This window comes from Saccostrea cucullata, unplaced genomic scaffold (assembly GCF_032062105.1).
Source record: "Saccostrea cucullata isolate Sc308-1 unplaced genomic scaffold, CSIRO_AGI_Scuc_v1 ctg1097, whole genome shotgun sequence".
NCBI classification, from domain to species: domain Eukaryota; kingdom Metazoa; phylum Mollusca; class Bivalvia; order Ostreida; family Ostreidae; genus Saccostrea; species Saccostrea cuccullata.
Window position 1 is genome coordinate 42,462 of NW_026938368.1, and position 72,089 is coordinate 114,550.

The 72,089-nt window shown below is 33.4% G+C and overlaps 2 protein-coding genes and 1 long non-coding RNA gene across 3 annotated transcripts; 2 read left to right on the top strand and 1 right to left on the bottom strand.

The window, feature by feature from the left end:
• Window positions 1-15,221: 15,221 nt before the first annotated feature.
• LOC134250065 (E3 ubiquitin-protein ligase TRIM36-like) lies at window positions 15,222-17,078 on the top strand. Its single transcript, XM_062732416.1, has 3 exons — window positions 15,222-15,292; window positions 15,673-16,543; window positions 16,717-17,078. The coding sequence occupies exons 2-3, from the start codon at window positions 15,680-15,682 to the stop codon at window positions 17,062-17,064; spliced, it is 1,212 nt and encodes a 403-aa protein (XP_062588400.1). The 5' UTR covers window positions 15,222-15,292; window positions 15,673-15,679; the 3' UTR covers window positions 17,065-17,078.
• A 1,886-nt stretch (window positions 17,079-18,964) lies between these two features.
• LOC134250066 (heat shock 70 kDa protein 12B-like) lies at window positions 18,965-45,888 on the top strand. The gene is made up of 3 exons (XM_062732417.1): window positions 18,965-19,198; window positions 29,718-29,877; window positions 45,131-45,888. Exons 1-3 carry the CDS (start codon window positions 19,025-19,027, stop codon window positions 45,772-45,774), a joined length of 978 nt encoding a protein of 325 aa, XP_062588401.1. The 5' UTR covers window positions 18,965-19,024; the 3' UTR covers window positions 45,775-45,888.
• LOC134250063 (uncharacterized) lies at window positions 31,424-33,467 on the bottom strand. Its single transcript, XR_009988417.1, has 3 exons — window positions 33,299-33,467; window positions 32,387-32,444; window positions 31,424-31,796 (listed from the first exon to the last, which is right to left on the bottom strand). It is a non-coding gene; the product is annotated as an uncharacterized LOC134250063 (long non-coding RNA).
• Window positions 45,889-72,089: the final 26,201 nt, after the last annotated feature.

Below are 72,089 nucleotides of genomic sequence, written 5' to 3' on the forward strand. Positions count from 1 at the left end.
AAAATCATATACTGGGTGGATTATAATTTTCGACCCCCCCCCCTCCCGGGTTCCCCTTCTGCCGTCTGCATGAACTTCATATATATATTTTTTAAACATACATGTAAGGTTGTATGTTTCAATAACATTAATTTATCCCAATATTAGTAACTTTATAATGGATTCACAAAAATAAGACTGATCTTAATAAATTTAAATGACTTTCCCTGTTTATGCTTGGTCTTCTACAAATACAAAAAAAACTAGAAATGTAAACACCGAGGGCTGTCCTATATGTACTGTGTACATGCTCCTCCAAAATGACGACAAGCTAATGTATTTCATTGCGTAGTTAATCCCATACGTTGATAGGGGTGGCTATAGAGGTGTACATGTAAATGGTAGAAATAATATTAATTCTTTTACATATACATGTCAAAAGGACGATATATCAATTTATTATGCACAACGGTATGCACAACAAAGCACCCCGTTTCATCTGTTTAATTTTATTATGCGGAAAGAAAATTTTAAGCTTTCTTTTATTTTATTTGAATATTGAGAGTTAATAAATTAAGTAACACTAAACTGCATACAAATACTTCTACTACTCAGTGTTTTCAGTTAACATGTTTTTCTCATGAACATTGTTCGTACTTACAAGGAGTTATCTTAATGTATGCTTTCCAGCGGAAATGCGTTGCCGTTTAAAATGAATTTTGCCGATTAAAAAAAAATGATAATACGAGAGAGAGAGAGAGAGAGAGAGAGAGAGAGAGAGATTTACTGCACATTGCCTATAAACATGTTTCAGAATATCTAGCTCTTCCATCCATCGAATATTTATCGAAACATGTATGCGTTTCATTGTAAAAGTGATACACGGTATATAGTCATTAATTTAGAGAAATAAAGTTTACGCTTATGCTGGAGATATAATTTATTTTTTAAAAACATGTTTTAAAAACTTACATTTATCAAACATCAGAATAACTTGAAAAACAATCATACACTGTTTGATTTTTTTTTTTTTTTTTTTGTCGTTGTTTGTTTTTTGTTTTTGGTTTTTTTTTTGTTTTGTTTTTTTTTTTTTGTTAAATTCTTCGGGTAGTAGTTACATTGTATAATATTTGTAATAGCTCGATTTTTTTTACTCAAAACCTGCAATTTTACAGACCGAACAATCTGCAGTTAAATAGATATTATACGGCCGTACAGGTAAAAGAAATCCGATAAGCCAGTCAACGGTAAGTCACACCGCCGCGGTCTATACCTGGCTACAGGTAGGACCGCGATGAAATAACCGCGGGGGTGTATCGCGGAAAGGATCAAAACACCGCGGGGGGAGCGCGGTTTAATGCCTAATCCGCGTTGACCGTACTGTACGTATCGCTCACCTCTTCTCCGGTAGACGCGGGAACGACCATCTGATCTTCTCAGATTGAATCTGGATTCGTCTGTAAAAAGCACTTGACCCCAGTCCGCTCGCGTAAATCTCAGATGGCGTCGTGCCCATGCTAAACGCTGTCGCCTATGTCTTGGAGAGAGCACTAACCCTACATAAGGCCTTCTTGCCCTTAATCCTGTCTCCTTGAGCCTGTTCCTTACCGTCTGGTCACTGAGGGGCCTTCCATGAGTACCAAGTGTACGTCTTGCCGTAGCTCGTGCCGTCAAAAGCCTGTCCCGCAAATGGGAAACTGATATGTACCGGTCCTGTTGACGAGTCGTCACGCGCCGTTTGGGCCGACGTCGTAAATCTGTCAAACTTCCGGTTCCGTTGAATTTTTGGACTAGTTTCCGGATAGTCTTATGGTCCCTGTTGAAATATCGTGCAACCTGCAACAATGATTATGAAGTTAATTCAGTTCTTTTATTTTGATAAAAACAATTATATAAAAATGTGAGGAAATTTTGTATTAATATTTAATGAAAGCTAACCTCTCGCAAACTGCGCCCAGCCTGAACCATGCCAACCGCTCTTGAACGTTCTTCCACTGACATACGCGGCATTTTACAGAAATTTTATTATGTTTTTCATTTGTAACTAAGTATAGAGAACACTAAAAATAGAGCACGTTTTAAACATACGATTGGAAAATCAATCGAACACGAGTTTTTCATTTTAAGCAAACCCGGTTACGGTCCACTAATCACAAGTGCAATTCCTATTTCTTTTGTGTAATGGTGTTGGTTTTTACGTTAGCAGACGGTATTTTGAAATTCAAATACCTACCTTAAACGGTTTGTTCAATTTTTAAATTTTTGAAGTGGGGACTTAGAAATTTTGACAAGTATAGTTTTTCTTCATTAGAAAACATCTGTCAAGACACAAGTCAAGTGGTAATAAAAGTATTTACTTATTTCTTACCATTAGACTGCCGCAATGTACCTCCTTATGTAAAACTCGATAGAACAAAAAAATAAACTTATATTATCCCAGAATTTGAGATATCAAAGATAAAATACTTCACAAAATGTGTATGTGAAACACAGATGCCCACTTATGGCACCATGGTGAAGGTTAAGCTTTCTCAAATGCTGATCAAATATGTTGGTACCTAAAGTAAGGCCTTTTCACAAGAAATACAAATGTGAAATATAAAACTCTAGCAACACCTCTTCAAAGGTTATGACCAAGGTTAACGTTTTTTAAAGGTAGGACAAACTCTGGGGTCCAGGTCAAAGAGTCAATGTTGCTGGTTTATAAAATAAGGCCTTGTCTCAAAGATTACATTTGGGAAGTATGCAAGCGTTGATCCTGACCGTTCAATAGTTATGGCCAAGGTTAAAGTTTGTAAAAAGTTGATTAAAACACAAAGGTCAAGGTCAAAGGGTCAACGTTGTTGATATCCAATGAAACGTCTTCTCACAAGGATAACATATATATGAAGTATGAAAGTCCTAGCCCTTACCGTTCAGAAGTTTTTCATAAGTACGGAAATCTCCAAGGTCAAAAGGTCAAAGTTGTTGGTACTCAATAAACGCAGGGGGAATAAGGAAGCATACAAAATATTCTACCTTGGCTAAATCAGTGCTGCATTATGACGTCATAGTAGGCAAGATGACGTCAATTTTAGAAATCATGTTTTCGTAATATTGGTATTTAGCTATGTAATTTAACTCTAGAAAATGATTAGAAACGTGTAAACATTAACAAAAATAAAATGTTTTTATTTTGTTATGCTGTAACAGTCATTATGATTGAAATCTACCACCGATGACGTCATATGTGTACATCAAGTAACTTGGAAATTGATCATGTCGTGTAAAGAGAATTTGGCTAAGACGGCATGTTCAAAGATACGTAAAATTTGAGTTTAAAAAAATATCGGAAATATTGTGTTAAATTCATATGGAGTTCAATTAATAAAACAGGTATGCTAAATTATTTTCATCGATTATATTCTATTTCGAAGACAGTCAGCTATATTACGAATCCCGGTCGGCCTATCGTCCGTCATTCTTGACCAAAAAATGCAACAGAACAACAATAAGCTGGATATTTCAAAACATACGATTTGTACAGATTGAAAGTTTGCGCTTTGACAAACTTAAAAAATGCTGCTAGAATCCCGAGTTAAGCATGGTTGTACGAAAAATCTCGATTCATATGTATAAAATTCAAAACAAAGGGAAAGGTTTCATGCAAGTTTGTGGAATAAATATTTTACGGACAAGATAGTGGGATTCCAGCAGCACTTTTTAGACAAAATAGATATTTTTCAGCTATATTACATACTCAAAGAAATTATCAAACTCCGGGGTATTGTTGTTCTGTAAGCATTTTATTGAGGAAAATTTAGCTATTAATAGAAGTCACGTGATGTCGTGGCGGTGATGCACGTCTGTGCGTGAGACACGCTTTTATCTGTATGCAAAAGTAAATAACATTTTACGTTTAACAGTGGTTTTGGTAATTTATTAAACTAAATTTTCTTCAAAAAGTCTAAATTTCCTGATAAATTACTTATATGCTTCTTTAACATACCCGCGAAAGGTCTAGCTACAAAGAATAAGTATGTGAAATATCAAAGTCCTAGTATCTACTGTTCAAAAGATATAGCCAAAGTAAAAGTTAAGAATTTTTGTGTAAAAGTAGGCCAATCTCCAAGGTCAAGATTATAAGGTCAAATTTGGTGGTATCCAAAGGAATGACTTGTCACAAGGAATACAAATGAAATATTAAAGTAAAAGCTCTACAATGTCAAAAGTAATTGGCAAGGTCAAACTAATTCCAGATAAGCAGACAAACTTTCGTCTATTCAAATTTGAAGATTACATTTCTGAAAATGAATTGACAGAGACGTAAATGGAATAAATTCAAATAAAATCAAATATCAAAAACAGGCACAAGTGAAGTTTGGATTGCATAATAAAAACAACGCAAACTTCTGTAGTAGCCGTAAGACCATGTGTAAGACAAGACTGTAGGCTGGCGAAATAATTCATTCTCGTGTTCATTAGTAAAACTTAAGATTTTCATAGTTTTTTCTTGCTAATAAAAAGTTATTGTCTACCTCTCGAATAAAAGGTGTCGCGAAAATTGATCAACAGTGATCTACAGTATTTCCTTTTCCCATGTATGACCATAGATGTTTTTACTTTTGTATTGATTTTGTGTATCGTTTAAGATAAAAATTAATTCCGCAATTATTTCATAATTCAAAGAATTTTAACTTTGTAAAAATAGTTTAAAGTGAAAATGGGTAATCAATAAACTTCTAATTCAAATAATGAGATACGTTTGGAAGTCTTAAAACACCTCTGTATTTTAAAGGAGATACAGTAGATGTCACCGTTTATGAAGTACAAGCCGATCACAAAATAAAAGAGCTGTACAAAGATAGTAGAGGGGAATGTGGAGGGATTCAAGTAGATGAGGCCTTCAAACAGATGCTGATAAAAATAGTAGGAGCCCCCGTTTTTGCTGAGTTTGCCTGCTCACATACAGCTGACTATGAAGACTTGTTCAGAGATTTCGAAACAAAGAAGCGTGTCATAAACAGTCCAGTCCAATACGAAAATTCGTAATATTACGAAAAAAAACGTAAGATTACCAAAAAGCGTAATATTACAAGTTATCGTAATTTAAAACTTATATGATATAGACCAATGCGACATGCTTAAGCGGATATTGAAATTTACTGGAAAATTAGTCTTATCCTTGGGAAAATTCCTATAAAAGAATAATAAAAGAAATTGTCCACTCATCCATCGCTGGCGGAACTTTCTTCTTGAATTTCCATGCTTTCTGATAGGCGTAACTGACCAAACTGACAGCGTGCTATCAGTAGATGTGGAATCTGATATATTACTGACATCTTACTTTGCTACCCACCACTCAATTTCTTGCAATGCTTGAATTTGTCTTGGATTACGAAAACTCGTAATATAGTCTCTTACAATCTGCTATATTATTCGTATTCGTAATTTAACTACATTACGAAAAATTGTAATATAAGTTACGTTATTAGTGTACTTATAAGTAATATAAGTATTACGATAACTTGTAATATTACGCTTTTTCGTAATCTTACGTTTTTTCGTAATATTACGAATTTTCGTATTGGACTGGACTGATAAATATAAACCCAGAAAGCAAGGTCTGCATACAAATTCCATTTTCTCTGAAAGAGGTTTTTGAAGAGAACACAGGGGAGCGTTTTAGAAAGGCAATAGAAAATTCGATTTATACAGGAAAAATTCCATTGTGTGGGGACAAATTCAGAATCGCAGTGGAAGTGATGAAGAGTTAATTTGAAGCGACCAAAAATCAAATTGTTGATCATGTTACAGACCTCTTAAAAAAACCGAAGATCTCAGGAACCAACAACATTATAATGGTCGGAGGTTTTTCTGAGTCACGAGTTCTACAGGGCATGATCAAGAAATCTTTTCCTGATATGAGAGTTATTATTCCCCCCCCCCCCGAGCCAGAGCTTGCAGTTCTCAAAGGAGCAGTGTTGTTTGGACACAATCCTGTCACCATTACGTCTCGTATTACCAAATAAAGCTATAACAGTCAACTTTAATCCAAGTTTTCGAACAGCTGAAAAGAAAAAAAGACATATGTCATAAAAATGAACTAGTATGACAGACATAGGTTTTCACATTTTTAGCCGGCTTAGCAAAGTCCTGGCTGTAGGCGTTATGTTCGCCTTCCTTACTATAAATAGCTCCAAATTTTTACTCAAGCCTTAAAACGATGCTAGGTCATCGATTTACTCTGTTTAAAAACACGAAAATATATTATTTTTGTATATAAAAGTATTTCTAGAAAGAAAAATGAAGCTTATCTTGAAAACGTCTGTATATTCAAAAATATTAAGTTTTAAATGTTGGATTCTTTTCTATGGCGAATGAACAATGTGTGAAGCTCCGCAGCCGCAGCAGTTTCTATACAAAGATTTCGCGCTTTCCTTTGCGTAGGAATCTCAGGTAACTTTTACAGTCGCCGACAAAGCATCATTAGACGAGTCCACTGTTTTTCTGAAAGGTGACGCAGATTACCCCATCGTAAGTAAATTCTACAGTGCATGACCAGAAAATGTATGGTTGTGCCCCCCCCCCCCCCAAACTGATTTTGCTTCTCACGGTCCTCAGTACCGTAGATCGACAGTAAATCATATTTTTTTTTTATTTAAAAAAATTGTATTGTCTTCAGCTTTGGTGACAGAAACTAAATAACTTAACTTCTTTTGAATCCGTACGATATGTATTGGACATGCCGCACAGCCAGATGAACCCGTAGGTCATGTTGATTTTTGGAGCCCGTGCCCCCCCCCCCCCCCCCCTTCCCTTTAAAAAAAACTTTCTACAGGGTTGTAACAAGCTATTTGGATTGATGTATATTAAATGTTGTAATGTACGTCATTAAGCAAAAAATACAAAAAACGTTTATATAGATTGAAGAATATATTCAATGTCTATAGCTATATAAAAATATTTCATTGATTTTAGAAACGGTCACTATGCTCTATAAAATTTTCTGAAAGTGAGTAACGCAAATTCATCTTTAAAATTATAACAATGATTAATTTTTATTCTAATAAACAATTATAGATTTTTGTTCTAATTAATTTCACTATATGAATTTTGTTTCATGTACATGTATCTTATTCAACAGAAAATTGAACTTAATACGTAGCCCTCAATTAATGACACTTCCCAGTTGGCTTTCTACAGCTTGAGTATCTCTGACGTTTTGTCAGTATATACTTGTTAGCATCTTAAACTTTGAAAATATTAATCAATATTTTTTAGATTTATTTTGAGAAATAAATTGAAAGACGAATAAGACACATATCTTATTAACGTATAATGGCGATAGAGCAATTCATGTATATATGCTACTTAATGCATATCTTCGAGAACTATTTTCAAAAAAGCCCGGGCTTTTCGAAAGAATACTGAACTGTAAAAGAATTTCATTATCTTCTCCGTCACTGCTCTGTAAGTGGTTTAATTCTCTGTTGTGTTTTAGCAACCCCCCCTCCCCCCCAAAAAATTAAACCAATAAATAAGAGTTTGAAAGTAATATTCGGTATGCATGAAGTCGCCTTAAAATGTATAGTGTACATATGTACCATATTTTGTACTGTATATAAATACCTGTAGTTTTTTCACCTCTGATAATTTGTTTTTTAATGTATATATCTTTTAATGTACCCCATGTTTGGTTTTGGTGACTAAAATAAACTGAAATGAAAATCTATCTAGTTTGCAATAAAAGTTCATCACTTTTAATAAGCAGAGAAAATCATTTTACTTGTATTTAACCAGTTCGTAATATATTTAAAGCAATCCTAAACCTGTTTATAAATATTTTTGAATTAAAATATTTATGGAGAGACCTGAACACTGCATTTCCTTCAGGATTAGATCGTTTTTCATATTAAATTTAAAACTATTTTCCTATTTAGAGTTATTCTGATGTAGTTTATGTAAATATTCCCAAGATTTGTTAGAATCATAGTGATGACTTTATGTATGTAAATATTATCAAGGTTATTCTTTCAGTTGTAATACAAGTAATGTTGAAAAGTTTTTCATAATATTAATTACTCTAATAAACGAAAGTTAGAATGTGAATGCGTTCAAAGAAAAGGATTTGAAAATACAGTTTACTTCGATAATTTTAATGCAATTGAAATAACTTTCTCTGTAATAACTGTCAACAAGGCTTTAAATAGTATTACAAACGCTGGAAAAAGGATAAATTGCTGGTTGGTAATTGCTTTGGAGATGATGCCAAGTTGATTTTGGGTACATCAGTGGAATAACAATACCAGACCATGCAGACGGCCATTTGTTTATTACGATAGGGCTGATCAATGGGGGGAAATTCGGGTTTGTACAATACAACGAAACAATATTCGTTAAATAAACAAATACGATGAATTATGAAGCATACATAAATAAAATGTGATAATTGGTGATATTTCCATGATATAAATAAATAAAATTACGACATATACATTTTATATTCCGGGCATCAATTGGGTTGATCCATTCTCGTTGGTTGTTTAGGGTAAGTGGAAAATCTGCAACATGTTCATTGCTCACATATTAATTTATCATTGAAAATTTTTATGTCTACAAATTCAGGTCAAGTTGTGAACAAAAGGTCAATGGTACATTGTATGTTTTGTGAAGATACCTCGTATGTGCACCAAGAGCGCTTTACAGTATTTTGAGCCTGAACACACATTCCAATAAAATATGTCTAATATACGTGCAAGATCAAAAGGGTACTGCAAAAAAATTGTTTGTGTAATGACTTTATAGAAAAAGCTATCAGGATGTCCATTAGTCTCTATCAAAGTACAATACATTATAATTTTTCAGGAACAATTGTTTAAATCTTTGCTACAAAACTTAACGTACAGAATTAAAGTCCATTATACATTGTATATGAACGAGCCACATTTTAAGGCTTGAATATATAACGATTTTCTCAGGTCAGGACCATTTTAATCTGACTAAGGCCAGCCCTCTATTTACGCTATCGCATAAATCGGGAAGCGGATAAAAGATCTAATTTTAATTAGATTGAGACCATTTGGTCAGATTTGAACATTTAACCGGTTACCTTTTCCAGAGGACCAGAAATAAGGATTTTTTTCTGATGTTTTTTTTAAAAAACAGACATGCAGTAACAGTTTTTAAAAAGAGGAGGGATATTGTCCAAATTCGAGAATACTCTAAACGTATTACATCTGGCTGTGTATTCTTTCTAGCGCCTTCAATTTGGCGGAAAGAAACGTCCGCTAATTCAAATACTACGCTTAATGTCTTGCACATACACTGTATACTCATGTATACGAAAAGGAAGAAATGCAATAAATCAAATCTACGCTAACCTGTTCAAAATCAATTTCCGCTAAATATCGTACACGCAAAATATAATACATTTACAGTATTATTCCGTGCTCCAACTTCAGTTCACAATTGCAATTTTATTAATAAAATATCAGATAAACAATTTTAACATGCTACAACGAAATAAAGGGTACAATTAAGATTGGAAAATTTAAATAAGATCATTCATTTCGCAGTAAATTTGTAAATTCCTCGTGATAAAAACATGATACTGGAAAATTTAGGAAGAGTAGAATGAAAAAGCTAATTCAATTTTTGATGGTGAAGAATCAGTCAACTTTAATAAATATTTTTCATTGTTAAAGTTTATGCGAACCCCCCCCCCCCCCCCTGCTTGTATTAATCAGCAAAACTACTCAGAGTGCACTATTTCTTTGCATACCAAACGTGAGCTGATGTATTTTCATTACAATTGTGACTAAGGAAGTCCTACCCTTAATGTTGGATTTTAAACTGTTTATTCAAACTAATCGTAGATATGGACAATTTTAAATCATAATCATACAAAGTTTACCAATTCTAAATTTCCATGAACAGAAAGGAAGATTTTCAGATATGTTTAAAATAATAAAGAACATTGATTTCAATTTTTTTTTCAGGAACGTTTTTCCTAAAGGTCAAATCTTTCGTAATTCCGAATAAATCCTTAAAACTACAATTTTGTCGGTAGTTTTCAGTATTGTTATAAACATCTAATGTGCTTTCGACTGACATGCATGAGACATCGAAACTCAATTCTATGTACATGTATTACATTGTTTTATCAATTTAAATGTTTATCTTTATTGGTTACATTATTTAAGAACCCCTATAATGGTAATATTCATATTCAATTTGAATCATTTAGATTAAGTGATGTATTTGTCCATCCACATCGAAAACTGACTGATTGTAAGGGAAATTTCTTAGCAGGGTTTCCATAGTAACCAGGACTACAAACGCAGTTCATAGTACAAGAACCGGTCACGGTAGCCTAGTGGTAGAGCGTTCGCTTCGTGATCTGGAGGCCCGGGTTCGATTCTCGATCGCGCCGCCGCGTCATACCTAAGACGTAAACGTAGGTAGTGACTGTTCCTTCGCCAAGCGCTCGGCACTAGAAATGAAAGTCACAGGTCTTTCGGATATGACCTTAAAAACGTAGGTCCCGTGTCACGGTAGGCGTTGGTACGATAAAGAACCCTCACTGCTCAATGGCCCTGAGTGCCGAGTATAGGTCTAAATTTGAAGCCCTTCACCGGCATCGGTGACGTCTCCATATGAGTGAAAAATTCTCAAGAGGGACGTTAAACAATAGACAGTCAATCAATCATAGTGCAAGAGAAACCTATGTGTGAACAATTATCGAATTCTAAAAACCCTCATGATTCACCTTTTGCCTGATTCTTACAGAGACCTGTACTTAACAATTTTAAGCTTTAGTTTTGAGAGATAAACTCTATATGTATATTATTTTTTATTGTCATAAACTCGTTAACTATAGCTTAAGTTGTTGAATATAGTTTATGAATCTAAACATCTGGTAAATGTTTACGATAGTAATTCAACACCTCGCGGCAGCAATCGCGCGAATGAAAAATTAATGTGTGGTATATCTGTACTTTCTATGTGAAAAGGAACAACAAATCCTGCTCCATAAAAGCATAATTACTCTTATGATAATATCTCTTCTTCATAAAATTAAATAGTAAGTCAACAATTCAGCAACTCTTTCCTTCATTTTTGTATGATCAGCGCAGAAGGTTAGCAAGACTGCAAGGATAGATATCAGTGGTTTCTTCCAATGCTGAAGACACAGAACCTCTTCATATATATACATATCTCTCCATTTTCCTATCTTAAAAAAAGAAATCACTGCTTTTTCTTGTCCTGATTCGATTTATTTCTAACTCATTATGCTTTAAATTAAATTGATAGACGATGTACTATCTACAAGATACATGTATATACATGCATATATTTAACAACCACTGAAAAAAATAGTTGCAATGCAAAGCGAAAAATATAGTGTTGTGACTAATATGAACTGATCTATAATTAACTAAAAATAAAAACAAACTATTATTAAACATATTTTTCTTTGTAAACTTTGGTTTCTAGTTTCACAGAAAATCGTGCATATCTGATACAAGAATATCTGTTCCTAAACTGTTTTTCTCAAAGGTAAAACTATGTTTATTGCATTTGTGTGAATTCGACGGTTTGAGTGTCTAAACTATACCACCCCTACTAATGTTATTGTGATTTAAATTCAAGACACGTGGTTTAGGTTGATCTATTCAAAGGTTATAGAGTAGAACTGGTTTTATAGATAAAATTGGCAGTAAACATGATTTTGCTATAACCTGTTTCTTTTGAAAACATGCCTTGGAATAAATGTTTCCAGACCTTTCTGAAAGACTTTCATGATTTTCAACAGAAATAGGGTGGCTAAAGGATTGGGTGTTAAAATAACAACATATCCTATACTTTTCTGCGAAAATTAGAGCTCACTAGCGACCAGTTCGCTGGTAAAAAAATGTGTATTATCATCAACACTGACAAACCTTTGTTTGCCTTATATGGCTATTGTTATAAATGTGCACAGAGGGTCTAACCACGAGCAACTGACCACTCGTTGAATGAATAGCAACGTTTACAGTAACACCAAATACATGTTTACATTTTACTTCGAACACGAAGGTCAATCTAGGATCATATCAATGGACTGCAAAATTTAAAAAAATGTTCTTACGAACAAAATACAAAGATAAGATATGAAAGATATTACATGCGTTTTTAATTTATTGTTAACTGAAAAAAAATGTTTAATAAATTGTTTACGTAGTTTTATAGTGTCAAGAACACCAGCGCTTCAAGGGTGAGGAAAACGAGCAGTCTCTTATGCATTTAAATGGACAAAACTTTGTTTACGTTCGTGATCACGTGTTCTGCCAGGGAATCCACCTGCATGGCAAATGTATTCACCGATAATTCAACAAAGGAATTAATACATGACTTTCACACACCTAGACTTCCAACGTTTATTTAACAAATGAATTGTTTGTCATCATGAGCATGGAAATATCTATTTTTAAAAATGCTTTTCATTTACCATACGATTTTCCTTTTTTTCAAGCTTAAAATTCCTGTAGTATTCTTAGTAACCCATAATGCACTACTCTTTCAGCTGATTGGTCAGTTGAAATCATGCTGGTGCCTCATTTGCTAATCTGACGCCAAAAAATATACTCCCAGTTCCCATGCAAAAATATTTGTCCAAAGAGAAATTTTAATTCATGACTGCAAAAAATTGTATTATAGAGAATACTTATTTAAGTTTGAGTGAATGTAAGAGAGATCGATTGACTGAAGTACATATCTACAGACATTATCAGCTGATTCTACGGTGGCGAAAACTGAAACGCAACATAAGTTTTCTGTTTACCATGCCTCCACGTGATAGTCACTACCTAGCCACATTTCTTTAGTAATTGACCCTATCTCGCTGAAGTCTCGCTAACTCTCGCCAGAGCCACTCTGAACTCATCGGGTTTTATAACTTGCAGAACACCGAAAAATAAAAGGTTCAGAACACACTGGTAGGGGTGTATACTTTACAAACCCTAAAACATAATTTATAATTGTTAAAGCCGCTTGATCCGAAACAGGCACATGTTATCTTACACAATAAAAGTACTTTATTACATAGATAATATATAAAAATGAATTATAAGATTGATTTAATAATTTATAACAATAATCCTAACAAGGAAAACATAGATCAAAAACCTTGTTGACAAACAGAAGTTCCTGACGGGAAGTTAAGACCTGTTTTGAAGTAACCTTTGAACAAATAAAATTTATCGGTTATATCTAATTATGAAGATAATTCAAACCAGAGTATTTTTTTCATTAGTAAAAGCCTAAGTCCTTTTAAGAATTATGAAATCAATTGAATGTAATCTATAGCAATTTTTATATTAATAAGCATATTTAAAGAATAAAGGAAGATTTTTTAAGGAAGTTGAGTAACGAAAGCTAAAATATTGTCTGTTTACAGGTATAAATTCTTTGGTATGGGAAAATAAATGGTCAGGTTTGTTCCTCATGAGATATACATATAAGCGATAAATCTAATTTTTCAAAGGTGATTTCACGCGATATCAACATAGGATTATTTTTTGTGTGACCTCACAAAAATTATTTTTTTTAACTTTTGAATTTTGATATCTTTTAAAAGAAAAAGACTTTGGGGATCAAACATCTCCCTTCCTTCTCTAAAACAATCCATCCAATTAATGAATAAAGTCTTTTATCTTCATAAACCTTATACAATTATATTCTGCTACTAAGGATTTATTACTAGAAAGAAATTTTCAAGATATATGTTAAATTTTGCAGCCGCCCGTTGCTCGAGTACGACAAATACGACAAAATCAACCTTTTTTATAACAAGTCTCCCAGATATTGACTTCATTTTCACATTGTGATGATACAAACATGGAGCAAAATGTTATATTAAATTTTCTATTTGTAGAACATGCGTATGACTCTATGTGTGCCGAATTTCATTCTGATCTGAACTTTGATTTTTCAAATATAGAGAAATCGCGAATATTTGATCACCCAAATCGTAGCAGTAGTTTACAAATCGTGAAACTATAATCATCATTAAAACGATATTTTTCAGACAGTCGCAAATGATTGTTTTAAGTGTTAATTATAGTTTATTTTATGGAACAATCGCGTAAACTACAGTTGACAGATGTGAAATATAGAGTATAATGGTTACCTGTAGTTTATATTTACCAGGTCCAGTCCAAAGACTATTTCTACCTACGTAGCTATTAATAGCTACGTCATGTACATATTTAAACCTACCCAAAGTAGCTATATTTACATTCTTTTTGTATTATCTGCATTTTGTAACCAAAAGACCATACAGCGCAACATGGTGAATACCATGTATTTTGATACAGTCACACTAATGATGAATACGACGAAATTTTTGACAAAAAATGAATACTTCCTAAATCTTCACTATTTTACATTAAATATTATACAAAATTGTTAATTTACGAAGTTAGAAATTTTTGGTCAAATTTTTGTTATACATCCATCATCAGTATAACTGTATCAAGAAATATGGTACTCACCATATTAGCTCCTTCACGGTAACTGCAGTACTACTCATTGGCAGGGCAAAATAATAATGTTTGGCGAAATTTTTGTTGAGAGATTATTAAATGACGTATATTTAATAATTACTTTTACGTCATATTTCACCAAAATATACCATTTTGCCCTGCAAGAGAGCACTACCGCAGTTACCGTGAAACGGTCTATTGCGCCGTTCAGCCGTTTGCAATTGGCCACAAAATGCAAGTAAAGCAGAAAGTAGGTAAGAATAGCTACTTTGGGTAGGTTTAATACCTACATAACTATTAATAGCTACGTATCCATTTGAATTTTAAAGAGCTTAAAATCGGTGACGGATTCAAACCTTAATTTAATATTATGTAGTTTTTGTTTTTAATCAAGTAGCGCAAATTATTTTCTCTTAATGTCTTAAATCCTGGTTTATTTGAGCAATTCACCACATAAAGATTTTTCATATAAGATATTTTTATAAAATGAAATATGAGTTAGTGACCCATACCCACACCCTTATAATCTAAACCGAAAGTAAGAATTTTATTCAAGTCTACGATAAAAAATGTAGTAATCTATTCAGAACATCACTTTATTTCAACACAATATTGAATGAGTCTTGTATGCCCCATATTTTCGCCCAATTCAATAAGACCAGACTTTGGTGAATTCAAGATTAAACACAATAATAATCATTCAACACAAGAAGGATAACTCTCTTGGCAACGGCTAATGTATACATGAAGATTGCTTTGTGATAAAAAGGGCGTCCATTGCTGGACGGAAAAGAAATTACTCTATTGTAAGATATTGCTTTACATGTTTTTTTTCTTAACTAGATGTTTATAATCTATATAGCATTTAAATACTGTATTTGGATGATTTTATAAAAATTTATAGCTGAAAATGAGGAGTCACATTTGTCAATATATATAATATGAAATGAAAGTTTATGACGACAGTCTTTATATCTTAAAAAAATGTTTCCATAAATTTTGTGTTAATGCTGTTAAGAATCAGTACAAAATGGTTTATGAGATAAATATACAATATGAAGCACTTTTAAATTACTTTCGTTTTCACAGATTTTTGAAACAAATAAAAAAAGATAAACAAAGTAAGTAAAGAAACCCATTAGATTCTTCCAAGATAAACGTTCATGTGTACTTCATTTTTTTTTAGATTCAATATGCATTCAATCTGGAGTGCGCAAGATGTCATCCGATGTGACCTATGTAAGACAGCTTTAGTACAGATGTACTGTGATTTCTGTCATGTCAACCTTTGTAGACCCTGTATTGGAGAACACATTGCTGATGAATATGACAAACATAAAATTGTCCCATTTCAACATAAAAAGTCAACTTTAATCTACCCCACGTGCTCAGCACATCAAACAAAAGGCAGCGAGTTTCACTGTGAAACGTGCAAAACATCTGTTTGTTCTCTGTGTGCTATATCTGAAGCACATAGGGGGCATGCTATTTCAACTCTTTCCGATCTCTTTTATTCAAAGAAAAAAGACATTAAAAAAGAAACTGAAGAATTAGAAAATTCAATTTGTCCAACGTATGCAGAAATTGCAAATGGAATAGAAATCCAGATAGCTAACTTAGATGGGAAATATGAAAATCTTACATCAACGTTGATTGAATTTGGAGAAGAATGGCACAGAGAAATTGACGAAATTGTTGAAAAATTAAGAATTGAAATAGAAAAGGAAAAAACGAAGCATAAGAGTATTCTAAAGGAGCATTTGAGTGAAATCAAACAGATACAGACTCTTATTGAACAAACACTTCTTAATCTTGAACAAATTGAAGATTCTAATGATGTATCTTTGACGATGGAATACATCTCACGCAACAAGGAATTAAGGAAACTACCTCCAAAAATTCAAATATCTCTACCAACTTTCAGTTCAAGGACAATAGACACAGAACAGTTTCACAAGTTATTTGGATATTTAACACCATTATCCGTCACAACAGAGGAAAATGGCTACGAAGTGAAGAAACCAAAGATATCCACAAAAGAAATGCCGGAGGCACGGGTAAGTGATATCATATTAGCACAGTGATCACATTATTTGAACCCCCAGACATTGATACGTATATTCTGTTCTTTTGGGGTTTCTTTCTTCTCTGAAGCTTCATTCTCGTTTCCTGTATACAAATCAGTTTTGGTTAAGAAATCCTCATAAATAGCTGTATTGTGTGCTTTCAGACTTGGGCCACAGAGAACATGCCCTCTACCGATAAGTTGCTCGTGGCAGCCATTGACATAGGTACCACTTACAGTGGCATTGCATTTTCTTATAAACATGAATACGAGAACGACCCTTTGAAGATCAGGTCCAACAACTGGGATTCAGGCACATGGGGTCTCGTGACCCTTAAGACCCCCACCTGTGTTCTTTTCAATAAAGACAAAGTGTTGGACTCGTTTGGTTACGAAGCGGAGGAAAAATATTTAGAACTCACACTGGAGAAGGAACACGAGGAGTGGTATTACTTCAAGAGGTTCAAGATGTCTCTCTTTAACAAAGAGGCAAGTTCATCTCTTAATCTGTGAAAAATGGTAATTATTTAAAGTCAGGATTATTCTTAAGGGGCCTGTAATTACTCCGTTTACAATGAGGTAATCCACCAGGTAGTATTATATTTCCTATCAATACTCTGTGAGGGGAAGAACACTTTAACGAGGCCCGATCTAGTTGAGAATTACGAAAACGGAATGATAAAAAATTTTGTTATTGGAAATATACTTGTACGATTATGCTAAGAAAAATTAGAATTAAATTTTGTTACCTTGCCTTTATTGTAGTGAAATAGGGGCACTGTCAAGATATGGACCATTTTTCGTGTTTTTATTCACAATTACATACTAAAACTCTTCAATAAACAAAGAAATTTACAAAATAAAAAAAAAATACATGATGAAATTCTTTGTTTTACACATATATCATGCAATTTTCATTCTTCTTAAAAAAAATGAAAAGAAAATTGGAAGTAGCCTTTATTGCAGTGAAAAGGGGGCATGTCAAAACACAAAATTTTGATTTATTCTATCCATCTACGTATTTTATAGGTCCCAATGGGTTTACATAACACTAACAAACGATTGCAATATTGTATAAGTTTCAAAAAAAATAAACAATTCTTACATTATGAAATAATTTTCTCGCCATGCTTATTTTTTCTCTTAACACGCGACGTTGTTTTACGTGGAAAATAGGGGTAGAAGGAGGGGGGGGGTAAAGGCGACAAAATTGCCATTTTCACTAATATCATGTAATATATCGAAAAATAAAATATTTTGGGGGTTCAATTTATAGGATTTATAGACCATGCATATTTAAGTCCGCAATAAAAAGAGTGTGTATATTAAACACTTCAACATGTTCAAAGAGAAAGACTTAAATCGTTTACTTTTAGTTGGAATGTTTGTTTTTTTTAACTCACAAATTGAAATAAAACAGGATAAAATTAATGAAACTGTACCAAAACATTCATACCTCAAAATTAATTAGGTTCCAAAGTTGTGTATTAATTTAAATATAAAAAAAAGAAATGCATGCTTTCAATGCATAGTCTATAGAGCTACCAGGTAAGCAATATCAGCGAAACATTTTAGTGCAATTTGACGTCATTTTATTGTGACCTTATTATGTTCAATTGTGACGGCAGTCAAGGGTATTGTGACGTATCTGAGTCGACGCTGCGTTAAAACGTATGCGCAGATCAAGTAGATCTGGCCTCGTTTATTCTGTAATACAACCCTGTTGTAAGTAAAGGCAGTTAAAGATACTAGTAATCAGGATCGATATATTTGAGAAAAAAATTGTATTATGTAATTTGTTGAAACTTGAAATTTATATTAAAAAATTATTCATCGGCGTTGTTTTGTACGAAAGCTCACTTAACACTTGTTAAAAATATTTTTGATATATTTCGATAAAACGAATTGCCGAATTTGTAATAACGAATTTAGTTCGATATAACAGTTTCTTTAAATTCGTTATACTGAATTTAATCTGTTGTAACAAATTTGTTGAATTCGTTATGACGAATTCAAAAGTTTATTAATACGTATTAAACTCTACCAAATTCTAAAACTTGTTTTAACGAATTGAATTCGGTTAAACGAATTCTTTAATTTCTTAAAACGAATTTAATTTGTTTAAACGAATTCAACAAATTGTTATATCGAATTTATATATCGGCGCTGGTTAATTAGTGAAAGCAAATTTAAGAAATTGTTATATCGATTTTCATCTGTTATAACACATTGTAGAATGTGTTATAACGAACTCAACAATTTTGTTATATCAGATTAAAAATCTTAAAAATCAAAAATATTTTTGATAGGTCCTAAATGGGCTTCCGTAGTTTTGCGTTTAGAAGCTTGGATTTAATATTGAACCTTTTTAAATAAGCAGACTGTATTTTTTTCAAAATTCTAAAGATGTACATATTTCTCACAGGAACCGATTTCTAAAGCCGTAAAAATAAAATCTATAGACGGGAAGGAGATGATGGCTTTGGATGTGTTTTCTGCGGTCATTGAATTCTTCAGGGGTCACCTACTTCATTCTCTAAAAGAAGAAGGCGCAGGGATCATAGAAATTGATATACGCTGGGTCATAACAGTACCTGCTATATGGGACGATCCTGCCAGACAGTTTATGAGAAAGGCGGCAGTGAGGGTATAAGCTTTAAATTAGCGTAGACAAATACAAGCAACTTCAATTAGAGTTTTTATGTACATAAGCTAATATAGGACCTATGAAAAATATATACTTTAAGAAAACTTCTTAAATTTGTCGAATTTGTTCTAACGAATTAAATATATTATAACAAATTTTTTTGAATTCGTTTTAATGAATTTGACAAATTTGTTATAGCAAACAAAATTCGTTAAATCTATATGTAATTACAAATTAAATTCGCTAGAACAAAATCTAAAATTTGTTATAACAAATCATATTCGCTTATACATATTCAGCAATCAGGGCCTTAAAAAATATTTATTCTACTTCTGTTAAAATGTTTCCAATATAAAGTTCAGAAAGTATAAAATATCTATCTTTATAGTCCACGCATAGCAAAGCTATACCCAGGGTATATTTATACCCCCCAGAAACGAAGTTTGGGGGGTATATAGGAATCACCTTGTCCGTCTGTCCGTGTAGCTGACCGTTTGTCTGTGCAAACGTGTCCGGTCCATATCTTTCTTACGGAGGAACATTAGAATCTACTACTCCAGACAAAGATTGCCCATGACCTAAGGTGTGTCGTGACCTTGAACAAAGGTCATTTGAAGAAGTTCAAGGTCACTGGAAGAAAATTTTCATAAGTCGTTTCCGGTCCATATATTTCTTATGGATAAACTTGGTAGGTTCTAATTTCATACAAATATTGCACATTACTTAAGGGTGTGTCACGACTTTGCTCCAAGGTTATTTGGGGAAGTTCAAGGTCACTGGAAGAAAAATTTCATAATTCGTGTCCGTTCCATATCTTTCTTATGGATAAATTTGGTTGGTTCTCATTTAAAGCAAAGATTGCTCATAACCTAAGGGTGTGTTATTACATTGACCCAACGTCATTTGGGAAGTTTAAGGTCACTGGAAGAAAAATTTCATAATTTGTGTCCAATTCATACCTTTCTTATGAATAAACTTGGTAAGTTCTCATTTCACACAAAGATTGCTCATGACCTATGGATATGTCATGAACTTGGGTCAAGGTCATATGGGGAAGTTCAAGATCACTAGAAGAAAAATTAATTTGTGTCTGGTCCATATCTTTCTTTATTATGGAAAAACGTGAATATACTATTTCACACATACATTGCTTATGACTTAAGGTTGTGTCATGAATTTGAACCGATGTCATTTATGCAAGTTCAAGGTCACTGACAGAAAACGTTCATGATTCGTGTCTAGAACGTATATTAAGTCTATTTTTTTATTTGACTGAACTTTCGTTTCATTTAAAAAAATATAAAGAGCAATTACATGTGCACTAAAAATGTTTTAGCTTTTCTCTCTTCTCTTAGATCCATAAAATATTCATGATTTAGCACTTCTGGAAAACCCAGCGGGGGTATTTTGTCCCGTTTGGACAGTTCTAGTTTATGTTATTATACGTCTACTGTAATTACTCTATAAAAAATAAATACGATAAAACTGTCCATTTCCCTGAGAAGAGATTATTTCCCTCATCTGAAGACTACTCCCTGGAAAATCAGAACTACTCCCTGGGACTACTCCCTCATGAATATTTGTAAGTAATTATAACGAATCAAATTATTCAGTAGGCGGAGAAGTGAATTTTAGCGAAATGAAGACAACGATTATTCTTCGAAATGTCAAGGAAAATACTCTCCAAAAATAATTTTATCGTTCTTGAACACGATGCATTACATATTATACATTCTTTTAAATCACATGTATTTGTAATAATGCCTCTTCAGTGTTTTTTAAATGTCGGAATATCTGGAAAAAAGAATCGATCTATGATTTTTTCGGTATAATTAAACAGATATGGAATGGGAACTCGGAAAATAACAAATTCATGGTTCCCCTCGGCAGGAAACTATTTCCCTCGGTGGCGAAGCCGCCTGAGGAAATAGTTTCCTCCCTTGGGGAACCATGAATTTCCTTTTTTTCTCGTACCATACCGTAACTGTATATTATTATACTTTGGTTATTATACCTCTACTGTAATAAATCTATATAAAATAAATACCATAAAACCGCCTATTTCCCCGAGAAGAGACTCTTTCCCTCATCTGAGGACTACTCCCTGAGAAATCAGAGCTACTCCCTGGAACTAATCCCTCATGAATATTTATTATCAATTTTATCAATAAAAGTGTTCAGTGGGCGGAGCGTTCCAGGAATCTAGATTCCGTGACGTAATCTTATTAGCAATGAACTATGACATCAAAACATTTCAACATGCAATGTCAAAATCATAGTTACTTGAATTCTAGCAAAATGAAGACAACGATAATATTTTCTTGGAAATGTCAGTGAAAATATTTTTAGGAATATTTTATTGTTCTAGGACACGATGCATTATTTAGTTATCTTTTAAACCGCGTGTACTTGTGATTATGCCTCTATAATGTTTTTTTAAATGTCGGAATATTTGGTTTTTAAAAAAATCACCTATGTTTGTTTCGGTATAATAAAACAGTTATGGAATGGGAACTCCGGAAATAGCAAATTTATATATCCCCTCGGCAGGAAACCATTTCCTCCCTCGGGGAACTATAAATTTGCCATTTCCATCGTACCCTTCGTTAACTGTATACTATCCACCCTCGGAAAATTTTTCATGCAATTTTTGCCACCAATTGTGATTTCCAGCGTTGAATCTATTGACTGATGATGACATAATGACTTCAGTAGCATTGTGAGGTCATCAGGATTTCAGATTATTCTTGCAGTATTATCTTACTCCAAAAAAAAATAAAATTTAAAACTCAGTAATTATATTATACATCAGTATAATAAAACGCTAATCCAATGGCTGTGAGTGGGATAGCTCTATTATCAAACCCGCAACAGAGAACTATTCCCCGAGGGCTTAATTTCCAGTAATATTTCTTTAAACTGACGATGTCATAATGCCTTCAGTAGCATTCTGACGTCATCAGTATTTAAGATTATTCTTACAGAATTATTTTATTAAAAAACAATACAAACCTCTGAAATTATATTATACATCAGTATAATAAAACGCTTATCCACTGGTTGTGAGTGGGGTATGTGGCAACGCACTTTGAAAAAATTACGCACTTTGAAAAACTTTTTCAAAGTGCGTAAATTTTTGGGACCAGGTTAACGCACTTTGAAAAAATTTTTTTTTTTCAAAGTGCGTTAATATGGACCATATTAACGCACTTTGAAAAAAAAAATTCTGCATGGCTTAGTCAATATTCCTACAAATCTTAAGTATGATAACTTATCATTTGAACCTGATTTGATACTTTTTGTCCCCCGCTTGAAAAGGGAGGGTATTAATTTGGGTCTACCTGTCCGTCCGTCCGTCCGTCTAGCTGTCCGTCCATCTGTCTTTCTGTAACGCTTTCGTTTCCACACGATATCTCGACAACCCTTTGAGCTTTTGCAATGAAATTTAACATAACAGAATACCTGTGGCCTTAGGAAGACCCCTTTTGAATTTGGGGTCAAAAGGTCAACATTCAAGGTCGTAAAGAACTACGAGCGATAGTATTATTCTTCCGCCTATCTATAAGTCAATTCTCAAAAGTTAACATCTTGGAATGATTCTCAAAATTTTTATACATATTTATATGAATTTTCATCAAACCTTACTTATTTGGGATACCAAAGAGAGATAACTCTATAATTTTGGCAAAACTTGTGTTTTCCACTATAGAAATCAACGGAAAACTGAAAATATTTTTTAAACAACACCCCCCCCCCCCGTGAAACAAAAATTCCTTTTTACAGATAATATGGACTGTTATTTTACAAATTTATGCCAAAGCTTTTTGTGTTTCACGGGGGGGGGGGGGGCATATGTTTATAGACAAAAAACGAGAAAAAAAATGCTTATTTTTCACCAATTTTAAGGCTATTTAAAACTAAATAATTGTATTTTATTAATTTAATATATATGCGTTATTTATTTGCGTAAAACATGAGAAAAGATATTAGATACATGTTAAATGAACAATTCCTATGAAAATATCAATGTAAGTTAAATACCTGGAGGTTAACAGAGAGATTATCAGATATGGTATCAAATTAACATCGAAAAGCAGACAGGTACTTAACATAATTAAATGTAATTAATGTAATTAATATTCTGATTTTCCTGAAAATGAACATATATAGACTTTGAGATTTAAAAGAACAAAATTTCGATTTACTACAGACTTCCTTGTACAGTGCTTATATTGTATTTAGAATGCTCTTTTTTTCAAATATCATTGACACTTAAGTTTACGAGTTATAGAAATAGATACATCTAGGTGGGAATGATAAAGAGTTGAGCTGATAGACCTTAATTCAGCCAGTTTTTTCTTCGTTGTCCGTTTCTAGGTTTTCTTCAATCCATCAGTTTTTAGAAAGAAACACATCAAAGTAAGGGCACTGCAAAGCGGAGCATTCCTTCCCAAAAACCATGTTCAGTAAATCAAGGCAGCATTTGACATCGATCGCGATACAAATTACATCAATTCCACACAGAAAAAAATAACATACACATAAAGTAATAACACACATGATCGCATCACTATATCCCATCATACGTTGCGAGGGGGTAATACTGTTGTCTATTTCTAAAATATAAGTCTAATTCCTTTTGTTTCATGAAAATTTTTTCAAAGTGCGTTAAATGTTGACATGGTGTAAAATTATGATGTACAGTCTTAACGCACTTTGAAAAATTTTTTCAAAGTGCGTTGATTTGGTCCCAAATTCAACGCACTTTGAAAAATTTTTCAAAGTGCGTTAACCTGGTCCCAAAAATTAACGCACTTTGAAAAAATTTTTCAAAGTGCGTAATTTTTCAAAGTGCGTTGTAACAAAGCGCTTATGTTTTACTCGTTCTCTGTGTTTTTATTTATTTAAAATAATTTTCATATATATATATATATATATATATATATATATATATATATATATATATATATATATATATATATATATATATATATATATATATATGTAAGACTCCAAAGTCCGATGGTGACGCCAAAGTCCGATGGTCTCGCCAAACCCATATGGTCTGCGCCAAACCCCGATGGCTCGCTGTCTTTACGGACGCCAAAGTCCGATGGTCACGCGAAAGTCCGATGGCTCGTTTCCTATGAGACGCGCGACGCTAAAGTGCGATGGTCTGACACGCCAAAGTCCGCTGATGCGGAGGAACAATCAACCTTTATGACGTCACAATAGTCCGACGTCATGACGTTGCCTGCATTCAAAATCCATTGATTCATTATTCGTCTCATATACATTTTTACTGATATTGCTTATTGTTTTCGCCTACCAGAGCTATTAGGGCTAGTCCTTGTAGACCAGTCGACTGATAAGGGTTAGTTCTTGAACACCAATGTGTTTCACCGAGAGATTTTATGGTTAGTCCTCGCACACTATTGGACTGATTTGGGTTAGTCCCGCACCCATCCAAGATATCTAGTTTATAGTTTTAACACATTTTCGACTGATAAGTGTTAATCTCGCACCTATATCTAAAAGATTAGGGTTAATCTTAGCATTTAATATTTATTTGTATTTTATTTAAAAACAAATCGGGCTTGGCATGGCGCGGTATCGCATTTTTGCGCAGCAGTACTATGACGTCATAAACGTTAATTGTTTTCAGGACCATCGGACTTTGGCGTGTCAAACCATCGGGGTTTGGCGCAGACCATCGGACTTTGGCGTGACCATCAGACTTTGGAGTCCCATCGCACTTTGGAGTCGTACATATATATATATATATATATATATATATATATATATATATATATATATATATATATATATATATATGAGTTCGATATAAGGATTTGTCGAAATTGTTTTAAGGAATTGAATTTGTGATAACAAATCATGGAATTAGAATTTTTGAATCTGTTATTACGAGTTTAATTCGTTATAACAAATTTTTGAATTCGTTATAACAAATTTTTGAATTCATCTAACAAAATCAACAAATTTGTTATAACAGATTAAATTCATTATAACGAATTCAAAGAATTTGTTATAACGAATGAAATTCTTAATAACAAATTCGAGAATTCGTTATATCGGATTCAAAAATATTTTTCGATGGGTCCTAAATGGGCTTTTACGTTTTTATTAGTGATTGAAACTAATTTTCCTTTTATGACTTTAAAATTTCGTAAACAGATGACTTTAAAACACAGTATATGAAGATGAAGCTATGTTTAATAAGGAAGTTTTACCACGTTGAATTTCAATTTCTTTTCAACGTAAAATTGATTTTGGACATCCGGACTGTGGATCAGCATTATCTCTCCTGTACCTTAATTATTTGTTCCTTCTAAAAGAAAAAGTAATCTGGACTAATTTTGTCTCTTTTCGGCGGCCAAATCTAAATGCATTTAATTATTTAACCAAAAATTCAACATCCCATTTCCAGCGTTATTTTTTCCCAGCAAGTTTTTATTACTCTCTACCAATTAGAATACGGTCAGATCTCATAGAACTGAGGAATTGTGAATTTTACGACGCATCAATAAATGAAATGATTATTAGATGACAAATGTTCACATTTAAAAATGCGTTTCCCATGCCATTAAAAAAATCAAAGTACTGAGACAGTACTGAAAGACGGATCTATATTAATATCAAGAATTTTACCCCCACCCCCTTGTATCTTGTTTAGAGGTAATAACCCCACCCCAATAAAATTGTAAATTGTGTTCTTGTCATTTTCTTGTTATATATAATTTGATATATTATGTAAGTATAATATCAATCCTTTATGTAATCACTATTAAGTTATTATATAAAACACTTATTAAAACTTGTTCACCATCTCGAGAAAATACATACATATTTTTTGGACCTAGGTTTTATGGTAGATTGATTGTATACTGTTTAACGTCCCTCTCAAGAATGTTTCACTGATATGGAGACGTCACCATTGCCGGTAAAGGGCTGCAAATTTAGGCCTATGCTCGGCACTTACGGCCTTTGAGCAGAGAGGGATCTTTATCGTGCCACACCTGCTGTGACACGGGGCCTCGGTTTATACGGTCTCATCCGAAGGACCGCCCCATTTAGTCGCCTTTTACGACAAGCAAGGGGGTACTGAGGACCTATTCTAACCCGGATCCCCACGGGGCTTTTTTGGTAGAAAGGAAGAGTTATCATCGGCCATATAATATAATCTAGATTGAATCGGGACTGTATTATATTGCACATATATTTTTAACTGATCTGTAAGCGCTTTATTACGTTAATTGTGATTTAATTGCAATAACCCAAGAAAACTTTATTCGTATGTATACACCTCTTCTAATGTGTTCGGAACCTTTTATTTTTCGGTGTTCTGCAAATTATGAAATCCGATGAGTTCAGAGTAGCTCTGACGAGAGTTAGCGAGACTATAGCGAGGTAGAGTAAACTATTCACGGAAATGTGGCTGGGAAGTGACTAGCACGTGGAGACATGGTAAACAGAAAAGTTATGTTGCATTATAGTTTTCACCACCCTATAATATCATTTTGTACATGTACAATGTACAAATGTACATCATTTGATCTCTCTGAATTCATTCAAATTTAAATTATAAGTATTCTCTGTTAAAATTTTCTGCTGTCATGAATTAAAGTTTCTTTTTGGACAAATATTTTGCATGGGAACCGGGACTATATTCTTTTGCGTCGGATTAGCAAATGAGGCAGAATTGTGACTTTACCTGACTATTCAGCTGAATGAGAATTGTATTATTATATGGCTTACTACGAATACCAGAGGAATTTTACGCTTGATAAATTCCTTTATTGTACTATTGGTGAATACAATTGTCAGGTGGATTACCTGGCCAACATACTTGATCACGAGTATAGTTATGTAAAAAAAATGTTTTGTCCGTTTAAATGCATAATAGAAACTGCTCGTTTTCCTTACCCTTGTAGTGTTTGTTCATATGCATAAAAAATCTAAGAATTTTTCCTAAGTATTATACTTATTCCCAAATCAAACTGCTTAATTAACTAAGAAACTTACTTTAAGTTTCATGCATAAAAAATCCTACACACAGTGGATTGGTGAATTCCGAACTCATCCTCGTTCATAACTGCATTTTTCCTGTTGCAAAATAGCGAAGAGCTATCATGACTTGTAAATAAGTTGGTATGCTACAATTTCGACCTGTTGCTGGTGAAACGAAATCGTCAATCAGCGTCCCGATATGTTCAATTCCTTGTCTATCAAAACGGTAGCGTGTGATAAGTCCTACAGCACTGTATTCGGTAAAGGGATCTAATCTCAGCTTAAAAACACGGCGTTGCCTTTTTGCTGTCTTGCAGCCATTTTGCTGTGGTAAGCAAAATGCTTAAAAACTTTAGACAAAGTGAGGGGTTGTTTACCTTTAAGCATAAGAAGTAAGCGTAAGAATAAGAAACGTCATGCAATCCACTTACAACGTAAAGTGACGTACTAAGTGAAAAACACCACTCTGCTTAAGGTAAATTGGCACTTGAGAATATACTTAGCAGAATAAGAATTTTTATGCATATGAACCCTGGTGTTCTGAACTTGACACTAACTACGTATACATTTTATTAAACGTATTTTTTTCTAGCTAACAACAAGTTAAAAGCGCTTTTAAAATTTCTTTCATAGATATGTATTTGCATATTGTTCATAATAATAATTGTTATCCCCCCCCTTTTAGCCACCCATTTATGTTGAAAATTATGAAAGTCTTTCAGAGAGGTCTGGAAACACATTTTTCACAGGACATGTTTTCAAAAGAAACAGACTTTAGCAATTTCCTGCAGTTTGCTGCCAAATTTATTTATAAAACCGGTTCTACCCTATTACCTTTGAATAGGTTAACCTAAACCACGTGTCTTGAATTTAAATCACAATAACATTAGTAGGTGTGTATAGTAAAATTATAAAAATAGTTTGTTTTTCCAACAGGCCATGACCAAATATCTGTGAAGGCATTATGACGTCGTTTTTTTAATGACGTACATGCATTTCCACATTGTTTTATCGATCAGCATTTAGACAAAAGCATTCCAACCAAATGAAAATTAATATTTTTATTAGATAAAGCGTAAATACTACATTTATTTAAACTTCTTTTTTTATATCTACCTAACATACACATTAAATATCTGTAATTAGAAAACTGTCGGAATAGATAAGACGAGGCAGAAATACGATGCTATCTACATGTAGATATATAGGTCCATTTTATCAGAATTTGACCAACATGTAAAATTAAAGGAGACTTGATGTTCATAATGTTAATGTGAAGACTTCATCCAACGTCATCAAGTAAAATTTCCAATTATGAAGCAAATGTGTCAGACTCTGTGGTATCTTTTATCTCATGTTCACCTAGATATATCGTACCGTCATAAGAATGGAAATAAGTATTACAATTGTTAATCGACAATACGTCGTCGATATATGTCGTCGACATATGTCGATTTGAAGGCCACAACAATTGTTTTCTTCTTTTCACGCATAAGAATTTGCACAAATGCTACTTCATATGAATACAAAAACAAGTCTGCTAATAACAGGGCGCGATTGTTACCCTTGGGAATTCCAATAGATTGTTGGTCTCCAAAAACAACGTAGATATTGTCAATCATAATACTTTTCCACAGGCACTTATTGTTGAATTTGATGAATCAACTGTAATTCGTTATATAATATTTTCGATTTTGTTTAAACGAGTTTAATTCGTTTTAACAGGTTTTAGAATTTGTTATAACGAATTCAATTTAATATTTTATAACAAATTTTAGAATTCGTTCTTACAGATTTAGTTTTTATATGTATTGCGTTATAAACAGTTAAAAATTTGTTATAACAAATAACGAATTCAAAAAATTGTTATAACGATTTATATTTGTTGTAACAATTTCGCACTTCGTTATATCGAATTCAAATATATTGTTTGATAGATCCTAAACAGGCTTCCGTACTTCCGTGTACTTATAGATAATACAAACAATTTCTATTAGGACGAGACTTACATCCCATAACAGCTTTAGACAGCTTTAACAGCTTGGTAAAAATCAACCTATGTGACTGTTCTGATTTTTTGTCATTTTGTTTTTCCATTTTAAATTCACCTGGCTTGGTATATTTGTAAAATAAGTTAATATTATACCTCTTTTACTATGTTTACATAATCTGAAATTTGTATTCATTTGTAAACCTTTACTGCTTGTGAATTGTCAATATTTGTAATGTAATTGAAGTATTTTAGGTAATTTTTCATTTTTCAAGTCTAATTTAGGAAAAAATTCAAATAATTATCTATTTTTTTAATCTGTTACATGATGTTATGATTTCTCCAAAGAAAAAAAAACGAGTGTTTGTATCATTCGTCCTTGAATGGGGCTTATAGTTTTTAAAACTTAACCTGTATATTTAAAGTTTTAATTGAGACTGGATCTTTTAGTATATATTTGTTTAAGGCTTGCTTACTGATGATATTTTAATTTTTCTGAAGGCTGGAATATCCGGGAACCAGTTACTTATAGCTCAGGAGCCTGTGGTGGCCTCATTATACTGTAAACATTTCCCTACAGAGAAACTGCTGTCTGAGGCCGGCGTCCAGGGATTTGGAGTCTTCTCCAAGGGAAGCAAATACCTAGTTCTGGATTGTGGAGGTATGCTTTAGTTTTCCCTTATGTGCAGCAAACCTCTTATATTATTATTTTACCTATCCTCATCGGAAGACATCCCTGTACAGTGTTGCTATCCTATAAGTTGACAATTTTATCCTATCCTATCGTGAATCCTGCATCCACCATCCTATCCTGTGATTTCAGTCTAATCCTATCCTATCCTATCCTGCAACTCTCAGTTTTTTTAATATTTAGGAATTAATTTGACAAAACGAAAAAAAAAAACGAAATGACCACGAAAAAAATCAGATATAGTTATGGTATTCATTTAAGTGTTATATATTTTAATGGATAAAAATAATTCCATAATTCCTGACACACTGCACATTTTAAATTTAGGATTATCATTACCATGTTAAAAATAATGTAAACAAACAGATTGTAATAAAACGTGGGCAAGAACTGATTTTGTGAACATCTGTTAAGAATTTGGGCATCCAGAAGAAAGGATTAACGAAAAAAATATAACTAGACTTGATTTTAATTTTCCTACTGACAATGATCGGGAGACATGGCAACAGGAGGAGCGACTTGCTCCCAGCGTGTTATAATTAATTATTTTTTTAAAAAAAAAACATAGGTCTAAACGGTAATAATGTTTGAGTATATGTTTCATGTAAAATTTTATTTTATCCTAAACCGAGCAGCATAAAAATAACATGCATGTACATGTGAAGTCTAACTGTGCCTGTATAACATGTTTTTCTGTACGCGGTTATAAAAAAGAAGATATGATTAGACCATAAACCAAACAGACAAGTCAAAAGTTAGATCTAGAATATCTTGACTCTCACATATTAAACATTTTAAATGTGAAATTGTCTTATTACATCAAATATTAAATCTAAATGTATGATTTTTTTTTATTTAAATTCATATTAATTTATTCTTATGTGAATATTTTACAAACATGCAAAATATATAGTTGCTAAATAAAATTTAAGATATTCAGAATGTCAAATTTCTTATTTAACTTCATTTTCTTCTCAGCTTATGGTCAGTTCAGTGCCATACAAATGTATTTCAATTTCCAATTTTGTTTAATGTGTAAAAATTTACTAATTTATGTTTAATATAAAATATTTCCTTAATCGTCATTGTCTGACTCAGACAGATTGAAAGCAATAAATATTGTAGTGAGCTCACACATGTTTCTTAGATCTTATAAAACATGCATAAGAAATTAAGAATTCACAGTATTTACAGTATTTATAACTCATTCTTGAGTAAGCCAAGTTTGTATTTGACCTTGGCATTTGATCTTTAATGTTCATTAGTGTCTGATTGAGAGACATTAAAATGATCCACACATGTTCCTTAGATCTTATAAAACATGCAAAAGAATTCACAGTATTTACATCAATTATCACACTTTCTTGAGTAAACATTGTATTTGACCTTGACATTTGATCTTAAATTTTTCAGTGTTTAAATGAGGAAAATACGTTTGATCAAGTTCACAATATTTTCATTCAGGGTGATTCCTCAACACTGTTTAACAATATTCCATTACCATGAGACAAATGCATTAAAAGTATCCATGTACAGGATGAATTTCAATGCCAAGATCACAGATACATGTACATTTACTTTGTTTAAATTTAAGTGTATCAATGTTTTTATTACAGTTATATAATGTTTTACATGCATATGATTTGGCTTCCTTATCCGTCGCTCAAACTGAATTTCAAATGTCAGTTATTGTCAGAGAGATGGTCATAAACCGAACAGTTCCACAAATGTCAACAATGCACAGAAAAAAAGCACTGATCTCCTTTAATAAAAGCACCGTAATTTCAGACTTAGGACTCTTTGAAACTGGTTTGAACATCTTCCATTATTTAGTCTAACAGCATATGAGATGAACTGCAATCTGTACAGCTGAAATGAGCAGGGTTGTCCTGAAAAAAAAATTATAGGCATGTAGATTGTAAATTTTGTGTTATTACACATTTAAACTGTTTTTGATTGTGATTATCTTTCACTTTTCATGTACAATTGGCTTTAATTTCACCTTTTTTCTCTCCCAATAGTAGTGCATTAAGAAATCATGAAAAATAAAATCTTATACTGCAACCTCAGTCATATATTAATTTTTTTTAAAAAATCTTATTTAACATAATTTACTCACAAGTACATTATAATTCATTTTATCTTGTTGACTTGCTAACCAGTATATGAATACATTAGTTTGGGAGATTTTTCTCTATTTTCTGCTTGTATTTATCTTTTAATTAATGTTTTTTCTTAGTTTTCTTTTTTTTTTGTCTTGAAATTTAAATATGAAAAAGAAAATACATAATTTATATAACAGCAAAATGACTAGAATAATTCAACATTGTTTTAAGTTTAATTTCCTCTTAAGATTTTTAAAAGAAGAAATTCACTTGTTCCGAGAATCTGCTGACACGTCATCTCAACTCAGATAATGATGTATATGCGTTTTAATGATCATGCATAAATACATGATAAAAAATCAAATCACACATACTTTTTAGATTAAAATCCTTTATACTGTGATGATGCTTGAGTGCAGGCAAATCCATTCTCTGTAATAATTAATATTTAAAGATTAACTTGTGTTTCATAACTCACAATACATAATTACAATTACATACAATGTAAGTGCAGTGCTGACTGCTGAATGAGCTTATTAAACATTTAAACAGTAGCATTAGAAATGGTCATAATGATTGTACATTCATTTATCATAAATTGCACTGAAATGAAAGAAACTATTTTCTTACCTTACTAGGGAAATGATAATAGTAACAAACTGATCAAGGCATAATACATATGATTGTTTTAGTCTAAGAGCACATTGATAGCTGATTGAATCATGTGACAGAATATTTGTAAATATCTATCCCCCCTTCTATCTAGCTACTTCTATCTACACAACTTCTCTCTATTTTTCCGCACCCTATTTTTGTTTACATAAAATAGAATAACATGTTTATAATCTAAGTCATTAGAATATTGTCTTAAGGGCGAAATAAGTGTAAAAATGCACACATGAACAATGTACAGTTTGTAGTATACTTCTGTAACAGGAAAGGAGGAAATCCATGGCTGGACCGGGAATCGAACCCGGGACCCCTGTATCTCTAGTCAGGTGCTCTACCAACTGAGCTATCCAGGCCGATCTCCACGGCCCTAACCATTACATTCCTCCCTCCTTAAATGGTCTTCGCCCTCCAAGACACAACCCAAGTTCTTATTGCCCCTGGCAGGACTTTCACCTGCAATTCCAGGGGTGGTCAACGGCACCAAATCTGTAACAGGAAAGGAGAAAATGCATGGCTGGACCGGGAATCGAACCGGGACCCCTGTATCTCTAGTCAGGTGCCCTACCAACTGAGCTATCCAAGCCGATCTCCACGGCCCTAACCATTACACTTACATGTTCTCGCGCATCATCTATTCAAGTCCGCGGTCGACGGTTCCTGTGGAATTATCCAATTAAACAGAGCAAATTTAAAAGGAAAATATGTAATTACACTTTTACACAAGTAAGAATCGGTCAGACCATCCAAACAAGCTAAAGAAATACGGTCTTTCGATGCCTGAACTCTTCGTTGTTTACATTCTCAAATTCTTCCGGTGCTCGTTCACGGTTAGATCGTACGCCGTTTTACTCAAAGTTTATAATGTACATCTTTTTTTAGTAAAGAGAATGTTTTATTTTCTATTGAAATTTTATAAATATTTCTGTTGTAAACATTTTATACTGTATTTCGTTTTTGTAAATTATTCGTAAATATGAATGAACCTTTGCTCGAATCTGATTGGCTGTAGGATATAGGATAGGATAGGATACGATTGGATTAATTTCTATATGTTCCTATCGTGAATCCTCAATCCTGAATCCTATCCGATCCCATCCCATGTCAACTTGTGGGATAGCAGCACTGTAACAAGTCAAGTGTTTCTAAACAATTGGTAAACCATTAGCCTATGTTAAAATCAAAGTAGAGGATTTTCTTTGTTTTTTTTTCAAATCAATATTGCTTTGCGAAATTGCTGAAATAACTTCATTCAATACAGTATTCTGATATGCTCTCTGAAATAAAAAAAAAACATTTATAGAAATATATCTGTTTACCTGCATAAACAAACAATAATTTGATAAGGATAAGCATGCATTCACAGTTAAAACTCGGTATCTCAAACTCAACTAGTGCTAATTGTAACGGGAACCGTTACAGATGTTCCCCAAACGCTCTCCAACTCCCTTTTGGTGCCATATTCCCTTTAAGCCTTATTAAATAAGACAACTTCTATGCATTTTTAGCTCACCTGAGCCGAAGGCTCAAGTGAGCTTTTCTGATCAAAATTTGTCCGTTGTCTGTCGTCGTTGTTGTCGTTGTCGTTGTCGTTGTCGTAAACTTTTCACATTTTCATCTTCTTCTCAAGAACCACTGGGCCAATTTCAACCAAACTTGGCACAAAGTATCCTTGGGTGAAGGGGATTCAAGTTTGTTCAAAAGAAGGGCCACGCCCTTTTCCAAGGGGAGATAATCATGAATTTGTTAAAAATTAATGGCATTTTTTAAAAATCTTCTTCTCCAGAACCGCTGGGACAGGAAAGATGAAACTCATGTGGAATCATCCTCAGGTAGTGTAGATTCAAGTTTGTTCAAATCATGACCCCCGGGGCAAGGGTGGGGCCAAAATGGCCGACCCAAGTTTTACATAGGAATATATAGGAAAAATCTTTAAAAATTTTCTTCTCCAGAACCACTGGGCTAGGAAAGATGAAACTCATGTGGAAGCATCCTCAGGTAGTGTGGTTTCAAGTTTGTTCAAATCATGACCCCCGGGGCAAGGGTGGGGCCAAAATGGCCGACCCAAGTTTTACATAGGAATATATAGGAAAAATCTTTAAAAATTTTCTTCTCCAGAACCACTGGGCCAGGAAAGATGAAACTCATGTGGAATCATCCTCAGGTAGTGTAGATTCAAGTTTGTTCAAATCATGACCCCCGGGGCAAGGATGGGGCCAAAATTGCCGACCCTAGTTTTACATAGGAATATATAAGAAAAGTCTTTAAAAATCTTCTTTTCAAGAACCACTAGGACAGGAAAGATGAAACTCATGTGGAAGCATCCTTAGGTAGTGTAGATTCAAGTTTGTTCAAATCATGACCCCTGGGGCAAGGATGGGGCCAAAATGGCCGACCCAAGTTTTTCATAGGAATATATAAGAAAAATCTTTAAAAATCTTCTCCTCCAGAACCACTGGGCCAGGAAAGATGAAACTCATGTGGAATCATCCTCAGGTAGTGTATATTCAAGTTTGTACAAATCATGACCCCTTGGGCAAGGGTGCGGCCAAAATGGCCGACCAAAGTTTTACATAGGAATATATAGGAAATATCTTTAAAAATTCTTCTCCAGAAACACTGGGCCAGGAAAGATGAAACGCATGTGGAAGCATCCTCAGGTAGTGTAGATTCAAGTTTTTTCAAACCATGACCCCCGGCCATGGGGATAGGGTGGGGCCAAAATGGCCGACCCAAGTTTTTCATAGGAATATATAAGAAAAATCTTTAAAAATCTTCTCCAGAACCACTGGGCCAGGAAAGATGAAACTCATGTGGAATCATCCTCAGGTAGTGTAGATTCAAGTTTGTTCAAATCATGACCCCCGGGGCAAGGATGAGGCCAAAATGGCCGACCCTAGTTTTACATAGGAATATATAAGAAAAATCTTTAAAAATCTTCTTCTCAAGAACCACTAGGACAGGAAAGATGAAACTCATGTGGAATCATCCTCAGGTAGTGTAGACTCAAGTTTGTTCAAATCATGACCCCCGGGGCAAGGATGGGGCCAAATGGCCGACCCTAGTTTTACATAGGAATATATAGGAAAAATCTTTAAAAATTAGAAATATATTGATTGATTGTATATTGTTTAACGTCCCTCTTGAGAATTTTTCACTCATATGGAGACGTCACCGATGCCGGTGAAGGGCTTCAAATTTAGACCTATACTCGGCACTCAGGGCCATTGAACAGTGAGGGTTCTTTATCGTGCCAGCGCCTACCGTGACACGGGACCTACGTTCTTAAGGTCATATCCGAAAGACCCGTGACTTTCACTTCTAGTGCCGAGCACTTGGCGAAGGAACAGTCACTACCTTTGTTTACGTCTTAGGTTAGGCGCAGCGCCGGGAACGAGAATCGAACCCGGGCCTCCCGATCACGAAGCGAACGCTCTACCACTATGCTACCGTGACCGGTCATAGGAAATATAAGAAAAATCTTTAAAAATCTTCTTTTCAAGAACCACTAGGACAGGAAAGATGAAACTCATGTGGAAGCATCCTCAGGTAGTGTAGATTCAAGTTTGTACAAATCATGACCCCCCGGCCCTGGGGATAGGGTGGGGCCAAAATGGCCGACCCAAGTTTTACATAGGGATATATAGGGAAACCTTTTAAATTCTTCTTTTCAAGTACTTCAAAGCTATGATTAGTGATACCCGGGGTATTTATATGGAATCATCTTCAGGTAGTGTAGATTCTAGTTTGTTCAAATGATGATCGCCTGGAAGGGGGGGGGGGGGGTAAATTCAAGCCTGATGTGCTCAGGTGAGCGCTGTGGCCCCTGGGCCTCTTGTTGACTTTAACAACGTTTTCCCCAAAGGATACCAATTATATTCAAATTTTAACATTGCACGCGTACGCATGTGAATGCACGTGCATATTGATCATGAAATCTTGTCTACACTTTCTATATATTTGTATTTACTATATATTAAAGCAATTAGTCCAAAAGTAATAAAAATAACTCTTTCAAGTTTATTTTTAATTTCACTTGTTCCAAATGCACGCACGTGCATGATGACCATACCTTCTTGTAGGAGGCCCTTGTATCTATTTATGTTCTTAATCCAATCCTGTTTGGTTGAAAACCAAGGGAGCTATAGCCATTTCAAATTCAAGCCAATCAGATTGCAGCACACGTGCATCCGCGTGATTTCATGATTTTTTTCTTAATCATATTGTAGGATATCCTAATGCATGACTATGTTTTAAATTTCAGAGCATTTCGTCAAAAACAAAGGAGATATAGCCATTTAAAGTTTCAACCAATAAGATTGCAGCACACGTGCATGCGCATGTTTTCTTGAAATTTTTTGTATATCATATTGCAAGATATCCCAATGTATGATTATGTTTTAAATTTCAAAGCATTTAGTCAAAAAACAAAGGAATTATAGCCATTTAAAGTTTCAGCCAATCAGATAGCAGCGCACGTACACGCGCGTGATTTCATATTTTTTTTCCATATTATATTGTAATATATCCTAATTCATGACAATGTTTAAAATTTCAAAGCATTTCGTCAAAAAACAAAAGAGATATTGAGATTTTTGTATCAGCCAATCAGAGCGCAGCGCACGTTCATGCGCGTGAGTTCGTGCTAATTTGACAATTTCATATCATTTACACTATTGATATATCCTTATATAATGAGTTTCAAAATATTTCATTAGAAAATGTAAAAGTTATTTAACTAATTTCATGCGCCCGCATGTACAGGCGTATGAGAGCAAAATGACCTTCGTTCCGCACACCTACACTACACACCAATTAACCCTAAAAAGTTTTTAACTTAGTTGAACAGTTTCTGAGAACACTTCCGGACAAAAAAGTACCGGAGAACAAATAATAAAAAAAAAATAATAATAACTAGATGAGATCTCATTGCGAGCAACGAGTAGGTCTTCCGTTCGATTTTTGATAAGGGTATAAATCAACTTTAAATGAAAAAAGTGTTTAGATCAATTATTCAAAATACATGAGAACACATTTAAGAGTGAAATCTATCAATTTCAAACAACTTCCGGTCTTTATAATTCACTTCCGGTGTGACCAGGAGTACTTAAAATGACCTATAACTCCTTTCTGAGTGTAAAGGAATCATCCCTGATAATTTCGAGGAAAAATATGATTTTTGGACTACTTTCGGTTTGGAAAAAATAACTTCCGGTGGCCATAATATTACTCGAGACACTCTATTTGCCTCCATAGGAAACATTTTAAAAAGACAAAAATAAAATTTTGCATATTTTTAAACTACTTCCGGTGGACGACGGACGCGACGGCAAAAAAAACCGTATAACCTTCTCAAATCTACGTGTCATAATCTATCATCCCTGAAAGTTTCAGGACCCAATCTCCAACCGTTTTTGAGAACACTCTCGGACAAAATGACACTTTAAAAACAGAAAAATGGCCGTATTTTGCGACCGGAAGTGATGACGACAAAATAAAAAAAACGCATGAAGTTCAAATAGTTTTCTATCACTGCTGAAAGTTTCATGAAAAACTGTCGAGGCGTTCTCGAGAAATCGCCTGCACAAAATCGGTAAGAAAAAAATCAATAATAACTAGAGCAAAGCTCGTTGCAAAGCAACGAGTAGGTCTTCCATCCGGTTTTGACCAGAAGTGCCGGAAGTGACGGAACAAAAGAAAGCAATGAGCTAAGTAGTCTCCAGTGACTTTATAATGTCAATTTTGCATGAAAACCTTCAAAATAAGCCATTTTTTGCTACTTCCGGTTTGACCGGAAGTGACGACGACGGACGGAAAAATTATTTTTTATGCTCCCAGAGACATGTGTAACCCAAAAACTTGTCAAGAACGGCAAAAATACGCGTTTTCCGACCACTTCCGGTTTGGCCGGAAGTGACGATGCCGGACGTATTTTGACGACTCCAATAGATTAAGCTTGGCATTTTGAACAACTTTGCTTCTTTGATGTATTACAAATTCTTAATACTTTTTGAGATATAAAGGAAAAACATTCCGCCCCTCTCGGCCCCTAATTTTAGGGGCCAGCCCTTTTTGCAAGGTATCATTTGAAAGATCTTGGAATTCTATACTTTTATTGTTCTACATGTTTTAACAAAATATTTCTAGGTAAAAAGTTATCGTAGAAAATGTGTTAAAAATTTTGAAATTCTTGATAGGACTATTTTTGGGTCATAGCGAGCGTCGGCATTTCGTACTTCCGGTGGTTGTGATATACGAAATTCACTTCTCCACATGTTGCTCTAGCATCACTGAAAATTTCATGCTTCTGTGTTTTGTGGTTTTTCAGAAAACTGCCGGACAAAGTGACCCTCTGAAAATCACTAAAACGCGGAAATCTCAAAACCGGAAGTGACGTCATCAAAACAAAAAAATATATGTCTAGATTTTTTCATGCTCTATCAGTCCTGAAAGTTTCATGAAAATCGAGCGAGTCGTTTTCGAGAACTCGCGTGCACAAAATCGGTAAGAAAAAAAAACAATAATAACAATAATAATGATAACTAGAGCAAAGCTCGTTGCAAAGCAACGAGTAGGTCTTCCGTCCTGTTTTGACCGGAAGTGACGTCAACAAAAGAAAGTAATGAGCTAAGTTGTCTCCATTGACTTTAAAAATTCAATTTTGCGTCAAAACCTTAAAAAATAAGCTATTTTTGGCTACTTCCGGTTTGACCGGAAGTGATGTCGACGGACGGAAAATTAAGTTTTTATGCTTCCAATGACATGTGCTATCCAAAAATATGTCAAGAACGGCAAAAATATGCATTTTCGTACTACTTGCGGTTTGACCGGAAGTGACGTCGCCGGATAAATTTTGACGATCCAGATAGATTAAGCTTAGCATTTTGAACAACTTTGCTTCTTTGACGTATTTCAAATTCTCAATACTTTTTGAGATATAAAGGAAAAACGTTTGGCCCCTCTCGGCCCTTAATTATAGGGACCAGCCCTTTTTTCGAGATATCGTTTGAAAGATCAAGAAATTTTACACTTCTTTTGTTCTATATGTCTTAACGAAATATTTGTATGTAAAAAGATATCGAAGAAAAAGTGTTAGAAATTTCAAAATTCTGGACATGCCCCTTTTCGGACCATAGCGAGCGTCGGCATGCAGCACTTCCGGTGAAAATGAAATACGTATGTCACATCTACATATATTGATCTATTATTGCTGAAAAACTCAAGTTTCTATCCTAAGCCGTTTTTGAGAAAACTAGCGGACAAAGTGACCCTCTAAAAATCACCAAATCGCGAAAATCTCAAAACCGGAAGTGACGTCATAAAAACAAAAAATTATATATCAGGTATGTTTGATGTTCTATCAGCCCTGAAAGTTTCATGAAAATCCATCGAGCCGTTTCTGAGAACTCGCGTGCACAAAATCGGTAAGAAAAAAAAACAATAATAATAAAAATAGTGGAAAAGAAACCTAAGAATAACAAGAAGGTCTTCCGCTGAAGACGGAAGACCTTAATAAAAATAGTGGAAAAGAAACCTAAGAATAACAGTAAGGTCTTCCGCTGAAGACGGAAGACCTTAACTAGATGAGATCTCGTTGCGAGCAACGAGTAGGTCTTCCGTTGAATTTCTCGAAAAGATGAGATGAGATTTTGACTGAGATATTCGTTAAAAGAGAATGACAATAAGTTTTCCTTCATTTCTTTTTAAGTTTCTAATTTTTATCACGATATTCTGAACATGTTTTGTTCAAAATGGCTTATAAAAATACTCCCTCTTTTCGAGATATAAAGCATCAAAGATATGGCATTTTGGTCCCATGCAACAACTTATTACGTAACATATGATCAAAACTTTACAATGTATTGTTGCAAATCATTAAGATGAATATCTTTGCTTCTCATAATGGATACTTATAAAAAAACATTGATCATGAAAGAGTTGAAGATGAAATACTTTTGACCCCTCTAATTTAAGGAGTCAGCCCTTTTTTCTTGATATCAAATGAAAGGTCTTGTGATTTTGAAGATTTTTTGTTCAAAACTTATTCAGAGATTTCTATTCGTTGTGGAGATATGCTAAATAAAAATATTTAAGGGTCACTCCTACAAGTCCTCAATGGGGCCGTTTTACAAAAATTCAAAGTATGCATATTGCTTAGAACATTATTCTTGCCATCTTTTGTTCAATATTACTTATCAAAATATTCCCCCTTTTCGAGATATAAAGCATCAAAGATTTAACATTCTGGCCCCTTCTGACTCATAATTACGTAATATATGATCAAAATTGTATCATATATATTTGCAAATCTTTTAGATAAATACTTTTGCTTCAGTAATGTATAAAAGAATATTGATCATAAGAGAGTTATAGATAAAAGACTTTTGGCCCCTTTGAGCCCCTAATTTGAGGGGTCAGCCCCATTTACTTGATATCAAACGAAAGGTCTTGTGATCTCAAAGATTTTTTGTTCTTCAACTATTCAGAGATTTCTTTTCGATTAGGAGATGTGCTTTATATAAATATTTAGGGGCCACCCCGACAAGTCCTTAATGGGGCCATTTTACAAAAATTCAAAGTATGCAGATTGTTTAGATCATTATTCTGACCATCTTTTGTTCAATATAGCTTATCAAAATTTTCCCCCTTTTCGAGATATGAAGCGTTAAAGATTTAGCATTGTGGCCCCTCGTGACCCCTTATTACGTAAAATATGACCAAAATAGTGTAATATATTTATGCAAATCATTAATATGAACAACTTTGCTTCTGTAATGTATCACAAAATATTGATCATTAAAGAGTTTAAGATGAAAGACTTCTGGCCCCTCTGAGCCCCTAATTTGAGGAGTCAGCCCCTTTTTCTTGATATCAAACGAAAGGTCTTGTAATTTCAAAGACTTTTTAGTGTACAACTATTCAGAGATTTCTTTTCGTTAAGAAGATATGCTTAATATAAATATTTAGGGGCCACCCCGACTAGTCCTTAATGGGGCCATTTTACAAAAATTCAAAGTATGCATATTGTTTAGCTCATTATTCTGACCATCTTTTGTTCAATATTGCTTATCAAAATTTCCCCCTTTTCGAGATATGAAGCGTCAAAGATTTAGCATTCTGGCCCCTCGTGACCCCTAATTACGTAATATGACCAAAATAGTATAATATGTTGTTGCAAATCGTTAATATGAACAACTTGGCTTCTGTAATGTATCACAAAATATTGATCATTAAAGAGTTAAAGATGAAATACTTCTGGCCCCTCTGAGCCCCTAATTTGAGGAGTCAGCCCCTTTTTCTTGATATCAAACGAAAGGTCTTGTGATTTAAAAGACTTTTTATTCTACAACTATTCAGAGATTTCTTTTCGTTAAGAAGATATGATTAATATAAATATTTAGGGGCCACCCCGACAAGTCCTCAATGGGGCCATTTTACAAAAATTCAAAGTATGCATATTGTTTAGCTCATTATTCTGACCATCTTTTGTTCAATATTGCTTATCAAAATTTTCCCCCTTTTCGAGATATGAAGCGTCAAAGATTTAGCATTCTGGCCCCTCGTGACCCCTAATTACGTAACATATGACAAAAAATAGTATAATATATTGTTACAAATCGTTAATATGAACAACTTTGCTTCTGTAATGTATCACAAAATATTGATCATTAAAGAGTTAAAGAGAAAGACTTCTGGCCCCTCTGAGCCCCTAATTTGAGATATTCGCAAAATTCTGCATCAAACTGTTCATTAGCTTTTTCATATAGTGCTTCTTCTAGGTATCCAAGGGTAAGTGTTGCATATGTAGGGGCCATTTTGGTACCCATGGCTGTACCTTTCACTTGATGAAAATATTTTTCATTGAAAGTAAACACATTGTTCTTTAAAACTAATTCGGTGGCTTCCAGTAAAAATTCTTTTGTAAACCGATGTCAATTTCATTTCTGTAATTTTCAATCCAAAAATTTAAAGCCTTGATTCCTAAGGTACTGGTTATATTGGTGTATAGATTTACTACATCTAAAGTTACAAGTTTTGTGTTAAAATCGACAAGTTGAGGTAGATGACGTAAAAAATCTAAATCGTCACGGACAAAACTTTTTACGTGTTGGCAGAGAGGTTTCAACACTATATCTAGTAGATTGCTGAGACGTCTGGATGAATTGAAAGTATATCTCACAGACCAACATTATCCTTTAAGCTTAATCAACGACGGCATCAGAAAAGCAAAGGAATTAGACAGAGAAGAATTAATTAATCCAACTCCTAATGATGAGGAAAATATTAAAATATTACCACTAGTCACAACTTACAATCCTAACAACCAAAATATTTCACCTCTCGTTCAAAATCTGAACGAAATTCTCAAAACGGATGAAGAAATGTCAAATGTTCTTTCAAAATTCAAGTTTATAAACAGCAAAAGGCAGCCCAAAAACCTCAGAAGAATACTCTGTCCTTCCAAAATAACGAAATCTACAAAATCCGTGACAAAGTGTAAAGATCCGCGATATGGCACATGTTCTGTTTTAAGAGAAGGAACGTCATTTAATTTCAAAGGAAAAGATTTCTTTATTAATTCAGACATGACATGTGAGTCCAAAAATTTTATATATGTTATTACTTGCGGAGGATGCAACCAATTCTACATCGGTGAAACGGGGACCACATTGAGAGCCAGAATTCGCGTGCATAAACAGCATATTCAAGTTCCTGAGTACCGTAAGATCAAACTCAGCGAACACATTGATAGATGCGGACAAGGAAAATTTAAAGTGTTCCCTTTTTATAAACTTTTTCAAGACAATATAACTGAAAGAAGAGAAAAAGAGAAATATTTCATTCAAAAATTTAATCCCAGTCTTAACAGTTTGATTTAATTTGATTTCTGACAAAACTTTCACACAGAGTGTAACCTTTCAATGTTCTCCGGCTAAGAGTATAAACACATGTCGGATTTGGTTTCAAAGGTGTGAACAAACTGCAAGCATTTAATTGCTTGTTGTCAGATTCAATTATAGATAATGATTTTTAAAGTATTAATAGTTTTGTAAGACATTGCAGTCAGGATAAAGTATGCATTTGTAAAACGTCTGAAGATGTAATGAAAGCGCTAACGTTTTAATCTGTGTTGCATTTTTTATTTTAATTTTACCTATATATATATATATATATATATATATATATATATATATATATATTTATCAAACATGAATAGTGAAATTTTTCTTCCAGTGACCTTGAACTTCCCCAAATGACCTTGGGTCAAGGTCATGACACACCCTTGGGTCATGGGCAATCTTTGTGTGAAATGAGAACCTACCAAGTTTATCCTTAAGAAGGATATGGACCGGACACGAATTATGATATTTTTCTTCAAGTGACCTTGAACTTCCCAAATGACCATGTGTCAAGGTCATTACACACACTTTGGTCATAGGCAATCTTTTTATGAAATGAGAACCTACCAAGTTTATCCATAAAAAAGATATGGACCGGATACGAATTATGTAATTTTTCTTCCAGTGACCTTGAACTTCCCAAATGACCATGCGTCTAGGTCATGACACATCCTTAGGTCATATGCAATCTTTGTGTGGAGTAGTAGCTTATAATGTCCCTCCGTAAGAAAGATATGGACCGGACACTTTTGTAAAAACAGACGGACAGCTAGACGGACCGGACGGACAAATTGATTCGTTTGCGGGGGGTATAAAAATGTAAAAAAGGAATCTCGTAATTTATGCCGTTAGTGCTAATTAAAAATATTTCCTTTATTCTTTTCTGTATTACGTTATAACTTTAATTATTGGAGGGGTCTTCCAATTACGCTGAATTGATCATGTTAATTTCTTGTGTACATGTACCGAACTGCAGGTCAACATGCGGCATTACGGCCATTCTGAAATTCCATGCACAGATTGAATGAGAGAATTCGGAGAAAATTATCATTCTTAGCTGCTACAAAAACTTTTTCACTTTTTGAAGAAAGAGAGGGCTCGAAAAACCACTAGTTTTTCTTCGAAAATTCTACAGTATTAATATCTTGGACGCCATATCGCTTACAAGTAACAAACAGCAGTGGAGAATTCATGAAGACAAGATCATTTTTAAAAATAAAATTGCCCACTAGCATAATAGCTATATGATTTTACTTTTTACCACAATATATACAAAGCTCCTTTTAGACGGTACATGAAAGCGCTTGAAGCATGGCCAAGGTAATTGTTTTAAAAAAAATGCAAACTCGGATTATCAGGTACCACAGGTAGCTGGCCTGTCAATCAAATCAGAAGCTACTATTTTATAATGATTGACAGGTGGTATATTATTGATCTTGAATTAGGTAGATTTTGGGGGCGTTAGCATTAAATTGGGTATTTAAACTTCTTATCAAAATTTTTAAGAGATATATTTAGGAGTTTTTAAAACACTTCTGTATTTTAAAGGAGAAAGAGTAGATATCACCGTTTATGAAGTACAACCTGATCTCAGCCTAAAGGAGCTGTACAGAGCTAGTGGAGGAGCGTTGGGAGGGAATCAGGTAGATGAGGCCTTCAAACAGATGCTGATCAAAATGTTTGGGGCCCCTGTCATCGCTGAGTTTGCCCGCTCACATCCAGGTGATTATGTGGACATATATAGAGAATTCGAAAACAAGAAGCGTGACATTAATGACAAAAGGGTCAGGGTCATTTTTAAAATTCCAATTTCTCTGAGGGAAATGTTCGAAGAGGAAACAGGGTATCATGTTAAGGAGAAAATAAAGGATACCGAGTTTTCAGAAAAAATAACATTCGTGTCGGACAAATGCAAAATAACAACCGAAGTGATGATGAGCTTTTTTGAAGTGGCATTGGATCAAATTGTGGATCATGTTACAGAACTACTAAAGAAACCAGAGATCTCAGGAACCAAGAATATTTTAATGGTGGGAGGTTTTTCTGAGTCACCAATTCTACAGAACATGATCAAGAAATCTTTTCCTGATATGACAGTTATCATTCCCCCCGAACCAGGGCTTGCAGTCCTGAAAGGAGCGGTGCTGTTTGGACACAAACCTGTCACCATTTCTTCTCGCATTGCCAAATAAAGCTACTACAGTCGACTTTTATCCTAGTATTCGACAGCTGAAAAGAAAAATAAGCAGATTCTGAAACTCACTGAAGAAATAATATATCATGATGATTGATTGTATACTGTTTAACGTCCCTCTCTAGAATATTTCACTGATATGGAGACGTCACCATTGCCGGTGAAGGGCTTTAAATTTAGGCCTATGCTCGGCACTTACGGTCGTTGAGCAGGGAGGGATCTTTATCGTGCCACACCTGCTGTGACACGGGGCCTTGGTTTATACGGTCTCATCCGAAGGACCGCCCCATTTAGTCGCCTTTTACGCGAAGCATGAGGGTACTGAGGACCTATTCTAACCCGGTTCCCCGTGGGGCTAACATATCATAAAAATAATCTAGTATGACAGACATAGGTTTTTGAATTTTAAGCCGGCTAAGCAAAGTCCTGGCTGAAGACGTTATGATCGCCTTTCTTATTGTAAATAGCTCCACAGAGAAAAGGAAATAAGAAACCAAACAGCGTCAAATCAGATCGATGCTTCCAATAAAAAAGTAATCACATTTAGAGAGATACTTAAACAATATTTTTTAACATCTCAGTATTTGGAAATATTTCAATTTTTTTTAGAATAAATTGAAAGACGAATAAGACACATATTTAAACAGGGTATAATAACGATAGAGCAATTTATGTATCCACGATATTTAATGCATATCTTCGCGAATCACTTACAAAAGCGCGGGCTTTTCGAAAGGATACTACGTATGCAGGCCTTATGAATTGTTAAAGAATTTCATAATCTTTTCAGTCAATGCTATGTAAATGATTCAATTCTCTGTTGCGTTTTAGCAATAACAAAAAACAATAACCAAATAATAATAGAAAATCTGCTATTGCAAGCAATAGCTTATGTCGCACCGAACTGGACAAACCTTTCATTTTTTCTCGTCAGTTAAACAATACCCATTAGCTAAGCTTGGAAAAGCCATCAATTCCTATCAGTACTTTCAGTACTTTGATTTAGAATCAAAGTTAAAAATTTTTACGTTTCCCCTATTTCCATGGAAACTATTGACAATTTGCAATTTTTAAAGGCAACACGCACAATGACAGATACTTATCAATAAATCAGTTAAGTTCATGAAAAATGTTCAGGGGACCAGAGAGAACACTCGCGAACAAAATTCGTCGCTTTTTGCAGGTTTCCGTGGCAACGGTAGCCATTTTGAACCTGAATGACCACATGGCAAATCTACCACCAGTGATCCCCCTTTAAGGAAAGTTTCAGGAAGATTGTCCAAGCCATCTCCGAGAAAACGTCTAGACAACAACAAAAACATGCGTATAATCGCAATATGTCGTCCCTGACTTCGTTCGGGACGACATAATAAATTGGAGTTTGGAATTAATATACGGAATATAATATAAGTAATAATATAAGTCGGCAAACAATGTATAGTGTACATATGTACCATATTTTGTATTGTATATAAATACCGGTAGTTTTTGCACCTGTGAAAAGGTTTTTGAATGTATATATGTTTTAAACTTCCCAATGTTTTGGTTAAGGCGAACAAAGTGAACTGAACATGTATCTAGCTTGCAATAAAAGTACAGCACTGTTTAGCAGCGAAAATTAATTTGCTTGTATTTAACCAGTTCGTAAATTATATTAAAAGCAATCTTACACTTGTTTATCTTTGAATTCATTTTTTATGGAGAGACCTGAGCACAACATATCCTTAAGGATTTTATCGTTTTTCAATATTGTAATGTAAAATATTTCCTTATTAGATTTATAATGATGCATGTATCTGTGAATATTCCCAAGATTTGTTAGAATATTAATGATGACTTAATGTTTGTGAATATTATCAAGGTTATTCTTTCAGTTGTAATACTAGTTATGTTGAAAAATTTTCAATATATTTAAAATAGTTTTAAAAAGTCAAAATTTGAATGCGTTAATAGAAAAGGGCTTGAAAATACAGTTAACTTAGATAATCATAATGCTATTGAAATGTCTTTCTCCTTTCTAATAAATGGTTATAAAAAATTTATATAAACATTTGTGTGTATTACTTCAAGACTCATTGTTTTCTTTGATAATTTGAAATAAACACTTTCATTTCATATGCTCAGATATTTTTAATAAAACTTTTTGATTGAGATGACTGGGCTAAAGATTCATGGAGTTGAAAATTAAAATTAAATATATACTTTTATGAGGATGAAATTGTTATGTAAATATGTACATGTGCGTATAGAATGATGTTAATTATTCAAACTCATTGGCGAATTAATTTATCATTAAAAAAATTTATGCTTACAAATTCAGGTCAAATTTTGAACGAAAGGTCAATGGTGCATTGTATATATAGTGAATATATCGCGTATGTTCTACCTGAGCGCATTACAGTATCTTGAACCTGTGCAATCATTCCAATACAGTGTCTTAAAATACATGATAGCTCCCAAGGATGCTGTGAATAAAAATTGTTTGGTTATTTTTTATTTAAATTTATATTAATTATGTATTTAAAAAAGCTATAAGAACTTACATTATTCCCTGTCTAAGAACAAAACATAATAATTTTTCAGAAAATAAATCTGTTTAAGGTAGGACAAAACACCCATGGATTATATTTTAACCCATTTCTTAAAAAAGTACTGGAGGAAAAAAGAGTAATATTACTATACTGACAACAATGAATGATCCCTGAAAGAAAAATAATAAGTTTTGGCAGACTTGCGTTATATTTTGTGAAAAAATCAGAGAAATTTATATATTGGTCATTTGGGAGCTTATACATTTTGGAATGTGTTTACGCTATCTAAGTGCAATAAACAAGCATGTAACAGTCTGTTATATAATGCAGTGCAACTTTTATTCCATAAATAGTAGAGGGTAATATTTGGACACGTATATACGAAGTCTCTATTCTTTATGTACTACAAAGGTCAAGGTCATACCAAGAGGTCAAAGGTCAAATATTGTGACGTCATCTACTGAATCTTTTAGTTTTTTGCCATTTAATTTTTTTTAAATCACCAAAATAATCTGAAACCACCGGTTTAATTTTCTTTATTTTTACACATTTTATTCTAGGACCCATTTGAATCATTCTTTTAATTTTTTGTATAAATTGAATTATACATTTTCTCTTAAGAAAACTTAAACTGTCGGATATTTACATGTGAATTTTCAGTTTCTAACACAATGTATGTTCTTTTTTACTTAATATTTTACCCAAATTTTCCAGTATCAATGTGACTTACTGATTTAAAGTAACAAAAAGGTTATCTTTATTGAAAGTATTCCACAAATTTGCAATAGATCAATTAAAAAATTCTAAAATAAGGCTCATTCTCAAGTCGAATGTCTGATTTCACAAACTTCTTACAGGGGTCTGAAAGGCCATATTTCAGACTATGTGGGCAAAAAATGTGCGGTTGAATTTCTTTCATATCATTTATAAAGAGAGATTCTGTATCCAAGAATAAAATATCAAAGTTTCAGAAAAATTGAATTTGAGGAAAAATTTGACCTATCTATTTGGTCCTACCTTAAATCTTTGCTACCAAAATTTTATATATAGAATGAAGATTCATTTATATATGTACGAGCCATAAAGACCATGAATATCATGATTTTTTGTAGACCATTTTGGTCAAACCTGCACGCAGGACCAAAACTAATGATTTTTTTTTTCTGATTGATACAGACAGACTGTATCGTTTTTAAAAAGAGGGGAGGGGGGTTGTTCAAATTCGATAATCTAATTCCGTAGGAAAAGTGGTTAAGAAAGGCAACAACGTACGTCCACAATTGAAATTTAATTAATACAATATCAGATTATCAATTTTGATATGCTACAGCGAAATTAAGGGTAAAATTAAGATTTGACAATTAAAATAGCACCATTCATTTCGCAGTTAATTTGTCACTTGCTCGTGACAAATAAATGTTCCTGGTTAATTTTGGAAGAGTAAAATGAAAAACCTAATAAAAATTTTGATTTCTGATGGTGAAGAATCAGACAACCTTCAATAAACAACCTTCAATAAACATTTCCCATTGTAAAACTTGATGTGTAAAAGACACATCCATTATGTACCTGTATTAATCAGCAATACCACTCAAAGTGCATTGTCACCATGCATACCAAAAATAAGCTGATGTATTTTCATTGACCAACAAAGTCCTAATCTGAATGTTAAATTCTGGAATATTTATTCAAATTATTCTTTGATGGGCTATTTGCAAATCATAACCATACAGACTTTTCAGTATTGTTAATAACATCTTACGTGATTTTGACCGATAATGCATGAGTTATTGTAATTCATATGATGGAACCTCTTCCCGCAAGTGAAAATAAAGATTTCCATTGGTTGATTCTCCTCTGCCTGAAATTCATCAGAGCATTTGTCTTTCTCATAAGGATATTATTCAACTTCTCGGACAGAGTAGCCCTAAGTTGGTCAAGAGCACCTGTAGCATTCTAAACTTTCAAACCATACAGCCTTGTTAATCCCACAAATTTTCGATTGAAAATAAATTATAGAATTTACAGAATCCAGCTTTTTTACACAAGATGTATTACTAAAAATCAATATATGAAGTAAAAGAGAACTACCTGGAGTGATTGGATGAATTCCTAGGCCTAAGGAAGCTCAGTTACTTGACTCATATTCCTGAGGCAATGAACAGTATACGAGGGTTGTTAAAAAAGTTTGCGGACCCAATGATTTACGGAAAAATTATTGTGAATTGTGAAGTGTGATCGATGCATGTCTGATTAAATTCTAATCTTTTGTTTATTAGTATGTAAAAAATCAGGTCTTTTTATTTAAATACCTTGATAATTTACAAAGATTCTTACTGTGTGTTCATAGGATTCACGGAGCAACCACTTAACGTTAAATGACATGACATCCAAATTTCAAGCCCGTTAAGCTTTTTTAGAGTTCTAAATATCTTTGCATCTTTAGACTCTCTTTTTTCTACTTAAAAATTAAATATCTATATCAAGACATGTTACTTTTCTTCTATAATGTCTTTTGTGCTGTTTCGGATATTAGCGAGATCTTAAAATAAGGAATCAGCGCAGTAAAGGGAAATCAATGCAAAGTCCAGTGGCGCAAGGTCCATGCTATAAGCATGATAAGCTGGGTAATGCGATATCGCAGGGGTTGATCATTGAAAATGTTAAGCCTTTCATTCTTATGAAAATACTTCCTTTGGAATGCTTATGTCCTATGTACGTAAAGGCAATTTCAGCAGCATCTAGAAGCATTTTAGTCTCATTTTTAGAGACATTTTCCTGTATGTACACATAATTTCTAGTAGCTCGGTGCTCCGTGACGATTAATGACGTTCCCATTCTTGGCTTAATTTTCATGCGTTGATTACTTAAAAACTGTTATAAAACAGTCATATGCCCTCAAATTTATTGATAAATTTTGCCAAGTGGCGTTTCATAAATAGTTTAGGGATGGGCAAAATATTAATAAACTTTTTATGTTACAACTGTGCAATTTTTGATATCAATAAAATGTCTCTGTAATTTGAACGTTCGAAAACGAAGCATGCTCCGTAAAGCGTGTTTTTTTTAAAAATAAAATAGCTGTATAATTTTTAAGGATCACCGGAACACACCAAAACTGTATATTTATTGGGAGTTTTACTGGTTTCATTAAAATAGCTCTCTCACAGTAGGACTTGTCCGCGAACTTTTCTAATACCCCTCGTATAGATTTTTAAAATCCGGTTAACATTTTACTGCTGAAAGAGGAAGCATTACTTCTTAAAACACGTTACATGACAAATAAGAATTTTTAACATGAGCAGTGACGTGATAAAAATTTCTACATTCCTTTAAGCAATACTCAGAAATATGAGTTATAGACAATATTTATTAAACTTGTTTTTAAGCCGCTTTGGTCGGGGTATAATTATGTATGTATTTATTAGCCTGACCAATCAATGATGAGGATTGGTGCTACTCTTTAAATATGAGCTGCAAACTAGAAGTCTGAATTATTTGTTGCAAAAAGTTTCATTGACAAAGAAAACGTACTTGTATAAGCTTATGTTGTTCATATTATTTATAAGCTTTAATTATCTCTTTCTCATTTGTAAACGTATTGATATTTGTTACCCATATTTGAAAATGGTTAATCATGAATTTACAAATCGTGAAACTATATTCATCGGCTAAACCGTGTAAAACAGTCGTTGATTGCAGATTTCGGATCTTAGACTGTAAATTACTGTATTTAATATATTAATGTACATAAAGTATATTTACCAATTCGGCCGAAACATGGCTGAAAAATTGCTGACCCGGCGTTAAAGAATTCGATTAATCTATCATGTTTACGTCTACAGTAAATCCATCATGGTTGAAAATTAATTTCCAGTAGAATGTAAATTATATTTTTGAACAGCAATCGGGATTTAGTAATGTTTTATTTAAGTAATAAATAACAAGGTTATAAACTTCAATGGGAATTGAAGTGGGTCGGTCACGTGATCAAATCCTGTGAAGGCCGAAGGCGTTCTCAGAAGATTTGATCACGTTACCGACCCACTTCAATTCCAATTGAAGTTTATAAACTTGTCATTTATTACTTATATATACATCTGAGATGGACAACTAAATTAGGGAATAACTATCTTCTAATTTGGTATTTGCGACCGTTAATTCTTATTTAAAAGTCACAAACTGAGTTTTACCGGCGACGCGTAAGCGGAGCCGGTAAAACGGATGTTTGCGACCGTTAAATCAGCATTAACGGTCGCAAATACCAAATTAGAAGTTTAGTTATTCCCATTCTAATGCAATCCATGCATTTTCTTTGTTGTTTATGTCTTATTTTGTTGAATTTTGTTACATGAAATACGTCACGGAGCATTGTATTTTTGCGTCGCTCTATTATGACGTCACAATGAAAAAGCTTCCACGCTCGTTAATACTCGTTTTACTGCTTAAAACATCAGTGTATTAGCCAATCAAAGAGTGTTTTACAAAACAATTGCATTAGAATATTTAATTAAATATATTCCGATAGAAATAATGGGACAAACCGGCCGTAGCCGTAGATTTCCGTCAAAAGTACGCAAGATGTAAATCGGCTTGAAAGGCGGTTACGCTTCGAATTCGTCAGGCTTAGAATTGTATTTCGAAGGGAATAGTTTGTTAAACATGTTATGGGCTACTTGTGATCAGTAATAGTGAATTCTTATCTGGGAATATTTTTAATTGTGAAAATTTATAACTAATGCTGAAAAGACTCAAGAACCACGTCCAAAGAATTATGATAAAAAACTGGAGAAATTTCGGTCGCTTGAAAGGGATGGATGGATCCGATGGATAGAGAGCCAGTTAATTTGCAATCAGGTTAACTTTGATCAAAAATATTCAATCTACGATTTCAGTAACTAATGGCATATTTATTATGTTAACTCGGAGACACTGGCGACAGGTTACATTGAAGTACGACAGCGCCGTGTTTCTCAGTCGTTCGTGGTGTGATTGCAATGCTTTGATATTTTCCAAAAGATTTACACATTTATCGTGAGTAGAATATAATGAAAAAAGTTTTAGCCTATATCATGAAGATTTTAAAACCTAAAGTCTACCAAAAATAAAGATAACGGTAGAGACATACAACTCGTTAAAAAAATGTTAGTTTCTATATTGTTATATACTAGTCAAAATTTCTAAGTCCCCACCTAGGTTTTCGTCGCCTACCGTTTCTGTATCACTTTATTTCGACTAAAGATTTATTTGACATAAAGAAAAACCTCTCATAAATTGGAAAAAAAAACATTTTCTTTTTAATCGTTGTTTGCATCGTTTAATAGAAGAACAAAGACAATAGGTACTCTACAAAATAAAAGTCTCAATTAATAGCGTGTGTGTCCCCCATTAGCTCGAATAACTGCCTGACATCTACTCCTCATGGAATTAACATAATTGTGTAAAAACCTCTGTGGAAGGTTATTCCAAGTGTTCACCAAATCTCTTTCAAGTTCCGCCAGGTTCCGTTGCTGTGGAAGTTGCCTAATTCTCCTGTCAAGTTCGTCCCACACATGCTCAATTGGATTTAGGTCGGGACTGCATGGAGGCCAGTTCAGTACCCTGATGTTGTGATGTTGTAACATCTGTTGGGTTGTTCTGGCTGTGTGGGGAGTAGCATTATCCTGCATTAGGATCATTCCTCTATTTGCCTGGATATGAGGTATGGTTACAGGCTGTAGTACAAGATGCTGATACCTCACAGCGTTTAAGTTCTGATGGATTGGTACGATCTGTGTTTTGGTATGCAAAGATATCCCTGCCCAAACCATGACAGAGCCCCCTCCAAACTGCCCTCGTTCCCGCACGCATGCATCTACGTATCGCTCACCTCTTCTCCGGTAGACGCGGGAACGACCATCTGATCTTCTCAGATTGAATCTGGATTCGTCTGTAAAAAGCACTTGACCCCAGTCCGCTCGCGTAAATCTCAGATGGCGTCGTGCCCATGCTAAACGCTGTCGCCTATGTCTTGGAGAGAGCACTAACCCTACATAAGGCCTTCTTGCCCTTAATCCTGTCTCCTTGAGCCTGTTCCTTACCGTCTGGTCACTGAGGGGCCTTCCATGAGTACCAAGTGTACATCTTGCCGTAGCTCGTGCCGTCAAAAGCCTGTCCCGCAAATGGGAAACTGATATGTACCGGTCCTGTTGACGAGTCGTCACGCGCCGTTTGGGCCGACGTCGTAAATCTGTCACACTTCCGGTTCCGTTGAATTTTTGGACTAGTTTCCGGATAGTCTTATGGTCCCTGTTGAAATATCGTGCAACCTGCAACAGTGATTATGAAGTTAATTCAGTTCTTTTATTTTGATAAAAACAATTATATAAAAATGTGAGGAAATTTTGTATTAATATTTAATGAAAGCTAACCTCTCGCAAACTGCGCCCAGCCTGAACCATGCCAACCGCTCTTGAACGTTCTTCCACTGACATACGCGGCATTTTACAGAAATTTTATTATGTTTTTCATTTGTAACTAAGAGAGCACTAAAAATAGAGCACGTTTTAAACATACGATTGGAAAATCAATCGAACACGAGTTTTTCATTTTAAGCAAATCCGGTTACGGTCCACTAATCACAAGTGCGATTCCTATTTCTTTTGTGTAATGGTGTTGGTTTTTACGTTAGCAGACGATATTTTGAAATTCAAATACCTACCTTAAACGGTTTGTTCAATTTTTAAATTTTTGAAGTGGGGACTTAGAAATTTTGACAAGTATATATTCTCTATATACACAAGTTAAATCGATCTCCAAAAATATATGAAGTAGATCTACCTGTTTACGTTGTAAATAAAATAATTATTTTACTTGCCTATTTTCAATTTGTTCTTTTCTATACATGAAAAGCAAGTCTTTTTTAAATATTTATAACATGTATAAGTATAAGTAACGGTAGAAATTATTGCGCCGTGAGATTCGGCCATGTATTGACCCCTGACCTCCGACAAACTTCATACAGAATTGAAGATATTTTCTCTTTGTATGTTTATATAATGGAAAGGTACCACAAATGTATATATTAGAGGAATAAAGAGTTGTTAGTGCAATCAAGAATTAGCGCTACACATGTCCAAGCCTTGTTTTGTAATAGTAAATGATTTCCTGGTGGTATTAATGAATAAGCGCATTTTGTACGCGTCAAGGTCGGTAAATATGACGAACGCTCTTTAATACACGTACATTACATAGTTACGTAATAATTGTAAATCTTAGTTTTGAGAGATAAACTCTGATTCACATCTGCAAATCATAGTTTATCGTCATAAAATATGATTTACACTTGTAACTATAGCTATGAGTTGTTAAATTTAGTTTATGAATCTGAACACCTGTTAACTGCTATTGATAGTTTTCAATTCAAAATTTCGCGGCACCAATCGCGAGAAGCAACAATGAATGTGTGTCTTTGCCGTAATTTCTATGTGAAAAGAAACAACAAATCCCGCTCCATAAAAGCATAATTAAGTAATAGGAATTTCTCTTCTTTATAATATTGAATAATTAGCCAAGCTTTCAGCAATTCTTTTGATCATCATTTTTGTTTATTCAGCACAGAAAGAACCGGTCAAGGTAGCCTAGTGGTAGAGCGTTCGCTTTGTGATCGGGAGGCCTCGATTCTCGTTCGACGCGCGGCGTCATACCTAAGACGTAAACAAAGGTAGTGACTGTTCCTTCGTCAAGCGCTCGGCACTAGAAGTGAAAGTCACGGGTCTTTCGGATATGACCTTATAAACGTAGGTCCCGTGTCGCGGTAGGCACTGGCACGATAAAGAACCCTCACTGCTCAATGGCCCTGAGTGCCGAGTATAGGTCTAAATTTGAAGCCCTTCACCGGCGTACGGTGACGTCTCCATATGAGTGAAAAATTCTCAAGAGGGACGTTAAACAATAGACAATCAATCAATCAATCAGCACAGAAAGTTAGAAAGACTGCAAGGAGAGGTATCAGTGATTTCCTCCAATGCTGAAGACAAAGAGTAAAAGCCCTCTAGATATACATTTTTCGCTTTTTTTCTCTTTTTAATAAAAATTCAATAATTTCCCTGTCATTTTTCTTTTTATTTCCAACTCGATTTTATTGTCAACAAGAAATATGCATGCATATATTTAACAACAACTGAAAATAATCAGTTGCAAAACAAAAAAAAAATGATTAAAGTACAGTGTCTAGGATGAAGTGATCTATAATTAAAAAAAAAACTATTGATATCCATATTTTCTATCGTATACTATGGTTTCTAGTTTCACAGAAAAGTGGGCATCTCCGATACAAGATATGGATTTCTATTCCTAAACTGTTTTACTTAACATGCATTCTCTGTAAGCACCCAAAAATTTACTATAGGGCTTGGAAACGACATATCTCCAATTTTGATGAAATTTGCACCACAGGTGCACCTTGGTAAAAAACCAGCAAATATGGTGTTAGAAGTTTCCCACGTGCACCCAGTTGCCATGGAGACGGATCCATTGAATTTGGCCATTTTCGGCCATTTTTGACCAAACAAAAACATGAAAATTGAGGAAATATGAATGCATTTTTATCTTTATGTAGTGAACTCAAATATAAATCTTTGTATCATAAGAAAGCATCAACTGTTAAAGAATACAGGGCATATAACCAGTTATTCCAGAATCGACCCCACTCTCAGAAAACGGTTCGGCAAAATAGCATAGTTTCTCAAAATGTGAAAAATGGAAAATTTGGCATTTTTTGAGAAATTTAAGGTTAAATAAAAAAAATTGTCTACGGAAATTTTTCAAATCATATGCGTGTCGTCAAACGTCAGTATTAGTAGTGTCCCCTCATGAAAAAAATTGGAGTGGGATCTCAATGCTATTTTTAGTAACATGTATCTAAATATAGACATATTTAAAAAAAATCCAAAAACTGAAATTTGGGCAGAGTTTAAGATGCCATTGCTAGGTAATTATGAAATATACTGTAAAAGTTAATGTGCTAATGTCAGACACTGTACACCAATAACTGCCATGCATATTATTTTCAGGGACTTCCGTTTTCTATTTATAGCTTCAAATGCCTAAATATAGACATGTCTCATAAAATGGTGAAAAATGTCAATTTTTCCTCATTTTGAAGCTCCACTGAATCATAAATAATAAAAATATAGATCTCTCCAATGTTTCATTAATAAGAACAAGGAATAGTATAATATCTCACAAATTATTGAGGACAGGCTCTCATCTCTATAAATAGTACAAATGTCTAAAAATAGACACATATGAAATTAACTGTTTAATGTTGATTCTAACTCTCTAATTGTCAAATTAGAGATGGGAAATTTACCGACTTACTGTCATCAACTGTAACTGATATTATGTGACTGACAAGAACAAATGAACATTCAATGGAATGCAGCATGATAAGCAGAGGTTTCCATTTCTATTTATAGTAACACATGTTGAAAAATAGACGTAATGCAAGATATCGGGAAAATGCCGTTTTTTTGTACTTTTTTCTAAAATTTTGGATGAATAATTGCTGACTATCTGTTTTAATTGCTATTGGCATATGGTGACCAACAAGAAAAAGAAAGCCTTATATCAAATACAGAATGAGAAGCAGAGGTTTCCATTTCTATTTATAGTAACACATGTTTGAAAATAGACGTACTGCAAAATATCAGAAAAATGTGGTTTTTTGTACTTTTTTCTCACATTTTGGATGAACAATTGCAGACTATATGTTTTTTACTGCTAACTGGCATATGGTTACCAACAAGTAAAAGAAAGCATATACGAAATACAGAATAAGAAGCAGAGGTTTCCATTTCTATTTATAGTAACACATGTTTTAAAACTAGAATTACAAAATATCGGAAAATGTCATTTTTTGTACTTTTTTAAAATTTTTGGATGAATATTTGCTGTCTATTTGTATTTAACTGCTATTGGCATATAATGACCAACAAGTAAAAGAAAGCATTATATCAAATACAGAATGAGAAGCAGAGATTTCCATTTCTATTTATAGTAACATGAGTTTAAAAATAGACATACTGTAAACTATCGGAAAAATGTACTTTTTTGTACTTTTTTCACATTTTGGATGAGCAATTGCAGACAATATGCTTTTACTGCTATTGGCATTCGGTGCCCAACAAGTAAAAGAAAGCATATATGAAATACAGAATGTGAAGAAGAGGTTTCTATTTCTATTTATAGTAACACATGTTTGAAAATAGACATGCTGCAAATTCTCGAGAAGATGTAGACTTTCGCACTTTTTTTCTAACATCATGGATGGTCAAAGGGCAGACAAACGGCTTTTATTTGTTATTGACAGAATGTGACTAACGAGTATGAAAAAGCTTTAGCTAAAGTGTATAAGAATAATGTTTAAGGGTGTTTTTACATTTCTGCCTATCGTAACACATATTTATAAATAATCAGGAAAATAAAGAATCACTCGTTTTTCTAAAATTAGGGATATGAAATTTGCAGTCAAACTTTCATTAGCTGTAACTGGCATGGCTAATTGTATTCGGTGCAACAGCGCGTCCACCTCATTCCAATACAAATATCACAAAAGTATGTTCTCCCTGCATTAAAACACTCAAATGACAGCGATTTTCTTTATAAATTAAGCATTATCGTTTATATTCAGGTCGACAGCCCAAGCCCGATTGAATTTTTTTTGTTAGGTGGATCCAGAAAATTTTCCCTAGGAGTCGGTGTCTCAAATCACTATGTCAGTTTAAACTAGAACTGTCCAAACGGGACTAAATACCCCTGCTGGGTTTTTCAGAGGTGCTAAATCATGAATATTTAATGGATCTCATTCTAAGAGAAGAGAGAAATGCTAAAACATTTTTAATGCAAATGTAATTGCTCATAATATTTTCATAAATGAAACGAAGGCGCATCCTAATAAAAAAAAAAACAGACTAAATATACGGACCAGACACGAATTATGAACTTTTTCTGTCAGTGACCTTGACCTTGCATTAAGGGCCTTGGATCAAAGTCATGACAGAAAATCAGGTAATAAGGAATGTCTTAGTGAAGTAGTAGATTCAGGTTTAGCCATAAAAAGATATGGACCAGACACAAATAATAATTTTTTTCAAGTGACCTTTAACTTCCCCAAATGACCTTGCGTCAAGGTCAAGACATACTCTTAGGTCATGAGCAGTCTTTGTGTGAAATGAGAACATACCAAGTTCATCCATAAGAAAGATATGGAGCGAACACGAATTATGAAAATTTTCTTCAGTGACCTTGAACTTCCCAAAATGACGTTGGTTCAAGGTCATGACACACCCTTAAGTCATGGGCAGTCTTTGTGTGAAATGAGAACCTACCAAGTTTATCCATAAGAAAAATATGGACTGGACACGAATTATGAAATTTTTCTTTAAGTGACCTTGAACTTACCTACATAACCTTGGGTCAAGGTCATGACACAATCTTATGTCATGGGCAATCTTTATGTGAAATTGGAACCTACCAATTCAAGTTTATCAATAAGAAAGATCTGGACCGGGACACGAATTATATAAAAGTTTTCTTTCAGTGACCTTGAAGTACCCCAAATGACCTTGGGTCAAGGTCATGACACACACTTAGGTCATGGGCAATCTTTGTGTGGAGTAGTAGATTCTGATGTTCCTCATTAAGGAAGATATGGATCGGACACTTTTGCACAGACAGATGGACAGCTAGACAGACGGACAAGCTGATTCTTATATACTTTATTCGATAATAACCAATATTTGCCCCCCAAATCAAACTTTGATGGATATATATATTTAATCAAGTTCTTAAACAGGGGAGTATACGCTGACTTCAAAGCACTGAATATTCTCATAAGTAATGACGCCATATGTACGTAATGACGTCACAAATATGACTTAAATTTCAGTTTTCTATGAATTTTACAGAAAAATGTACATATTTCGTCGATATTTTGAGTAAAAGTCACCCAGCACGAGGTCTGTTCAAGCTCAATATTTTGATATAATGTGTAGAATGATAATATCAATGAAATATGTCAATATTGTTCCTGAACAAACTTGCGCTCTATAAATTTTAAAGCTAAAATTGTTGAAATTTTGTGTATTTTGTCCTCTTTCTAAAAAAGGATATAAAATCGGACTAGTTTGTGACGTCATAAAAACAAAAACAAAAATTGTGAATACAGGGCTTTGACACTATAATACTTTCTGTTAATCTATATTTCTCATACAATTTATTGAATTCAACACATTTCAGGAAGTTTTCAAAATTTGACTTTTGTGGGGGCAAATATATGCAATATACCGCATATAGTTCTTTGCCCAAATTTTTTGAGTTGGCTTACTTTCGATTTCTCTCTCTTTATACATACATGTATATATTTCTCTATACTTTAACTAAAGCATTTAAAAATATTTGTTGTTTTGGTTTTTATAAATTTATTTTACGTATAAACATACATGTAGGTGTTGGAACGGGGGAGGGCGGTGTTCAAAGATAGACATCACATAGGTAATAAATAATGGGGAGTAGATTTAGCCCCCCCCCTTTTCAGCAGGCATTTTGCAGTGTAATCGAATAATGGTAAATGGTAGTGTTTAAAAAAATTATACTGTAAGAAGTTCAATCCCCCTCACATGAAATAGGATTTCATGTTTGGACCCCCCTCTTCACTTTTAATTTGCTTCCGACATGAATGTAACAAATTAAAAATTCACCAGTATTTTGTTATGACCCTAGAGTTTTATCTCCTTTTTAAAGACTTGATTTTCATGGCAATAAGCTCTAGGGTCATAACAAAATTAAACTTCTTTCAGTACCATTTTTTCTTTCTTTCTTAAACCACCGGCTCCTAGGGAAAATTTTCTGGATCCACCTAACAAAAAAATTTCAATCGGGCTTGGGCTGTCGACCTAAATATAAACTATAACGCTTAATTTATAAAGAAAATCGTTGTCAAGTGAGTGTTTTAATGCTGGGAGAACATACTTTTGTGATATTTGTATTGGAATGAGGTGGACGCGCTGCAAATTTCATATCCCTAATTTTAGAAAAACGAATGATTCTTTATTTTCCTGATTATTTATAAATATGTGTTACGATAGGCAGAAATGTAAAAATACCCTTAAACATTATTCTTATACACATTAGCTAAAGCTTTTTCATACTCGTTAGTCACATCCTGTCAATAACAAATAAAAGCCGTTTGTCTGCACTTTGACCATCTATGATGTTAGAAAAAAAAAGTGCGAAAGTCTACATCTTCTCGAGAATTTGCAGGATGTCTATTTTCAAACATATGTTACTATAAATAGAAATAGAAACCCCTGCTTCACATTCTGAATTTCATATATGCTTTCTTTTACTTGTTGGTCACTGAATGCCAATAGCAGTAAAAACATATTGTCTGCAATTGCTCATCCAAAATGTGAAAAAAGTACAAAAAAATACATTTTTCCGAAAGTTTTACAGTATGTCTATTTATTAGCTCTACTGGCCAGAGACCAGAAGAGCTTATGCGATAGTAATGCGTCCGTCGTCCGTCCGTCTGTCTGTCTGTCCGTCTGTCCGTCTGTCTGTCTGTCTGTAAACAATTTTTCAAAATGCTACTCCTCCTACAGTTTTGGTCCGATTTCAATATAACTTGGCACACAAGTAGACTACACTAAGATACATAATTCTGTGCATCGAATTTTGATTTCGATGAACGGTGTTGCCGAGGTTACTAAAAATAGAAATTTTTGTGAAATTGTTTCAAAATGCTACTTCTCCTACAATTTTGGTCCTATTTCAATATAACTTGGCACACAAGTAGACTACACTAAGATACATAATTCTGTGCATCGGTTTTTGATTTCGATGAACGGTGTTGCCATGGTTACTAAAAATAGAAATTTCTGTGAAATGCTTTCAAAATGCTTCTCCTACAGTTTTGGTTCGATTTCAATATAACTTGGCACACAAGTAGACTACACTAAGATACATAATTCTGTGCATCAGTTTTTGATTTCAATAAACAGTGTTGCCGTGGTTGCTAAAAATAGAAATTTTTGTGAAATTGTTTCAAAATGCTACTCCTTGTACTGTTTTAGTCCAATTTTAATATAACTTGGCACACAAGTAGACAACATTAAGATACATAATTCTGTGCATTGGTTGTTGATTTCAATGAATGGTGTTGCCATGGTTACTAAGAATTAATAGAAATTTTTGTGAAATTGTTTCAAAATGCTACTCCTCCTACAGTTTTAGTTCGATTTCAATATAACTTGGCACACAAGTAGACTATACTAAAATACATAATTCTGTGCATCCGTTTTTATTTTGATGAGTGGCAAGGATCATTTTTCTATTTATTGCTGATTTAAAGTCTCAAGTCCCAACTGCTACTTTTCTCTTCCTTTGTTTTAAGTATAAACCAGTAGAGCTACAGTCTCGACAGAGACTTCTGGTTTTTAAACTAATGTTACTGTAAATAGAAATGGAAATCTCTGATTCTCATTCTGTATTTGATTTAATGCTTTCTTTTTCTTGTTGGTCATTATATGCCAATAGCAGTTAAATACAGATAGTCAGCGATTATTCATCCAAAAATTTAAAAAAAAAGTACAAAAAATGACATTTTTCCGATATTTTGCATCATTCTATTTTTAAAACATGTGTTACTATAAATAGAAATGGAAACCTCTGCTTCTTATTCTGAATTTCGTATATGCTTTCTTTTACTTGTTGGTCACCATATGCCTGTAAGCATTTATAAACATATAGTCTGCAATTGTTCATCCAAAATGTGAGAAAATAGTACAAAAACTACTTTTTCTGATATTTTGCAGTACGTCTATTGTCAAACATGTGTTACTATAAATAGAAATGGAAACCTCTGCTTCTCATTCTGTATTTGATATAAGGCTTTCTTTTACTTGTTGGTCACCATATGCCAATAGCAATTAAAACAGATAGTCAGCAATTATTCATCCAAAATTTTAGAAAAAAGTACAAAAAACGACATTTTCCCGATATTTTGCATTACGTCTATTTTTAAACATGTGTTACTATAAATAGAAATGGAAACCTCTGCTTATCATGCTGCATTCCATTGAATGTTCTTTTGTACTTGTCAGTCACATAATATCAGTTACAGTTGATGACAGTAAGTCGGTAAATTTCCCATCTCTAATTTGACAATTAGTGGAAAATCAACATTGAACATTTAATTTCATATGTGTCTATTTTTAGACATTTGTACTATTTATAGAGATGAGAGCCTGTCCTCAATAATTTGTGAGATATTATACTATTCCTTGTTCTTATTGATAAAATATTGGAGAGATCCATATTTTTATTATTTATGATTTAGTGGAGCTTCAAAATGAGGAAACATTGTCATTTTTCATCATTTTATGAAAATATCTGTATTTAGGCATTTGAAGCTATAAATAGAAAACGGAAATCCCTGAATATAATATGCTTGGGAGTTATTGATGTCCAGTCTCTGACATTAGCACATTGACTTTTACAGTATATTTCATAATTACCTAGCAATGGCATCTTAAACTCTGCCCAAATGTTTCTGAAATATGTCTATTTTTAGATACATGTTACTAAAAAAAGCATTGAGATCCCACTCCAATTTTTTCATGAGGGGACACTACTAATACTGACGTTTGACGACACGCATATGATTTGAAAAATTTCCTTAGACAATTTTTTTTATTTAACCTTAAATTTCTCAAAAAATGCCATATTTTCCATTTTTCACATTTTGAAAAACTATGCTATTTTGCCGAACCGTTTTCTAAGAGTGGGGTCAATTCTGGAATAACTGGTTATATGCCCTGTATTCTTTAACAGTTGATGTTTTCTTATGATACAAAGATTTATATTTGAGTTCACTACATAAAGATAAAAATGCATTCATATTTCCTCAATTTTCATGTTTTTGTTAGGTCAAAAATGGCCGAAAATGGCCAAATTCAATGGATCCGTCTCCATGGGAAACTTCTGACACCATATTTGCTGGTTTTGTACCAAGGTGCACCTGTGGCGCAAATTTCATCAAAATCAGAGACATGTCGTTTCCAAGATTTTTTGGTGCTTACAGAGAATGCATGTTAAACGTTAAACTATGTTTATCGCATTTTTGTGAACTCGGTGTCTATGAGCTAATGTATGCTTTACAATCCCTAAAACAAATTTCACATTTGTTAAGTATAGTTTAGAGTTGTTAACTACGGAAGCTCATTTAGGACCTATCAAAAATATTTTTGAATCCGTTATAGCGATTTTTAGAATTCGTTATAACGAATTTAATTTGTTATTACAGATTTGTTGAATTCGTTATAACGAATTTAATCTGTTATAACAGATTCATTGAATTCGTTATAACCAAATTCTTGAATTGGTTATAACGAATCAATGAATCTGTTATAACAAGTTAAATGCGTTATAAAGAATTATAATTGATGCTGAAAAGACACAAGAAACACGTCCAAAGTTTGATGATAAAAAGTTGGATGAGGAATTTCGGTCGCATGTAAGGGATGAATGGATCCGATGGATTGAGACACTTGTCCGAGCCAGTTAATTTGCAATTTGATCAAATACATTCTACGGTTTCAGTAACTAAAGGCATACTTATCGTAAAACACTGATAAACACGGAGGCACTGTCGCAGGCACTGGCGACAGTTTTACATTGAACTACGAAAACGCCGAGGTGTTTGGCAGCTGTTCATGGCATGATTGCAAAGATATTTTTCAACAAATTTACATATTTATCGTGAGTAAAATTTAAAAATAAAATATAAGTTTATCATGAAAATTTAACTAAGGTCTACCCAAAAAATAAGGATGAACGTTAGAGACTGTGCAGCTGACAAAAGTGAAGAAAAATGTAAACAAACGCTAGGCTCCTAGGTTTTTCTATGTACACAGGTTCAATCGATAGCCTAAAAACTGTATGAAATACTTGTTTACATTTTAAATAAAACAATTATCATTTTACTTGCTTATTTTGCTCATTTTTATAGATGAAAAGCAAGTAGAGCAGGTCATGTTATAATTTATGTACCGGTAGATATTGCGCCGTGTGATTAGGTCACGTATTGACCTCTGACCTCTGACAAACTTCCTACAGATATTTTCTCTCTGTATGTTTATTTAATGGAGAGATACCACAAATGTATATATAACAAATTACATTCGTTATAACGAATTCTTAAAATATGATATAACAAGTTAAATTCGTTATAAGAAATTCTAAAAATTGTTATGACGAATTCAAAAATATTTTTTGATAAGTCCTAAATGGGCTTCTGTAGTAAACAATACGAGAGACGATCAAAAATTTAGTGAACTAAATGAATTAATTTTATAAAAGAGATAATATTTGGTTTCTGAATTACTTTTGAAAAAGAAACAAAATAAGATTTAACTGTTCATTATTTTTTAAAACAGTACTATTTATTAATAATTTTTATGTACATCTTCCACCGTTCTGCACTCGCAAAAATCACATGATGCAGGCGGTCACATAACATGCTCCTTAACGTTTTGTTCACGGTAGCTAAAAGATTTTTCCGAGTTTTATATTTCTTACTATGCAAGTAACTTTTTATAACAAATTTGTTAGAATGGCTCTTTCTCGGCAAGAGTATGGATAGATAACTATATATTTCAAAGAATTAGCATGGGGACCATCACATCCCGAGTCCTCAGTCTTGGGACCTTCGTGTATCCAATGTGGATAAAGTATGTTCGCCTTCTTTTAGTCATACCTTTGTGGCAACGCACTTTGAAAAAATTACGCACTTTCAGAAAGATTTTCAAAGTGCATTACAATTGGGAGAAAATCAACGCGCTTTGAATTTTTTTTTCAACGTGCGTTTATTTTGGGACCAACTCAACGCACTTTGAAATTTTTTTTTCAAAGTGCGTTAAGAGTCTACATCAATATATTTTACCGTGGAGATACTTAACGCACTTAAAAAAAAATCATGTTTTAGTCATGGAAATATTTTATTTTTCAAAAAATTAGGCCTTACCCTAACCTCAAAAATGAATTGATTTACTTACGTCGATAAGAGGAGAAGTAGGGTATAAGACCCCTATGTCCAAATCTTGATCTTTCCAATACATAGGTGTCGGTAAAAAACGGGGGAGGGGAGCAATGTGGAAACGCACTTTGAAAAAATTACGCACTTTGAAAAAAATTTTCAAAGTGCGTTAAATTTGGGACAAAATCAACGCACTTTGAAAAAAATTTTCAAAGTGCGTTAAATTTGGGACCACCTCAACGCACTTTGAAAAATTTTTTCAAAGTGCGTTAAGGGTCTACATCGATATATTTTACCATGGAGACACTTAACGAACATTGCAAAGAAAAATCATATTTTAGTAACGGAAAGATTTAATTTGTTATTTATCTTTCAAAAAACTAAGCCTAACCCTAACCTCAAAAATGAATTGATTTACTTACGTCGATAAGAGGAGAAGTAAGATCCCTATGTCCAAATCTTGATCTTTCCAATACATTGGTGTCGGTAACAAACAGGAGAGGGGAGCAATGTGGCAACGCACTTTGAAAAAAAATTTCAAAGTGCGTTAAATTTGGGACAAAATCAACGCACTTTGAAAAAATTTTCAAAGTGCGTTAAATTTGGGACCACCTCAACGCACTTTGAAAAATTTTTTCAAAGTGCGTTAAGGGTCTACATGTACATCGATATATTTTACCATGGAGACACTTAACGAACTTTGCAAAAAAAAAAATCATATTTTAGTCATGGAAAGATTTAATTTGTTATTTATCTTTCAAAAAACTAAGCCTAACCCTAACCTCAAAAATGAATTGATTTTACTTCCGTCGAAAAGAGGAGAAGACGGATATAAGATCCCTAAGTCCAAATCTTTATCTTTCCAATACATAAGTATCGGTAACAAACGGGGGAGGGGATCAATAAACCTAAAAAAGGTACGCTGCATTTTCAATGCTTATACGATGTATATATCTTTCCAAATATCTTTCCTCCACTCCCCTGGCCCCAAATTGGTCCCAAATTTTAACGCACTTTGAAAAAATTTTTCAAAGTGTGTAATTTTTAAAAGTGTGTTGTAACAGAGCAATAAACTTTAAAAACGTACGCTGCATTTTCAATACTTACACGATGTATATATCTTTCCAAAATCAATGGGGGGGCTTAGCCCCCATCCCCTCCCCTGGCCCTTCGCCCAGTCTCGACGTCTATGCTTTATTCAAAGCATTCATATAATTATGTACGAGGGTTGATCCAAAAGTAATGTCACAGTGTCCATATCTTTTATATTTGGCGTCATATTATCAAAAACAATATACCAAAAGATGCACAAATATAAATCTAATTAACATTGAAATTTTAATTTAATAATGTTTTTTTGAATTCATGTTATAGATGTTCAAAACATAAAACATAGGGGGTGTCGCCGCGTCACAACGGATCGTCACGTTTTAAATTTTTTTTTTTAAATGAAAAAGACAAAAACGTTAAAAAGATTCTAATGAAGCACCTAATCTCCCTTTTTTTAAAGACACAATTCTTGTCATTTTCTAGTCTTTAATTGAAAATTAAAAGACGTCATTTGTATTTGTGATCATAAACATTGTTGTTTTACTCTGTTGAATTGAACAAAGAGATTGTCGAAAAGGGAAAAACGGCTCGACGAGTTGAACATAATGCAATTGTAGCTTCAAAATATAAGAATCATCACAAGCGAAAGTAACGATAATTAATCAGACTTACAGAATAAAGAATCTAAATAAGAGACATCTTGAAAAAAAGTTTCAGCAATTTTGGGCCGGTGTTTTGACAGAGGGCTTAATTATTAAACAAGTGAGTGTATAATGGTACCAAGAACTCTTTAAAAAGTGGAACTGGAAAAAGTGTTTGCGAATCACAAATATTTTTTTAATGAAACAAAGGGGAAACGATTAAAAGTATGATGGTGCGCATCCGTCATATGACGTTATATTTAGGTGCGGCGACTACCTTAAACGCACATTGTTTAAAGTCCGATATTTTGGAAAGTATACATCATATTCCTTTGAATTTTTCAGATCTGATTTGAAATAAACGAAGCTTCCATCATGTATTATTTTGTTGCTTTACGTCGATTTATAGCAATTTTATCAAAGTTGTGACGTTACTTTTGGATCAACCCTCTTATTTACCTAACTGGTATGACGTTGAAAACTTTCAATAATAAATGAGTTAAATAAAACAGATGAAAACTAGAAGTTTTTAACTCTATTAATACCCCCTATGCACCTTTACATCTACTTATCAAAGACATAAATAAAAAAAAGAAGGAAGAAACGAATTTATGAACTTAAACAACCGTCACTCTTTTTTTCAAGACCCTTTAATCAAAACCTTAAATATTTATAAAACGTCAATACACAGGTCCTACACCAACTTTATCATAAAAAAGTTATCAAACTAGGATCTGTTATTTATCATACCGATTATTTGAAGGAATATTGATCAATCTTTACATTTTTTTTCAAAGTGCGTTAATATGGTCGATATTAACGCACTTTGAAAAAAAAATTATTTTTTTCAAAGTGCGTCAGCTTGCTCCCAAATTTTAACGCACTTTGAAAAAAATTTTCAAAGTGCGTAATTTTTCAAAGTGCGTTGTAAAATACCTTTTATATTTCAAATCCGATGTAAATAATATTTTGGAGATTTAATAATTTTATTATTGTTACGAAATTTACTTTTTAGATATTTTCCCAACTTTAGTTTGGTGATTTTTCATAACAAATTGCCCGCACACATCTCTTCCCATACTTCCCTAACAAAAAGCATTTTCAAGCATATCCCTTCCTTTTCTGAAACAATCAATCCAATTAATGACTTAACTTCTGGCCAGTCTTTTGTCTTCATTAATCTTTTACAAATTATTATATTCTACTGCAAAGAAATTTATAAGATATACGTTAAACTGTACAGCCAATCTTTGCTTGAGTACGACAGAGTCAACAATTATTTGTAACAAGTCACCTACATATTCAGTCATTTTCACATGTTGACGCCCCAAACATGGAGCAAAACATTATATAAATTTTTTTTTTAATTTATAGAACATATGTATGACTGTATGTGTGTAAATTATTATTCTGATCTGTTCAGTGTTTTTTCTTTTTAAATATAGAGATAGTCGCAAACTTGTTGGGCACCCCTCGTGGTTTACAAATCTTGCAACCATATTTATCAGATAAAAGATATTTGTCGCAAATGATTGTATTCAATGTAAGTTATAGTTTTCGCTTGTGGAACATAGATTATTGAGTAAACAATAGTTTTCAGATGTGAGATATTACTACCCCGCTGGCACACAACGTTGTTTAAACGTTGAATATTAGTTGAAGTTGGGTTTAGACGTTGATAAATCTAGATACAATGTTGATTCAACGTTGTCTTTTCAACGTTGAAAATTTAACGTTGAATCAACATTGAATTCATATTGAGTTGAATTGCCAACATTGATTCAACGTTGAATCTTCGCTGAGCTGGTCAATCCTATTTTTTCGCTGATAGATAATTTAGGCTATGACAGTGTCGGACTATAACGAGATCGGACTTGACAAAGTTGCATTACCGTTTATCATTACTAACAATTATACCAAACCAAAAAAGGTAAATATAGGAATTTTACACATTCAATAATAAATATGAATTCAGTAAGAATTTGCAAAAGTACGAATTAAGAGCAAATGCAGTATGACATCCGGGAAATATTCAAAAAGACAGCATAACACAACCCACTCAACACCAAGATTTAATTAAAAAAAAAACTCTTTAAAGAAAACATTTCGGTATGTACAAGTACAAGTTTCGGTATGTACAAGTATCATTAAAGATAAATAATTTGTCGATATGCATAATTATCTGGTGCATTAACAGTTGAACCGTATAAGATTTGCATCTTTCCTTGGAATGGTTTCTTGTTCTGGACTATTTCGTGACCACATGTGAAAATACAAAACGTTTGTAAATGCTCGGGTTTTGTAACATGATTCATTTATGATATTAATTGATTAAATAATTTCCTTCTCTCTGATTGGCTGAGATCCAACTATGTTAGAAAAATACTACTTTTTTGACCTGCACGTGACGTTCCAGGTCAATACTATAGCTATTTAGCCCTCCAGGCTCGGTAAATATTGTACTCCTCATATGGCTAAATCATTGTATAGACCTCAAAACACAGCAATAATTGTATACTTTTATACCTATTGAAATCATGTTAGAAAATATCATTGAGCGAAGTTTTCTAAGTCAGAAATTCACAATATTGTATCTGTGATGAGGAGTTATTTTTATTTCTAAATATTTCTTCCTTTGAAAAAAGTCATCTAATTTAAATACTGTATTAAGTACTTGAAATATTAAACCATTTTTTAAAATGGTACTTAAAAAGATACAACTAAGTCAGTTTATAACGCATTCGATGTTGGATTTAAATCTTTTATTGTTAAATATAATAAAACAATTACAAAGAAATTTGCAAAAGAAATAGAAAGTAATGTTTCCTTCACATGTTTGATCTCATCAAATTGACTACTCAGAGGTCTCAGGAATCTGATTAAGAAAACTGTGAGTTTTTGTACTCTGAAAGTTATTTGTCTAATCAGAGGGTCGCTATCCCTTCAACAACTTTATGAAGGCATCTTAGCAACCGTGCAATAAAACGGTTGAAATTTTAAGTAAGTATATAATTACAGTCAAACCTGTTTTAAGAGGCCACCTTTGGGAAGTATGGAAACTGGCCACTTAAGACAGGTGGCCTCTTATTCCAGTTTGCCATTGAAATAGCCAGTCGGTAAAAAAAAATGAACAACATTTAGCACTAAAGTTAAATTAAAAATAATCAGAGAGTAAAACAGGTCAATTTAACAAAAGCTTTTATGTGTATTGATTTATGTACATTTAAAAAATGTTAAGAAACTCAAAAAGGTTTTGTTGTTATATTGAAATATTAAACTATTTTATTCATCATTTGACGAAATACATGTGGCTCACTTTAATCTTTTTGAAAAATTATTTTGTCTCCCATCCCCCCCCCCCCCCCCCAAAAAAAAAAAAAAAACAACACTAAAGCAGTTTAATGGTTTTAAAAAAAGTATAGAAAAATATTTCAGTGAGAAAATATCAGTATATTCTCTTTTTAAAAATCACTTTCATATGTTCAAGTAATGATCAGCGGTGTAAACCCCCCACCCCACCCCACACACACGTAATTAATTGGCAATTCACTTACTGTATTTATTTTCAAAGTCTGGTACATTCTTTTTTATAAAGCTTTAAGAATTTCCCTTAATACACAAACACACACATAATTTTAATCTGTTGACCAGAGAGGTGTATTACGCAATTCAAAATCAACACAGGTGTTTTGTGCAGTAGAGCATAACTAATCCTTATCGAACGTCTACTGATAGTGAAATGCACGAGATAATCATGCCATATAAAGCACATTGTTTTCACAAGAACAGCAATTAAGGCTTCTACATAGAATCAAAATCTACAAGGTGTGAAAGTATTTGTAGCCTAATGTATTAGGTCATATGATGAATGGATATCGTAGAGTACAAAATCTAGCTTTAAGAATGAATCTGATTTCTTAAGCTTTGGGAAAATTAAGTAATTTTTCTTTAAATCTCTTCATTTTTCAATCGTAAGTCGTAAACAAACTGATTAAATAGTCCAACAGGAAAACAT

What these genes read in the sequence shown, in the direction of transcription:
- LOC134250065 (XM_062732416.1), top strand. Translation starts at nt 15,680, where the DNA reads ATGCATTCAATCTGGAGTGCGCAAGATGTCATCCGATGTGACCTATGT. An exon ending in AAGAAATGCCGGAGGCACGG is followed by an intron (nt 16,544 to 16,716) that starts GTAAGTGATATC and finishes GTGTGCTTTCAG; the next exon opens with ACTTGGGCCACAGAGAACAT.
- LOC134250066 (XM_062732417.1), top strand. Translation starts at nt 19,025, where the DNA reads ATGATGGCTTTGGATGTGTTTTCTGCGGTCATTGAATTCTTCAGGGGT. An exon ending in TGAGAAAGGCGGCAGTGAGG is followed by an intron (nt 19,199 to 29,717) that starts GTATAAGCTTTA and finishes ATTTTTCTGAAG; the next exon opens with GCTGGAATATCCGGGAACCA. An exon ending in CCTAGTTCTGGATTGTGGAG is followed by an intron (nt 29,878 to 45,130) that starts GTATGCTTTAGT and finishes TGTATTTTAAAG; the next exon opens with GAGAAAGAGTAGATATCACC.